Source organism: Muscardinus avellanarius (genome assembly GCF_963383645.1).
Source record: "Muscardinus avellanarius genome assembly, chromosome: 6".
NCBI classification, from domain to species: domain Eukaryota; kingdom Metazoa; phylum Chordata; class Mammalia; order Rodentia; family Gliridae; genus Muscardinus; species Muscardinus avellanarius.
Window position 1 is genome coordinate 3,186,676 of NC_137791.1, and position 72,089 is coordinate 3,258,764.

Sequence of the window (72,089 nt, forward strand, 5' to 3'; positions counted from 1 at the left end):
TAAGAGAAATATGCCAGGTCACATTTAGAGGTAAGCTAATCAGAATTACTTCTGGCTTCTCAGCACAAACCCCACAACTCTGAGAGATTTGAGAGGACATATTCCAAGCCCTGAACACAAACTACTGCCAAACAAGATTGCTATACCCAGCAAAGATATCTTTCAGAAATGGAGGAGAAACAAAATCTTTCAAAATAAGCAGACACTAAAGGAATTCATTATTCCTAAGCCAGCACTACAGAAAATACTTAAAGAAATGCTACATAGAGAAGCAATTAAAAAAAAAAAAACTCCTCAGCACGCAAATGGACAAGTCTCACTGTAAGAGTACCTAAGCAAATGATAAAATGAGACTGAATCAAAAATTGGGAATACATCAAAATGGCAGGAATGAATAAACACCTCTCTATAACAACACCAAATATCAGTAGTCTCAACTTGCCAATTAAAAATAAGACACAACTTGTATGTTTTCTATGAGATACCCACCTCTCACACAAAGACATCCACACACTTAAAATGATAACATGATACAAGAACATACATAAAAATAACAGAAATAAGCCGGGTGCGGTGGTGCACACTTGTAATCCCAGCATTTGGGTGGCTGAAACAGAAGGATCATGATTCGTGGACAGCCTCAGCTACTTAGTGAGGCCCTCTGCAACTTAGTGAGACCCTGTTTCAAAATAAAGAATAAAAAATATGGCAGGGGGTGTAGCTGGGAGGTCAAATGCCCCTGGGTTCCAATCCCAGATCCACACACACAAAAGAAATAGAAATAAAAACAAATTAATAACAGTAAATGCTGGCAACGATACAGAGCCTGCATCCATTGCTGCTGAAAATACAAATTGGCACAGTCATTCTGGAGAAGTGGGTCTCTTTCTTATAAAACTAAACATGAAACTATCATGCAATCCAACACTTATGCTCTTGTGCATTTACCAAGAGAAATAAAACCATGTTTTCACATAAAATTCTATACACATTGTTAACAGCATCTCTCTAATAGCTCAAAGACAGTAGACATATGTCTGTCATGTCTGTTAATGGGTGAGTGGTCAGAAGAACACCCTTTGTGGGGAGATTGGGCCATTCTCGGTCTCAGCATGGGAAGGACCTGGCAAAAGGGTACATGGGGTATCTGCATTATATGTGACTCTAGAATCACCTCAATTAAAATTGCAGCTCAAAAGACTGGCAATACTAAATGTGAATGAAAATGTGGAAAAACTGAAAGTCTCAGTTGCTAGTAAGAATGTGAAATGACACATCCACTTGAGAAAGTTTTATCCTGGCAAGAAAAGCTTCTGAGATTACGCTCATGGCCTACACCTTTATCCAGATGATAAGTACTTATGTCTAATATGCAAAAATTGTAAGGACAGCAACTTACTGAGTTCAATCAATAAATTTTACAAACAAAATGGGAGCAATAGACATGCCCATTAACACTGAGAACTGATGCTACCAGGACATACCACTATATTCAGGTTCATCAGATCAAGAACAGGTTCACAGTGACCTTCTAAACAGTACAAATACATTTTAAGAACGTGGCTCTCAGAAGCGAGCTGTACTGAGCCAGTTTGGTGGCAAATTTTAATAAATTAATTAATAGCAAATTTAAGAGAGATCTAAACATGCTGTAAATTTCAAATGACTCCATTTTAGTGTTGAATAATTTTTTTTAAGCTTGAGCAATTATTACAAAGGCAGAAAGAAGGGACAGAATAAAAACACCACATCAGAGGGATGTAGTAACTTGAAACGTACTCATTTTTTTTTTACTATAATAGCAAGACTGACCAGCAGAGATCCTATCTTGAAAATAAGGTCATTGCATATGTTTGCACAATAGATAGATTTCTCCAGATACTCAGCAGTGTGATTCCTCAGAGTGTATCTGACTGCAGTCGAAAACCTTCCAACAGCCAGCGCAAAAGAGGGAAGACTGGTCGACACGTTCACGGCGCACTTCCTTGGACCAGACGCCGGAAAACTCCACATAGGTTCATTTAACCAACCACCCTGAATGTACCCCACCAACGTGTGTTTGAACATTTTATTAAACTTGTTTAGAATAAGATTTCTATTAACTCAACATATGTTTAAAGACTGCAGAACCCTGAACTGCAAAGTCACTAATCTGAAGACGTTGTTGGCCTTTTTAGGAACTTCCCTTTGGGTAACAGAAGATACAGAGGCACAAAGACACACACACAGCATCAGTGTTTGTCTGTGTCACTTCTGGGGTCGATGGGAATGAAAAAGTGACTCACATTTACTGAGTGAAGAGAACACAAATTTTATTTAGAAAATGATGTTTGCAATAAAACTTAAAGATATCCAGTGTGGAGGATGCCGTGATACTGACAGTCAAGAAGCTCGTGTACACAGCTATGGACTACACGTCAAGGTAGACAAGGTGAAATAAAGTACGTCATAAGCCAGAAGAAAACAGTAGGTCCTTACAGAAGCTATAGAAAGATCTAAATGGTAAATCTGTTTTGTTGTTGTTTTTGTACCTTCCTTTGGACAGCATTCTATTTCATTTTTTTCCCTTGTGAATGTTGCCAAATTCATTCACTCAATATTTATTAAAACATTAGCTTTAAGCAATAAATGGTTCTTTTTATTACTAAGTGTACCGTGCATGTCCAATAATAAAATGAAAACAAAATATCTTCTGTAATGCAAATATATTTATTATGTACTTTCATATACATAGGGACTTTTGCATCATATAATACAAGGAATAAAATAAAAAACTTTTACAATGTGAAATTTAATGTACACTTTATCCTATTTACATACCCCAAACCAAGGAGGGAAAAAAAACAAAACATTTGTTTGCAACTACATTTGCTCAAAGTGTAAATGGAGGATATGAAGCAAAACAAATATCTGCATAGCCAGAACAACAGAAGAAAAATATTTACTCCTGTTTTTAAGTAGTGAAGTATTCTTGGTGAGGATTCTGGTAGGGGTGGAAGGAGGGCCGGAGACAAGACATTGGTTGTACACCGCAGGACGCACTCATGTGTAGCCAGTCTTCCTCCCCAAACCTTTCCTATTTTAAACGAATACAATTCTAAGTGAACTCTATTACCATATTGTATCAGTTCCCTCCTATCAACTCACAATGTTTAGGAAATGGAAATGGTGGAATGTTATAAAAATGTCTTAAGCACATGGCACCATAAGTTGTGCAGTGGTTAATAGCTGATTTATAAAGTTTAAACATTTTAATTTCAAAAATAGCTATTTAGTAGGAGTTTTATGTTTGGGGGACTACTTTTAATTTCTTTGTGGAGCAGAAGCCATTTTTCAGGTATAGTATGAAATCCTCCACAGAAACAAATAAGCTAAGTAGGGTATCGCCAGCACCCTAAAATCCATATACCAACAGAGCCATTTTCACTCTATTTAAAACATAATTTATATTAAAAAACCTCCAGAGGCATACTTATGAAAACCCTATCTTCCCAACCGGCTCCTTTCTATCAACTGTTCCAAGTGTATAAAGGGCGGATACGAAAACACAGGCTCTTTGAAAAACATAAATCCCTACTGCAATGAGTCATATCTGTGCCCTTTGGCCACAAGGTGCAATTTTGTAAAAACAATAAAATTAAATAAATACGATTTCAATAATTCAAGGTTAATAGAAAAACTGGCAGCTTTCAGGGTTCTCTTTCTAAAGAAAAATACACCTAATAAGAAATTAGAGCTTCATCCTCTACAGTCATGTAAATGTACTGCATTTGAGACATGAGTAAAGTTGGTTCTAATAACAGTATGTGTCCATATTTATTAATAGAATCATTAACACTTTTAAGGCTACTTTGCAAGAGTCCTATGAAGTGTATTTAATCAATGTCCCATAGGGACAAGAATTCAATACTTGAAACATTCACATTCGAGTTATCAATATTGCCAAGTCATCTTAATTTCGATTGAACTCATCGACTTACCGCCCCGCTCTGATCTTGACTTACGCACGACCGAGACAAAATGAGTTTTGCTGATTAAAACAAACAAACCAAACCAAACAAAACCGAAGCGAGAAAGGCCTTCCACAAAGACTCAAGGGAGGAAACGTTTACAGCCAGCGCTCGCTCATTTCTTCGGACAGCGCACTTGCTACGTGTCCTTCGTACCTGACGCACATGGGTTACTGACCTCGGCGACTCAAACAGTTTTCAAAGATTGTTTCTTCTTAGTAGTAGCAATGGTTTTGTGCTGAATCTCCAAATTCTCTTTCCTCATCCCTCCTTGTCAATAGCACGTGGAAGGAACAGGATTTCTGGGGTCTGTAAGATTAACAGGGCCCACTCAAAGATCAGCCCCTCGCCCTTGGCTTCTAAGCCCTTGTGGTAATCTTTCTGAAAACGAATGGGGCCACTTTGGCCATGCAGGACCAACTTGGCTTTACTGCTGGAGGGCACACCAAGGATGCTGGGCTGTGGACCACGTGGCTTCCCCGAGCCAACTCCAGAGACTTCTCCTCAGCCTTGGCATCCAATCATCCTGAATGCAGTTGTCCAAGGAAGAAAACAGGAAAGAGCATGTGGACAGAGTAGTGCAAATCTATTACTTGTATCACACAGTACAAGACACACGCGGCTGTGAATAATGGGTTGGGTCATCACCTACAGGGGGCAGCACACACCACGTTCAACACGAATATCCACCCAACTAAACCATGACATAGATCCCGCTGATTCTGAATGGGGCCATTTCGGCCATGCAGTGACTTAGTGCTGAGAGAGAAGTCAACACTGGTGTTTACACTGATAAATTATACAGTATTTAGCTGGAAGGCAGAGACAAGAACAGTCAACTAATTGTTCAGGGGTCTAGAGATCGGCCCTGGGATGGACAGGGGCCGCCCCCTCTGCACAGGGTCACTGCTGAGCGTGGCTCTGTCCGTCGGAAGTCTCTCGACTTGGGAAGGATGGTTTGTCTTCGTGGATGAAGGACAGGTACATGGCAGGCAACATGGCATCGCACGGGGACGGAACTCGCTGCCGCCTACGGCTTGGTTACTTGGTCGCCGTGACACTGCTTGCCAGAGATGAGGACTATTCTACTGGACAAAGTCCAGACTTAAACTGCTCACAGCCACTCCCTGAACTACTAAAAATTATGTTTTTGACAATCAGTCAAGAAACCATTTTTTTTCACCTCAGTGTGGCATTTATGTAGAAACTCATCTTTAGGCAACGCTGATGGTTTTGTGAACTTAACACAGCTGTGAGATCTACTTTATTGAGTGACATTTTTAAAGATACAACAAACGGGCCACACATACCACGATGCAAATGTGGCTGAGACACTATGCTTTAAGTTTCTTTTGCCACAAGAAGAAAAAAATATAAATACAGAGAACACTGCCTTTCCATATACATTTGACCATGGCACATGCACAATTATCAAATCTTAACTCAAAAAACACTTGGCGCAAATGTTTTTCAGCTTTATGAGGGAACTGTAGTATACATCTGCGTTTTTTTAAAAAAGTGCTCATTCGGTGTAGTGAGTACAAAGCACACACAATGAAATGTCTTAAGCACAGAGGTGACGTTGACAAGGCAGCCTTGCTATCAGGCACCTTTATCTTTTTTACTTGCTATCAGTCATTAAGGTAACTGCGCTGCACACAGCACATTCTTCATCCTCTATTTTTATTTTTCAGCAAATCAATAGGCTTTACATTCTCATCCAGTAGCTGAAGGACCGCTCCAATCGCCACCTCTTCCGCCTCACAGAACAGGGAACTAATGCAGAAGTTAAATACAAAAGGTCAGTGTTTGCATTCTACTTATAAAACGACATAGAGTTTGAAGACCTTGGAATATGCATGTCCATCTGTCATCACTTGTCATGTGAAGCAAACTTAATACACAGTTTAACTTATAAGCTGCAAGATTCCATACGACACTTACCTTAATTTATGTGTTTCACTGTTTAATAGTTACAGTTTACTTTTACAAAAGATATGAGTTGAAGGGTTGTACTATGAGAAAATACTTTAAAAATAAACCATACTCAGCTGGGCGTGGTGGCGCACGCTTGTCATCCCAGCATTCGGGTGGCTGAGACCTGGAGGATCTCAGTGTGGCCAGCCTCAGCTACTTAGCGAGGCCCTCTGCAACTCAGTGAGACCCGGTTTCAAAATAAAGAATAAAATATAGAGCTGGGGGTGTAGGTCGGGGGTAGAATGCCCCTGGGTTCCACCCCCAGACCCGCAAAAATAAATAAATGAATAAATAAATAAACCATACTGGACAGTGAATCACTTTATACAAATTATTCTTCAATATTGGGATGATCATCCGCAAACTTATATTGAGGGGTATTTATTTTTCAAAGACATAATAACATTTCACCGATCACACCTCTAAAATATATTCCCAGAGACTAAAGTGCTGAAAGAAGAGAGCATCGTCAATCTGTTAAAGGGAGAAACATTCCTAGGTAAAGCAGGGTATAGTCATGGTATTAGCCAGAAAAAATCCTAATGAAATCTTCAAATTTATTTCAGATGGGAAATGGGCTTCCAAAAAAGGCATGGGTAATAGAGAACCTAGGCACCTATTTCCCACTTTCTCTATATACTCAGTCAAGTATCCTTTCTGTTGGCAGGAAAATGGGTTTTTATTTATTAAAAGGTACTATTCCATCCGGAATACAATGAGCTCTACTGACCCATCTTGCCAAATACCAACTTACCCCATCTTTCACTCCTACCCTGTAAGTAAAAACACTACCTCAAAGATTTCTTAAGAGATCTGTCATCGTAAAATCTACCTGCTACTGGTTAAGTCCTAGACTTCTTTCTGGGTGACAAGGAATAAAACAAGACTTTAGCAACTGTCTATGAAGTTTAACAAACACTATTTTTTCAAGTCATAATGATGGATATTACAGAAACGCCCCACCTATTGCCATCAAAAATCTCTTAGAGGAGGATATGGCTGTACAGGAAAGAATCCTAAATCTGGGATCCATAAAGCCATATTCGGCCATTTATTCAACAAATTTTGCTGAGAAACTACCACTATTTCGGGGCTTTCATTTCAGCCGGGGGAGACAAAAAGTAAACATAATAAATAAAACACAGGAGGATGTTAGACGGCAAGTGCATTAGACAGCAGGAAAGGTGGTGCCCGAGGCGGGAGCCAATTTCAAAGGGCCGTGAGAGAAAGGCCGAGCTCTGGATGGAAACTGTAAGGCGAGGGGATCGGGCCGATTGGCAAAAGGGCATTTCAAGTAGAGGGAATGAGATTTTTGGTAACTGATCCTTTTTCTGTGTTTATTTCGGTACCATAGTGCACCTCTGCGCTACACCCCTATGCTATTTTGTTTTTCATTTTGAACGGTCTCACTAAGTTGCCGAGGCCGGCCCTGCACCTGCCGTCCCCGTCTCGGGGCTCATCCTTTAGGGCCGACAAGCTGTTACCTTTCACAAGGGCGTCTCCTTTTTGTAGTTGAAGCTGGGGTCAGAGCCCTCGAGCTGCAGCTTCAGCGCCTGCTTAAGGCTCAGCTCTGTCTCGGAGGAGGGGTAGCCCTCCAGCACGTCCTGATGCCCCCGATCCTGCACGGTCCGTGGGACAGACACCCTGCCGAGGAACACCTGGTGGCCCTGGAGGTGGTAGTTTGGATTGGTCATGATGCCGTTCCTCTTCTTGGGCTCAGCGCTCTGCTGCTGGATGAGGAACTGCTGCTGGGCCCGGCCCTCTTCCTGCTGGCCCGAGGGCCCCAGGAGTTTGCACTGAGGTTCCGAGGGCATCTGTTTGGTTGGAGCACCCATCCCGGACTTGGCCCCGGGTCCTCTTTTGTCGAACTGGGTCATTTCATACTCTAAGACCTTTGGCTGCGAAGCGTTGCTCTGTTTGGGCTTTTTGCCGGCGGGCCCGGGCCTGGCCGAGCCGTCCGACTTCCCTCCTCGGCTGGCCTTGGTGGACTTGAGGCTGGGCTTCACCTGGCTCCACTCGAACTCGCTGCTGGGCGAGGGGTGGCTCTGGCCCAGGGACTGCGTGGTGGAGCAGGGGGACACGATGGACTGCCGGCTGCGGCTGCGCGGGAGCGAGTGCTGCTGGATCTGCTCTGTGAACGACAGGCCGTGGAAGCTGTCCATGGGCACGGTCTGCGCCGTGGCCGTGGACGAGGTGGTCTTCAGCGAGGAGTTCTTGGAGCTCTTCAGGGAGTTGTTGGACAGTGACGACTTCTGCCGATCCACCGTGGAGTCCGGGGACTCGGAGGGCGAGCTGAAGGCGTGCGCGGGCCCGCCGGGCAGGCCCCGCAGGGAGGGCTGCCCGTCCCCGCCGCCGCCCGTGCTGCTGGAGCTCGTGGATCGGATGGTGAGCGACTGCATTTTCGATGACACTGACTGCAGGGGCTTCTGTTCCATCGTGTGAACAGGAGACGGGGAGCAGCCGTTCAAACTCGATGCACCATATTTTTCGAGCAACTTGATGATCTGGGAGTGCCCGTTCTTGGCAGCCACGCGCATGGCGGTGCGGCCGAACTGGTCGGCGTGGTTGGGGTCGGCGCCATGCTCCAGAAGGACCTGGACCACGTCGATGTGGCCCTCCTGGGCCGCGATGCACAGCGCCGTGGCGCCCTGGTTGCACGTGTGGTCCACGATGGCGCCCTGCTCAATGAGGAGCCGCACCACCTTCACGTGGCCTTGCCAGGCCGCCGACTGCAGGGCCGAGCGCTTCTCGTTGTCCGCGGCGTTGACGTCGGCGTGGTAGGCCACGAGCACCTGCACCATCTCCGTGTGGCCTTGCCAGCAGGACACGTGCAGCGCCGTCCTGCCCTCCGCGTCGCTGGCCTCCACGTTGGCCCCGTTCTCCAGGAAGTACTCGGCCATGGCGAGCTGGTTCTCGAGGGCCAAGATATACAGCGTGGGCCTGCCGTCCGCATCCTTGCAGTTGACGTCGGCTCCGTGGCTGAAGAGCAACTCCACGATGTCCCTGTGGCCCTCCAAGGCGGCCACCCGCAGCGCGTTCCGGCCATCGTAGCCCCGCTGGTCCACGTTGGACTTGTTCTCCAGCAGGATCTGGACGCAGTCGTAATGGCCCTCCTGTGAGGCCAGTATGAAAGGGATGCGGCCGTCATTGTCGATCTCGTTGGTCCTCGCACCTTGCTCGATGAGCGCCTCGCAGATCAGCCTGTGGCCTTCGAAGGCAGCCATGTGCAAGGGCGTCCACCCGGCATCGTCCCTGTGGTTCTCGTCCAGGCCCCTGTCCAGCAGCGTGCGCACCACCTCCACGTTGCCCTGGGCAGAGGCGATGCTCAGGACCGTCCTGCCTTCGCCGTCAATGCTATCCACGGCCGCGCCCCAAAACAGGAGCGTGTTCACCACGGACGCGTGGCCCATGGAGGCGGCGGCCAGCAGGGGCGTCCGGCCGTTGTTGTCGGTGTGGTCCACGTCCGCGCCTCCCTCCAGAAGCAGGTCCACCACGTCGACGTGGCCTTCGTAGGCAGCCACGAGCAGCGGCGTCATGCCGTCCTTGTCACAGTGATCCACGGCGGCCCCTCTGTCGATCAGGAGGCTGACCACCGAGGCGTGCCCCTTGCTCGCGGGGACGCAGAGCGCAGCGACCGAGAGTGCCGTCCGGCCGTCCACGTCCTCGTGGTCCACCTCTGCCCCGTGGTCCAGCAAGTGTTCCACGATCTCCCGGTGCCCCATGTAGGCGGCGGCGATCAGAGCCGTCCGGCCTTCGTTATCAGCTTTGTTGACTTCAGCACCGTGTTGCAGCAGATTGAGCACAATGTCCTCGTGGCCGCCCCACGCTGCGGCTCGCAGGGCGGTCCGGCTATCCGCATCGGCGCAGTCCACCTTCACGCCTGCATAGAGCAGGGCGGACACCACCTCCGTGTGGCCACCCCAGGCCGCAGAACGCAGGGCCGTCCAGCCGTCCTGATCGGTGTGGTTGATGTTGGCTCCACACCCGATCAGACAATTCACCACCTTGGTGTGTCCTTGTCTAGCTGCCAGGGTGAGGGAGGTGTGGCCGTGAGCATCCTCTATCTCTAACTCTGCTCCCCTGGACACGAGCAAATTCACAACGTCGAGATTGCCGCTGTAGGCGGCATTGGCCAGCAGCGTTCTCCCGCTGGAGTCGCACTGATTGACCGAAGCCCCGTTGTCCAGCAGTGTCCGGATGGAATCCTCCCTCTCCAGGGCCTGGCGGACGATGCAGGACGTGCGGTCGTCCTCACTGTTCACGTGAGCGCCCGCTTTAACCAGCAGCTGCAGCACTTCTTGCTCCTTGGGTATCAAGGTGGAGAGGGAGTCTCTGACAGGCGTACCATTCCATATCATCCACAGCGCCAACTCTGCTGTCTCTAGTTGTAAGTTTGAATTTATTAAGTGCAAGGCAAATTCCTGTGCTTCCAAGGGTGTTAAGTTCTTGGCTTGACAGGTGTAACTCATGGCCAACATCCTGTGCCCCTCGGCCGCGTTACACAAATACTTCTGCGTGCAGTGTTTCACGTCCAGAAGCCACTCGGCAAAGCTGTAGTGGAACAGTATCTTGGTGTTTCCTAGTCCATCCACCAGGAGCTTGGAGAGGACGTCTAACTTGCGCTCGAAGTCTTCCAGGCTTAGGGACATGTTTTTGGTCCACACTGCGTGATACAACTCGGTCATGGTCAACGGTCGGCAGGCCGCCAGAATCACATTCAAGATGGGCTGAACCTTCGCGAACTGTTTTCTTACAAAGAGTCTCTGGCAGAGCCAGAGATAGAGGCCGTTGAGGGTCCCGGGGATGTCGCGAATCTCCCTCAGCATGATGAAGTTCTCCACGACGCCGTCGAGGACGCGCTCCAGGTAGAGGAAGCACCCGCTGCTCTTGATGTGCAGCTGGTTCAGCATCTCCGCCGTCTCCTTGGTGAGGTGCTGCCGCAGGGCTTCCTCTTGATCCAAGCGGTGGAGGATGTACTGCTGGACGTCCTTGACGATGTACGCCTTCCGGAGGTCGTCTAAACTTATCTTTCGAAAACCTGGAGAAGTCATAAACAAAAAGCACATGTCACCAACTGAGAAGTCTCACCCAAGCGTACCCATCTTTGAGGAGAATGTCTCAGGATGATAGTCAACCCATACAAAATCAATCAAGAAATTGACAGTAAAAAGCAAACTAATTAATGCACAGTATGCAAATCAGTTTATTTATGTAAAAGCACATGGACGACAGAGAAATAACTACATCTTCCTCCCAACAGACTGAGCTATTTCTTTTTCTTTGAGAGGCATGACTTCCCTCCCAACTCCGTTCTAAGACGGCCTAAGAACCGACAGTCTTCCATGCTCATAGAGTGCCTTGTCGGGATTTTCAAACTCTCCATGACCAGGGAAAGAATGAAAAAGACTTATAAATAGTAAGGTTTGTTTTTACGGGATAATCTTTTTCATTCAAATAACTGATCTATTTCCACTCATACATTTGAGGAGAGGCTAGCCTTAATTAGGAGACTGCATACATATATCTAATTAAGAGTACTGCCCACCATTTCCCTTAAATTACATTATTTTACACATTATCAAATTAAAATAATTAAATCTCAGACTGTCAATAGATAGCTTAAACTAATTAAGATGCAACTTAGACAAGTTATGCTTAACAAAAGTCCAGCATTCTGATAATAACACCACTTGATGCAATTCAAACCAATCTAAAGATGTGCTGTTTGCAGCTAGGTAAGAGTTACCTTCAGTCCTTTAAAGGAAATCATAATTTCATTTTCTGCAGGGGGACATCGTTCATTTGACCACTGTACATTTGCCTTACAGAGAAGAAACAAGTGCTGAGCGGGTGAACTCCTCCAGGCGGTATGAGGACCAGCTCCGTGCTCAGAGGGCCCCGTGCTAACGTGGCCGGGGCCGGGCGGGGTCAGGAGGGGACACCTCTGCTGGCATCGGATCCGGATGAGACGCACCAAGGCCCCGAGAGCCACAGTGAAGGCAGACAGTGACGGATTTGGGAATATGCCTTTTTATCTTTTTATGTTTTGAGCTGGGATTGAGCCCAGGGGTGTTGTATCTCCAAGCCATTGCCCCAGCCTTTTTCATTTTGAAACAGGGTCTGGCAAAGTCGCTGAGGCTGGCCTTGAACTGGCGACCTTCCTATCTCAGCCTCCCAAGTACTAGGATTACTGCAGTGAGCCATCACTCCCAGCTCAGACCTGGGAGACAGAAATGAGAGCTGGGCTGTACAGGGCTGGGCTGGAGGTGGAGGAGGAGGCCTGGGAGCTCATCCGCCTGGCTTTACCCACAGGACTAACAAGATCGCCCACAGGTAAATCATAGGCTGAGAGAAAACAGGTAAATTACATTGAAGTATTCAGATAAAATAGGCATATCTGTAAAAAACCACAAAAACGAAACATGGCGAATCTGCACAGCTCTAAGTCAACCTAACAATGAAATCTGTCACGTTATATACATACGTGGATTATCAGATCCTTCACAGACAGCATTTCAAAAGATACACGTCACTTATGGAAAACAGGGCCTCCTGTCCTGAGCAAGGTCTGAAACCCGCTCAGAGAGGCATGGCAGCCCATGGCCCGCGAGCGCAGGCGGCGTGCCGACCAGCTCCTCCTGAGTGCCCGCTGCTTCGGGCAACAAGTCATCAACAATTTAAGGATGGAAAGAAAGAAAAGGAAAAAGAAGAAAAACCTCTGGCATGTAGCTAATGGAAAACACTGTCTTAAATGAAAAAGTTTCTAAGTTTCTAAAGTGACACTTGCATTTGGATTGACAAACGAGATCATAGAACTCACGGTGAGTAAGTATCTAGCTTAAACTTAGACGATCGCATCATTAGAACTGGAAATAATGAAAACAAACTAGGCTGCACCTCCACGCTCGTGGGTTTGGCTCCTCAGAATGTAGGGAAAGAGAGAAACGTTTCTGAGAGCCAGTTATTTGTAAGGGAGCACTTTAAGTACTTATACTATTTTTTTCTTTTTTCTTTCTTGGCCAAGCCTGTTAGGTAAGTTTCCTTATTTTAAAAATCAGGAAGTTAAAACATAGAAAGGTTAAGTAAACTGCCCCACGTAACTAGTAAGCGAATGCACAAGGATTCTGATTATTTTGTTTGACTTTGAAGTTTGCTCTTTGGTGAGAATGCAAATGTTTGATAGGGAGGTAAGGGGAGGAGCAGGGGCAGAGTTAACTGTGTGAGAAAGCAGAAGCCTGCAGCCCTGCATGGTGGTAATCCCAGGACTTGGGAGGCTGAGGCAGGAGGGTCGCAGGATTGAGGCCAGCTTCAGCAATTTCACAAGACCCTCAGCAATTTAGCCAGACCATATTTCAAAATAAAAATTAAAAAGGATGGGGGTGTAGCTTGGAGGTACAATGCTCCTGTGTTCAATATCCAATACAAAAAAAATAAAGTATAAAAAAAGATAAAAAGTATAGAATTTCATAAAAAAGATACAAAAATCTTGAAAGAGTAAGAAAAAATTTTGTAGCCAGGCGTGTTGGTACATGCTTGTAATCCCAGCATTTGGGATTAAAACAGGAGGATCGTGGTTCGAGGACAGCCACCACTACTTAGTGAGGCTCTTTGCAACTCAGTAAGACTCTGTTTCAAAATAGAGAATAAAAAAATAGGGTTAGGGGTGCATCTCAGAGGTAGAATGCCCCTGGGTTCCATCCCAGTACCATACACACAAAAAAGTTTACAATTTAAAAATGAATCTCTCCCAAGTATAGACACTTATTAACAGATTATGTTCGTCACTAACAGCAGTTATTTATTAAAACAGAACTAAGAAGAATATCTATTATTCAATGACTTAAATACCTTGGGTTAAAGGAACTAAAAGTAAGTTTTTGATTTTTAACTTTTGACCACCTATATTTAATTCCCTGAATTATAAACATATACAACTTAAGATACTGATAGGAAAGCACTTAAAAAAGTCTTAAGAGCCGGGTGTGGTGGAGCACACTCGTGATCCTAGTACTTGGGAGGCTGAGACTGGAGGAGCTGGGTTCGTCGTCAGCCTCAGTTACTTAGTGAGGCCCTCTGCAACTTAGTGAGACTCTGTCTCAAAATAAAAAAAAGAATAAAAGAGGGCTGGGGATGTAGCTCAGAGGCAGAAGCCCCCTGGGTTCATTGCCCAGCACACAAAAAAAACAAGAAGCAAAAAAAATTATAAGATAAAAACTGAAGCCTGATCAACATTTCTAGGGGTAAGGACATTAAGTCGTTGAAACGCTGGACCACTCTGCTTTGGAACCACTTTTCTATCCCTGCTTAAAGCATCTCTGAGGCTGCGCCGCCACTCAATGCTGCTGAAAGACTGACGGTGATGGCGGCGTGCTGAGAGTTAGGAACTGATGCTTCCCGCAATTTCCTGGTGTCCTGGAGGAGAATAGGCAAGTAAAACCAAAATAAAAATAAATGAAAAACCCTAAAAATACAACAGTAAGATTAAGAAGTGAGCTCCAGTGCATTATTATATAACGAAGCTTCCATTAAATGATTATCACAACGACGAAAATGGGGTGCTGAAAAGGTCTATCAATGTTCAACTTAAAAAGCGAGAAGTCCACTGGTCCACAGCATCGTCTCAGCTGGCGGAGAGCACGTGGAGTTTAACACGTTACCATTTTATCTCTGAACGCTGGAGTTGTGTATGCTGCCATTAAAAAGCGACCTACATGGAGGCTATAACTTCTACGATCAGTACATACGTGTGCACAATCTCGGGAACTCTGTGACAGCTCTGGCGCTGGGTGTCACATGCATCGCTGAGGTTTTAATTTGCCAAGTAAGAGTATAGGGAGCCAGACACTGCTCGGAAAATGTAAGGTTTGACAGAATGTTCAAATCTTAAAACCGCTGTTTACACCATTTAGTAGAAAGTATCTATACAAATAAATCTAAAATATATAATATAAAGGACAAGATATTAGACTACATATAACAGAGTTCAAAATAAGTATTACAATTTTAAACAGCTGAAGCAAGCAGTTGCAAAGAATGAAACTATGTAAGATAAAAGCTCTAATAACCAAAGAGAAGACCACCACACTATGAAACTATATAAGAGAAAAGCTCTGATAACCAAAGAGAAGATCACCACACTATGAAACTATGTAAGATAAAAGCTCTAATAACCAAAAAGAAGACCACCACACTATGAAACTATGTAAGATAAAAGCTCTGATAACCAAAGAGAAAATCACCACACTATGAAACTATATAAGAGAAAAGCTCTGATAACCAAAGAGAAGACCACCACACTCCAGATAGAAAGGCCACGGGACAAACATCCACGGGGTCGGGGAGCCAAACTGACAGGCAAAAGGGAAAAAGAGTCCAATAGTAAACAAGAGGTACAAATAAAACGAGACAGCGCTTTTCACACTACAAATTAGCAAGCTCTAAACAAAGATATAATTCAATACTGGTGGACATTTAGTTCTAATCCTAACTTTCTCCCCAAATGAAAAGTTTACCAACAAAAAAGAGGTGGTCTAATGTCTGTATATAAAGCCCAGGCTTTTAATAATTAGCATTTGGGGAGGGTGGAGGGTTAAAGAATCTGACCAGAGTTTGGTTCCTCCTGATTCCTAATTCATTGCTTCTTCTACCAAAACATGGTTGAAAAAAAAACACACATCATTTATTCGCAAGCCAGTGAGTGGTATTTTTGTTCCAAGCCATGTTCTAGAGGGAGGGACCCGGAACCGTGGACAGGACAGGGAGTTTCTACCGTCCTGGGGACAGCATCTGGGAAGGAGGCAGGTGAGAAAGGGGGTGTGTACGCAGCCAGGCCGGAGGCAAAGAGAGGAGGAGGGCAGAGGGAGGCCTGCAAGGTTTGAGAGCTCTCCAGGGGAGAAGGCAGGAAGCTGGAGGGCAGGACATTCTAGCCAGAGAACACCAAGCTCGTACAAGACCCTCAGGCAGCACAATGAAGATCTGAAAGAGTGTGAACCGGCGGGAAGGCAGTCAGGGGGCTCTCAGGCTGGTGGGAGAAGCTTATATTATTTCAAGCATATAAGCTAGCCACTGGCAAAATTCAAGTTGCTCCTTGACTTCCTCTAGAGCCCAGCAATTCCAAGCCTCGGTTGGTAACATAACTCCTTAGCACATGTGTACAAGAAGACATAACACACATTCATGCGGCATTTCCTAAAAAATAAAAAATAGGGCAGAGAGTGTAGCTCGGAGGTCAGATGCCTCTGGGTCCCATCCCCAGACCCGCAAAAAAAGAAAAAAGAAAGAAAAGCTTACTAAATAACAGTATGGAGAGGCACCTTCTAAGATTACTGTAGCATAACGGCATTCGTAGGTGCCTTCTAGCTATGTACAGCACAGTGTATGAGTATTCCCAGGGACCTCATAGGTCATTATCATACCTATGATATAGGTAGCCCGTGGATACGCAGTAGTAAATATGTCATGAAACACTCCTATCCTTTCTTAAGGCAGATGGGGAGAGAATTTTGAACAGCAGTGTCACTGAAGTGACCCAGGCGTGATGGGTGTGCGTGTGAGGGTGTGCTGCGAGGCTAACGGGCAGGCTGTCGGCGTGCGCTTCACGTGCGTCTGTGAGCCCGGGGCGCTGCTTACCGGTGAACATTTTTGTGACAGCCTTGCTCTGCTTGCGGGCAGAGCAGAGCAGCAGGAGCCACGGTGGGAAGAACTCGTGGTGGCCGGCCAAGAGCTCGGCCACGGTCCCGGCCAGGCTGCTGGGCGTTGTGTGCTCGCCCTCGGCGACATGGCAGCCTTCGTCCACGGAATCCACCAGCAGGTACAGGCTCTGCGGCGGCGGCTTCATCCCCAGGAGCGGGAGCAGAACGCACCTGCAAGACACAGCCACGGGCATGCTGAGGTCAGGCTGCGAGATCATGGCAGGCGGGCGCCAGCCATCGCTGCTCCAGAGAGCTTGGGAGCAAAACCCACAGGCCGCCGCCCCGTCCCTGCGGCAGGACGCTGGCTCTAGGCAGTGCCATGTCCAGCAGCCGGCTGAGGCCGGCCACCAACCTCCAATCCTCCCGTCTCAGCCTCCCGAGTAAGCTGGCATGAGACGTGTGCCACTGCACTGCGCCAGTGCTCCCGCACACTTAATGCCTACGCTCTAAAGAAAAAAATAATGACATTAAAAATATCTCAAGTTGCAAATCTGGTAGGTGGCGGGAGAAGTGAGGGAAGCTGGGAACTGAGGTCGGTAAGGTCTGGACATCTGTGGGGACGAGAAGCTGGGGAGATAAGACATAAAAAAAAAAGGGAAATCTAGTAAAGACAGCAGAGGACAAAGTGTGGAAGACAGCAGTCCTGGAGAGGAGGAGACGCTGGGCCTGCTAACATGCCTGGCTGCGAAGGCTGGCCGGCCCGTGGGTATCTAGGAACAAGATCTGAGTGTCCTTGGATCTGGCCCTCAGCGCCTTCCTCAGCACACATGAACAGGTGATAATCTTGCTTCAGGAAAGACTGGTGCAGAGCGGGAAAGTCGCTACTTTAAAAACCATCAGATAAAACATTTACTCAGTTCAGAATTCCCACGACCAGGTCCCTCTCAATTATTTCAAAGGCTCCTCCTATTTGGGAAGAGCTGTGTCAAGGGATACAAAGACCCACATTCTTTTGTTTCAAGTTATATTTTATCATATCTAAAAAGTAAATTCCAACAGAGTGCACATGCACAGACTACAGTAACTGAGAGTCTAAAACAGATTTTTCCATGTTTGTGGATTTTTATGTATGAGTATATATTTTGTTACGCAGATGAAATAATGTAACACTGTTAGGTTTTACACTTATACAAAGATAATCAACATATTTGAGATCAGCAGTCGGCTAAGGCTCCTACTTTTGAAATACGTATTTCACATTTCTTCGCTTCACTGATACTCAGCCAGTAAGACTCTATATTCTTAATGTCATTAATTCAACTTAAAACCCTTGAGTTAGGCCGCCCCGATCCTAGCTGTTGTGAGTGCCTGCACTAGAGTGTCCCTCCGTCCACAGCTGGCCTCTGAATGTTCACACAGGGGGCAAAGCCCAGGAGGGCAGTTCTGAAACAAACATAACCACTCTGCTTTTTTCCTTGATAACATTTATTGACTGCTTTTTTTAAAAAGAGGCTAATTCACTTTTAAAAAGCTATGGGAAATAAAAAACAATAGAGACTAGACCTAGATGACACAGACAGATAATCTGCCTACCAGTTTCCTTGGAGTTAAAACTGTTACTGCTGGACACCAGGCTCCAGCCTGCTCGGGGTCACTTCTCAGCTATAGACAGCTGGCCCAAGCGCCCCCGTGGCCCTCAAGAAGCTAGACAGGCCACGCTGCAGACTTCTTAAATCCTTCAGAAAGCTGAGGTTGCAGGGCAACTACCTAGCCCAGCTCTCAGGGGACAGAGCTAACTGTGCACGTGGGGGTCCCTGAAGGGCGAGGGAAGGGGCAGGAGCAGGGCTTTCAGTGTGGAGCCCTGGCCACGGCTGCGAGGGAGAGGGACCTCACGCCCTGAGCGCATTCCTCCACTCACCACCGGCTCTTCCGGCTCCTTAAGCAGCAGCATGCCGTGGGGTGCTCATGCAGTGGAAGCTTGCACCAGATGCCTTCCTTCTATGTAGGCGATGGCCGACACCACTGCCTTGGGGGCTAGTACAACCGGCAGTGGCCACAGCCAAGGGTGGACAGGATGGCCGAGAAGACCCCGCCAAGACCAAAGGGCAGGAAGCCAACTCCAACAGCAGCCCCACCAAGAGTTGGGAAAGGCATGGGAGTCGGCCACCTACCTAACAGTGCCCGGGGAGCGCCGGCGCCTGGCACAGTCCTCCGGCTCGGGCTCGGCCACGCTGCAGACCACAGTGGGGAGTCTCGGCCCGCTCACCAGCACGGGAGGTTTACTCCTGTCCCCACTCTCACACGAGGCATCTGACTTTCCACACAGAACTCTCAAGTCGTGGTTTACCTGGCTTTGCAATGGCAGTAATGGCCACGGGCGCTCACAACTCCCCCAAGCCCGATCTGCTGTTAGATAATTCCTATTCCTGTGCAAATACCAGCAGCAGACCACCCTATTTAAACGTGGGGTGGACAGTTCTACTTCAAGGTCACCAGTCTGTGAGAGCAAGAAAGAAATACGTACAGAAAGGAGCAGCCAGCATCTTCTGCTGAGTGCAGGGTTTTGGCCACGTGCTGAGTGCAGGGTTTTGAGTTTCAGTACTTTTTCTGAGACAAACTGGTCAATTCCTATCTCCTATTATAACATAAACATACATTTACTCCACAAAAATAACCAACATATGTTTACTTCATAAAAATAACACACCTCTTTGTTGTGGGCCCGGGGTTACACAGTGTCCAAACTTCAGAGTAAAAATCAAACAGGGGATCCGGGTGTGGTGAGCACCCCTCAATCCAGAGCTCAGGAGGCAGCCGGCGGATCGCACAGCTTCCGAGCCAGCCTGGGCTAGCTGAGGAGGCTGAGACCCTGGGCCCCAGCCCCAGCGCCCCTACACACATCAAACAGGACCCCGCGACAGAGAGGACAGAGCATATGGAGAGAAAGAAGCAGCAGCTCTGTGGCTTGAGCCGTGCCAGGGAAGATGGCGCTCCCACTCAATTTGTGACTGAGGACCAGGGCTTTCCAACTCCAGGCTACCCCCCGGTCCTACTTTTCATTCTTTATGTTGAAACAGGGTCTCACTGAGTTGCAAAGGGCCTCACAAGGTTGCTGAGGCTGTCCACGAACCTGCGACCCTCCTGTCTCAGCCTCCCCAATGCTGGAATTACAAACGTGCACCACCACGCCCGGCTTATTTTTTATTTTGAAACAGGCACGCTCCCCCACCACTTCCCACTAGAGGCTGGAAGGCAGCGGGCTGGCCTGACGCGCTAGGACCCACCTTTTCTTCTCAAAGTGGAGGAACTCGGGTTCTCTGTCAGAGTGGCAGAAAGCCAGCAAATGTTAACATCACCACATCGTCTTTCTGAAACTCTCTCCCAGCTGGGGAAATTCAGCATCAGAACATGACACTTTTAAGGGCTGGGCATGTCACTCAGCGGCAGAGTGTATGCCCAGCATGCACGGGGTCTGCTCACTTACAAGGTGAAATTAAATACTGAGCACTTTTATAACTCGGCCGGGAGCACACACTGACATATCTGCCTACCACTTTATTAACAAATTATTAAATTCTTTCAAGAACCCAGGTTTTAAAAATAATGTTTTTACAGAAGATAAGAAGTAGAAAAACTGAAGTATTAATAACTTCTCGTCAATAAATCTTGTACTGTCTTGGGAAAACAAATTTGACTCTGCCTTATCTCCTTAGGAATAAAGTTGTCTGTCCAATAAATAAAGCATTAACAGGACAAAAGTAAAAGAAATAAATATAATTAGTCCATCCCATCAGTTAGAAGTAAAATATTATCTATTCATTTACAAAAAACTCTAGTAAGTATATTTGAAAATTAAAATCAGGTCAGGAGTTTGGCCAAAATGTAGTATAAAATTTGTCTCTGAATTTTTGATCAAGGGGTTGTAATGATTTTGCATTTTTATGAAGTATCTACCCTTTGCTAAAATATGGCAGGATAGTGGAATATAAAAACAAAAAGAAAAATACAAGACCCTGTTTCAAAATAAAAAATAAAATGGAGCCAGGCGTGATGGCGCAGGCTTGCAATCCCAGCATTTGGGAGGCTAAGACCGGAGGATTGCAGGTTCGAAGACAGCCTCAGCTACTTACTGAGGCCCTTTGCAACTCAGTGAGACCATGTTTCAAAACTAAAAAATAAAAAATGGGGCTGAGGATGTCGAATGCCCTTGAGTTCCATTCCTAGTACCCCAAATAAGTGAGTAAATAAATAAATAAATAAATGTGGTTGAATGCAACTGGAGTCAATCCCCAGTAAAATATATATATATATATGATATATGTATGTATTTCCAATCCAAGATAAGATTTTTTTTTTTTTTTTTTTTTTTTTTGGTGGTACTGGGGTGGAACTCAGAGGCTTTCTACCTCCGGGCTATACTCCCAGACCTATTTTTGGAAACAGGGTCTCACTAAGTTACTGAGAGCCTCACTAAGTAGCTGAGGCTGGCTTTGAACCTGTGTGATCCTCCTGTCTCAGCCTTCCAAGCGCGGGGATTACAGGCGTGTGCCACCATACCCGGCTCTAAGATAAACAATTTAAAGTATGAGAAACAGAGAAGTATATTTCTCGTGTACGTGTGTGGGGGGTATGTGTGTGTACGTGCGGTGTTCCTGCAAATTGGATCCAAGGGCATTCTATCTCTGAGCAACACTGCAGCCCTTTTTACTTTATTTTGAAACAGGCTGTTCGCTAAGTTGCGGAGGGCCTCACTAAAAGCAGCTGAGGCTGTCCGCCAACCTGGAATCCTCCAGTCTCAGCCCCCCAAGTACTGGGATTACACGTGTGTGCCACCACACCCAGAGAGAAAAGTAGAGCGCTTTGAGTCTAAGGCCTGGCTGGACCCTTAGGCACGCAAGAGCAGCCTGGAGATTTGGTGGTGGGAGTCCTCCACCAGAGCTCTCCTGCCTCCAGCTGAGGACCAAGCTGTCTCAAGTAGGGGCCAGAGCAGGGGCTTGCCCTACTAATAAGAAAGACAGAGGAGAGGAAAGTGTAGCTGCCCACGCTGCCCTGCGTCACGGACTGCTCAAAGCCAGCATCCGCAAGGCGCGGGCGCCTGCCCTTTCCAGTTCTGGCCCTCTTATTCCCATTTGTGGGCAGCCTCTGCTACTTAGTGAGGCCCTCTGCACTGAGTGAGACCCTGTTTCTAAATAAAGAATAAATAAATAGGGCTGGGAGTGTAGCTCAAAGGTAGAATGCCCCTGGTTGTTCCAGCCTCAGTGCCTCAAAAAAGAAAAAGAAAACAAAAAAAAAAAAAAATGAAAGCAATTTCCAAAGAGAAGTTACAGAAATGCACCCATGTTGTTCAGAGGAATAGTTTTCACTTGAATCGCTGACTCGTTTCAAGAGTCCTTTGGGAATCCAGGCTGCAACCCCAGTAGGCTGGGAAGAGGCTGAGGCACTCCTGTCGAGGGCCCACGGGGTAGGGGCAGAGGAAGAGGGCAGACCTCAGGCGGTGTGTCTGAAGGTGGGAGGGGGCAAGGGGCTGGATTAAAACCTTGGGAGTGGGAGGAGGAGACGGAGCGCTGATCTCTCCCAGGGGTCATTTGCTGATTACAGGTGCAGACTGAGAAGCAGGGCTGGCCCACCCTGAGGGGCTCGCGTGGGAACAAGGCCAGCAAGGCTTTTAGAGGGCAGTCCTGTCCCTTTTAAAGGCGGCTTTGCAAGGTGCAAATGTGAAGTGCTGGAACACAAGACTCACTTTCCAGAAGGTACTTGGCTAAATTCTGGGCTGTGCTTAAGAGCCTGAGGACAGAGGCCAAGTGGGTGGAAACACCAACATGGAAGCCCTCCCAGGCCGTCTGCTGGAAATGAAGTTTTGCAAAAAGAAGGTGCGTGCTTTTAAACACAAGGCGCAAAAGATTTGTAAGAATGTGCGGCTCTCGGGGACAGGAAGGTAAAGGGCCAAGCATAAGTATGACTTGGGGAAGGGAATTAACAAGTTTTAAGGGCTGAGGAGCTACTTAAGAGCTCTGGATCCAAAACTTGGGAAAGCCACCCCAAAGAACAGAAATAAAGCAAGAGATCTCACTAAGACCGCAGAGAAGGGCTGGCCAGACAGGCCTGCACCCGATGTGTCCAAGGGAGGAAAAGAAAGGTCTCGTCTGGCACGAAGACATCAACGCTAACTCTGTGATCTTAAATGTGACTAAAAATGGTCAGACAGTTAAAGCAGAAATACAAGATCAATAATCTCTAGGAAAAAGAGATTATTTTCACTAGCTCAGGCTAAAATAACTATGATTACCATGTGGAAGAAGCTGTGGTAGATGTACAAAATGGGCAAAAGATGGAGAAGGCCCACCACAAATGGAATGTATAAAAACCCGCCATTACGATTCCATCACACTAAAAACCACCGTTTGGTATGAAGGTCTCTGGATGCGTTCAACACCATCCTGTTTATAACAGAAGAAACAGAAATTCGAAACGTGAAGAACTTTAGAATAAAGCAAGTACTGGTGACCAAGCGGAGGAATGGACACTCAAGTACACACCGTGAGAAACACACAAGCGAGACAACGTGGGGGCGGTTTGAGAACATCTTGTAGAGATGAAAATACGCCCCTGTGAGCCCGCAATCTGGCCTCAGTCAGCACGAACCATGCCACCCGACTCCTAGTCCAGGTCCCTACGGATGCCTGAGGATTTCTCCTCAGCACAGCACTGTTCTAAAAAACCGAACTCGCTGGGCACATCTTAAATGACTGCCGATGTGACCACAACGTCAAAACCCGCTGCAGCGCAAGGAATGGAATCACATCCTCTGGACCAGTTAGAGGAGCCAATCACATCCTCTGACCAGTTAGAGCAGCCAATCACATCGTCTGGACCAGTTAGAGAAGCCAATCACATCCTCTGGACCAGTTAGAGGAGCCAATCACATCCTCTGACCAGTTAGAGGAGCCAATCACATCGTCTGGACCAGTTAGAGCAGCCAATCACATCCTCTGGACCAGTGAGAGGAGCCAATGACATCCTCTGACCAGTTAGAGCAGCCAATCACATCGTCTGGACCAGTTAGAGGAGCCAAGGAGTCCGCGCGGCAGGACAAAAGCAACTTCACAGAAGGCTGTTCAGTATGCGCGCTACACAAACCTGTCTACAAGTCTACACACAATGGCCGTCTGCATAGTGCGCTTGGCCCTGAGGGGAGCCTAACCCCAGCCCACCTCAGGGCCATAATAAAATCACGACATCATGAGTCTTTTCCACACTCCTCCTCTCCCAAAGATAAGGTGGAGTGTTCCAGGGGCTGCGTGCAGAAGCAGAGGTGGTAACCCAGCAGAGCAGGCTTGAGGTCTAACATTTAAATGACTTTCAAGAAACAAAAGCATCATTCCTTTGAGGGCTCCTTGCTTTGTGTGTGTGTGTGTGTTTTGTCTTGGGCTATATAGCTCTTCTTTCACTAAGGTTATTTCTGTTAACACGTAATAGTATATTGTTAAATACATAAATACATTAACATGTTTTAAATACTTTCCATTTAAGTTTCAAATACAGCAGCAAATACTGAAAGATAGAACTTACATAACAGTTCTTTAGAGTCCTCAATTTTTTTTCTTCCAGTACTAGGGATGGAACCCAGGGGCATTCTACCTCCAAGCTACACCCCCAGCCCTAGTTTTTAATTTTTATTTTAAAACAGGGTCTAACTAGTGGATGGCTACTTAGTGGATGGCCTCACTAAGTAGCTGAGGCTGGCTGCGAACCCGCGATCCTCCTGTCTCAGCCTCCCAAGTACTGGGATTACAAGCGTGCACCACCACGCCCGGCTTGGAGCCCTCAATTTTTTAAGAGGAAAAGATGATCAAGAATCAAAACAATTGAAACTGCTATGGAATCAAAAAGGAACAAAAGCAGAGCACATGGCAAGTGTTTATACCTACCTGTCTCCTCTGGAGTCAAGATATGCACTTGTAAAAAGTAAACACTAAAGTCAGTCCCTGCGAGGTGGGCGGCTGTGCGTCCACCAGGGCTAGGGAGGGACAGACAAGGGCTTCCACTGTGAGCTGTTGTTTTTAAGCAAAACCAAAAATACCGATTTAAAGCAAATACAGCAAAAAACGGGTGCGTACATTCCCATTTGCTTTGGTGCTGTATTTCCTTACGACCGAAGCACACTGGGGTGGGAGCAACCTAGCCTTTGCCCCCAAATTCTCTTCGTACTAACACGTTCCCCTTGGGTGCCACTGACTCCCCGCTTCTGAGTCCTGCCAAGACCACTGGCCGCCTGCTGTTTCTTTCTATAAGCAGCCACTTAGCACACATATTAATGAGATTAAATTATTTTTTTCCGTTTCCTAAGTGAATATGACTTAAATAATCTTCCAGAAATAAAATTCTACAGATCAAACTAGGGACTTAAGGAAGAGACGCAAATGCTGACCTTTGGGCTCTCCACACACAATAAAATGTGACACTCTCAAAAGGACCTCACAGTCCACAAAGATTTCAGCATGAATCGAAAAGATAGAAATAAAATCACCAAAGAGACTGGCTCCAGACATTCCTTTTCATCTATAACTATTATCTATATGTATAAATTGTTCCATAAAAAACACAGCCTATTTCGAAATTCAAGATGGTGAGAGCAGTATGAATTATCACTGTGACCAAAATTACAATGTTTTAAATCATAAGAGTGAATACTCACTAATTCAGAAAATGGTTACTTAGTCCCTACAATATTCTGAACCCCAAATGCAAAAAGAAAATAACACAAGGACGCAGGCGCCCCCGTTCACTGCGGTGGACACGCTGCAGTGGACACGCGGGAGGCCAAAGTCAAGAGATGCACAAAGTAACTCCAGAGCACAACAGAGCCTGAGAGCCAACAAGAGACAAGGGACCAGGGTGATGTGCTTTAAGAACATGAGAGCGCTCGCCTTGCGGCACAACGCCCTGGGTTCGAGCCTCAGCGCCAAAAAGAAAAGACAAAGGACCAAAGAGAAAAAAGAAAAAGAAGAAGAAAACCCATGATCAAAAGCTGGGCATGGAGGAAGTGGTCAAATGTTTACCAAGCATGTACAAAGGCTTTGAACTGAATCCTCAGCACTGCTAAAAGAAAGACAAAAGGAAATGACTGGGCCAGGACACTTCAGGAGCCTGGTGGGGTGGAGAGCGCGCCCGGGGAGGTGCCCTCGCGGCCGGCAGGTGACTGACCGCGCCCGCTGGCCGGAGCGTCCCCTGATTCACGATACGTATGGTAAGTCCAGGGAGAAGGCGGAGGACAGGGTACAGAACCCGAGCAGGGCAGGCCAGGGAGAGCCCAGGTTTTAGGCAGGAAAAAGCAGGGCCTGCCACGTTAGTGGCTTTGGGAAGATAGCAGGGACGGCAGCCTCAAGACCCGAGGAGCCGGAGGCACATCTGGCTTGGCTGACCGGCAGCTGCGTAGAAGTTCAGAGACAGAGGTGTCTGTTTTATTTCTGAATAAAAAACAAAAGCCGCTAATGGACTGAGTATAAAAGACAAGTGAAATTTAGGAATCAAGTAGGATTTCTGGCTGTTCGTGAAAAACAGTGCCTTCTCCTTTGAAATATTATTTTCCGAGTTTTGTGTGCTTAGCTATCTCCACAAGATTGCTATATTCCCAAACTCAGTGACTTAAAACAATACTTTGTGTATATTTTTGTGTGTGGTACTGTATTTTTTCTTTTTTTTTTTTGGTGGTACTGGGGGTGGAACCCAGAGGCTACCTCTGGGCTATACTCATATATATATATATATATATATATATATATATATATATATATGTTTTATTTGGAAACAGGGATTCACTAAGTTGCTGAGAGCCTCACTAAGTAGCTGAGGCTGGCTTTGAACCCGTGTGATCCTCCTATCTCAGCCTCCCAAACGCGGGGATTACAAGCGTGCGCCACCACGCCCAGCTGTGTGGTACTGTATTTTATCAAGTAAATAAGCTTCTGTTCTTTAGGTCAGAGGGTTGACGTAAAGAAGCATTGGGCCGTTGTACACAATATACATTCAGTGGACTGGCCAGGAAGAGCTGAATAAAAATTCGAGATGACAGTAAAAAAATTCCAAGAAATAGTCCAAGAGAAAGATCAGATATCTGAGACGAGAGTAATCTAATAGAAGACAGTCAAAGAAAACTCCAGAGCCCAGCCTGGGAAGTGCTCCTCAAACATGGAGAGGCCCAGGACCCACTTGGCAGATTCTGAGTGGTGGGCTGAGATCCCGCCCTTCCAAGCACCTCCCAGGTGATCCTAAGCTCACTTCTGAGCAGAGAGGGCCCAGGAAGAAAGACCGTTCTGGAACCACCCGCTCCAAGCCCGTTCCCCTGGCGTCCACACAACGCCAAGCGTCTGCTCACGCTGGCTTAAAGTCCTGTGTTCTCTCTGTACACACCAAAGGAGTCCTTTTACATTTGTTTTTGTGATTTCTTGTTCAATTTCCCCTACTTAGCTCTGTGCCCTGCTGGGCTCAGCACTCTAGCCCTGACACTTAGCACCTGGCACAGAGCCGGCTCTGGGGATTCAGAAGTGAATGTGGAGGACGCTGGGAGAGAACGAGCTTGAACATACACTGGTGAGCGGGGCGGCCACGGGAGATAAGGAGTTGAGAGCGAGCAGCCGGCCGTGGGCGCACCTGTCTGCCCAGCACTGGGGAGGCTGAGACCGGAGGATCGCGGTTGGTGCACAGCCTCAGCTGCTTAGTGAGGCCCTCCGCAACTCAGCAAGACCCGGTTTCAAAATAAGGAATAAAAACAGGGCTGGGGGGAGGGTGGCTCGGAGGTAGAATGCCCCTGGCTTCCATCCCTGCAAAAAAAGTAAAATGAAAGAGAGAGAAGGCCTTCCTAGGTTGAGCGCTGCGCCTGTAGCCATGCGAGTCGTAAAATAACTAGGAGGATCTGTGCAGATGACGGGGTCTGTGAAGAACGGCCGGAGGGTCTGGGGCAGAGCCGGAGGCCCAGAGGAGGAGCAACAGACCGTGCTGAAGCCGGCCCTTCACGGAGGCCACGACACGGCCTCGCCCCTCCACTCAGAGCTCAGGAGTCAGGGACGCCGAGGTGTGGGGAGAGGGCGTGACGACCGCCCCGCAGACGCGGACCCAAGGCACCCAGGGCAGATGTGAGCGGAGGGGCGGCGCCCCGTTTCTCGGAGGGCTTTCCAGGGTCGGTGTGCGCGATGCGAGCCCGGGCTGGCGTCTGAGCAGGAGGGGCGTGCTTGGCAGGAGGCAGGGCGGCCTGGGGTCCGAGCCAGCGAGCCGCAGGCCCGGGGGGCTCCGGGACTCGGCCCTCGCCGCCCCAGGGCCGAGCACCTGACTTGCCAAAACGCCCAGCTTTTTTACCCAAGAAGAAAAACAAACAGCTGGACATATTTGTGGAATTCCCTGAATCTTTAGGTAAAGCCCATATGCGTCTTGGAGGGTATCAGCTTATTCTCTCTGGCCTAGAACCAAAACCTGGGTGATCCACAGCGAACACGATGTCTGCGGAAGGAAACACGCAACGCGGCCGACTTCCGATGGATAAGTACGCGGCCAGGAACAGTATGCTAAGACCAGAGAGCCAGGCGTGAAGCGACGCAGAGGCTGGCTCAGCGAATCAGAGACCACCGGGACCCGAGGGAGCAGCGCTCAGACGTGATGGACGACGGCGACGGGACAGAGCAGGCAGGTGGGAGGCGCTGAGCAACCGCACCCATGTTCAGACAGAAAAGATTGAGCCAAGAATTGAAATGGCTGGATGACTAAAAAAAGTAAAACTGTCTATAAAAAGGAACTGATAGCTGGGCGTGTGACGCACCCTTGTAATCCCAGCACTTGGGAGGCTGAGACAGGAGGATCGGGAAGGTTCCAGGCCAGCCTCAGCTACTTAGTGAGGCTCTCAGAAACTTAGTGAGACCCTGTTTCCAAATAAAATAGAAAATAGGTCTGGGAGAGTAGCCCGGAGGTAGAAAGCCCCTGGGTTCCACCCCCAGGACCACACACACACACACACACACACACACACACACACACTTTTTTGATTCCTTTGTTTTACTTAAAAAGTGGGCAGTCAGGGCACCTTTACAGGGACCACTCAATGCGACATTTGAGAATGGATAGTGAAGGTTATCCTAAATAGAATTACAGAAGTTAGTTATGGAGGTAGAACAGTTTGCCTGGACAGCCACCAGGGAGGGCAGGAGGGACGCGGCCCCTTTGTTGAGCATGCCGGAAACACGTGGAGCCAGTTGAGACAGGAGATAGATATCTGGCCATTTAAAACCATCTGGACTAATGCCACATTCAAACGTGCGATGGAGCAGACAGCAGGTTAATAAATTAATCACCGTACCAGTGGTCTGGTCTGCCTTTAAAACTGACCCAAAGAAGCAGAAAACACTTTTCTTCTTACTTAAGAGCTTCAGCCTCTTTCCACTCAGGTCCAGACATTCTCGGTGGGCAAGGGGCACTGCACACTCACTCAAGAGAGAGTCCTTTAGCACTATTAGTGCAAAGTGCTGTGCAGAGCACCCCGGTAGATATAAACACCCATCAGCCATGACTGATGTCATGAAGCAGCATATGCCTAATGGGCAAGATGAAAGACAGATGCGTTAAGTCACCACAGCAGAAGGCGACCGCTAGCGAGACACGGATGAAGACCCAGCAGTGCTCCTGCAGCAGAGAAAGGGAGCAGAAAGAACAGTCGAGCCCCGACGCGCTCCTGGGTGACCTATCACAGATGTCAGCATTTGCTATCCAAGTCTGCAGTCTTTTTCTCTAATGAGGTTTGCTGCATTACACCACCAACACAACTTTCCTAAACTCTCAAAACCTACGATCACCTGTCTTCCATTTTTCATCACAAATTTATTCCATTTACATTTAATTTGTGATATTCCTGGAGGTACTTAATTCTTCCTATCGGTATTGCACAGAGCCAACTCTTGTTATGCAACAAAGGAAAACTGTTATCACACACAGAAAACTTACACACCTGTAATCCCAGTACTTGTGAGGCTAAGGCAGGAGGATTACAATTTCCAGGCCAGCCTGGGAACTTAGCAAGACCCTGACTCAATAAAAAAGTAAAAAGGAAGCAGTGCATGGTAGCACACGCTTGTAATCCCAACATTCGAGAGGCTGAGACAGGAGGATCATGGTTTACACCGGCCCTGCCGATTGTCAACAGAAATAAAAGAGGGAAAAACAGCCAGGAACAAAGATGTTTGCTACTGAGCACCATTACCATCTAAATGACCAGGAAATGCATAAAAACCCTGGGTTCTAGACAAATGAGAGTAAGGTTCAGGAGGGCTTCCTAGCTGGATAAAATAACCATCTCAAGCGCTGCTTCTGAACCAGACAAGGGCAAGACCCAAGGCTGCCCTCTTGCCACCCCAAAATTCCTAATCTAGATACGTCCTAACTCGAACCTTTTGAGTTAGATGTTAAAATGCCTAGAGTCTGCTTTACAGTTATAGGGCTACTAGAAGTTCTTCTGAAACTGCAGAAAAGACACGGTCAAAATGTAATGCACACTCAATAACGAAATTCATGGTAAAAGCCTGAAGGGAAAGGAAGGGAAGGAATCAGCTTTGGCTCACAAAACAAGTAAGGTTGCCATCATGGTCAATTTCAGTTCCACTAACGGGCAAAGGTTAAAAATAACTTTTTTGTGTGAATTTCCAAAATTATATATACACCTCCCCAAATTATAAACATCACGATTAAGAATAAAATGAAAAAGAACCTGAGAAATAAATGTTTTCATTCACTAGTTCATTTGGCAGGTCACATAATTCCACTAATATTAAAATGTTTGTGTGTTGCATGAACACTACGATGAGAATTTATTTCAGCCGTCATTTCTCTTTATAAAAATAAGATAAATACTAATGCAGTCAAGCATGGTATCACATGCTTGTAATTCCAGTACTTGGGAGGCTGAGATAGAAGGATCACAAGATTGAGACCAGCCTCAGCAACTCAGTGAAACCCTCAGCTATTTAGTGAGACCCTCTCTCAAAAACAAAGGGCTATGAGAGTATAGCTCAGAATTAAAATACTCCTGGGTTCAATCCCTAGCACCACAAAATAAATAAATAGATAAATAAATGTTAACAGTAGAATTTAAGGCCCCTGAAGGCAGAAAGTTCTGTCTGACCTGCTCACTGCGTTGTCTGCTACTGAACTGTACATAAAACAGAGGAAGTTCTCCTGACGTAGTTCAGCTGAACTCTGCTTAAAACTCACAATATTTGTTTTCAATACTTTCCTGTAAGAATGAATGTCAAAACTTTTATGACAATTAAATGGATAACACACTCTGCCAATCAGAGGGAAACAAAAGTGGCAGTGTGTAACTAATAGGAAGCTGATCTCAGCTTTGTTACAAAAACACATTTTAACAAGTTGGCTCCTACCCTTTCACTCAGCTCTATCATTTTCTTTGTGTGTGTGTGGTGTAAGGGGTGGAACCCAGGGCCATTCGACCTCCGAGCTGCACCCCCTGCCCTAGTTTTTCTTCTTTATTTTGGAACAGCGTCTCATGAGTTGCGGAGGGCCTCACTAAGTAGCTGAGGCTGTCCACGAACCGCGATCCTCTGGTCTCAGCCTCCCAAATGCTGGGATTACAGGCGTGCGCCACCACGCCCGGCTCAAATTGAAATGCTAAGTAACGAAAAGTTGGCTTTAGATTTTGTTTCTATCAAAAATGAAAAAAAAATTTCCTTCTCTTTGCTTCGTTTCTATTTCCTAGAGTCATGTATTAATTAGCTGCTTCTACCTTTACCTCCCGCAGAGCATTTCCTCCGCTACACTACCAGGTTAATTATATTTGAATTACAGCTGTCCATGCCTGAATAGAAGACCTTCCTATTAAAACCCTCTACATGATTGACTTCAGAAGTTAGCTGTCTCAGTGCAACCAAATACCACAGAGTGGGGAAATGCTATTAACGACGGAGGTTTATTCCGCTCCCGGTTCTGCAGGCCAGAAGTTCAAGATGGAGGACCACCTCTGGTGAGGGCCTTCTTGCTGGTGAACAGGTTGGCAGAGCCAGCAGATTTAGAAAAAATGGCTAGAGCCGGGCGTGGTGGCGCACGCTTGTAATCCCTGTGCTTGGAAGGCGGAGACACAAGGATTGTGCAGGTTTGAAGCCAGCCGCGCTGGCTTAAGAGACCCTGTTTCCAAATAAAAATATAAAAAATAGGTGTCTGGGAGTGTAACCCAGAGATAGAAGGGTTTCCAGGAACCCCAGTACCACCAAAAAAAAAAAAAAAAAAGAAAGGAAGAAAAAAAGAAAAGAAAAGAAAAAATGTCTAGAGAATGCAAAGCGGTTAGTACCGACTGTGATCAGAAGAGCCAGCTGGTGTGGTTTTACACACTGATCTAATTGCTGCTTCTTTCCCTTCAATTAGTTAGTAACTGCAAATCACACAGGGAAAAATAAAACAGGAACATCTACATAAGGAAAGAATTTCTTCAGGAAAATCAATGATACTGTACTATCTGAATATATGAAAACTATAGTTATCAAAGAGGGTTTTAAACATTTAGGTATTTAAAATTTACATATGAATTCCAATGAATTCTAGAACTCTATGATTTATTGAGATGAGGTTCAACTCAGACAAGATCCTTTGAAAGTAAATGGCTCAGGTGTCATCCAGATAGCTTACAGAATTACTTGATTAAAATCTGTCTCTTTGAAAGAGCTACTGGTAGTTATCTTCAGAAGAAAGCAGTAAGAGGAAAGGGTCAGATACGGAGACATGACCTCTTTAAAAGGGAAAGCGTCACGTCAGAGATCGCACGGCAGATTCAACAGATTCCATACTGAACACTCTCCGTGGAGCCTGGGATCTCACATTTGTTCCCTAGGCATGCACTGACAGATTCCTCGTGCACTCCTGAAGGGCAGAACAGTTTCACCCTTGCATCTGACGGCTCAGAGAGAACGATAAAGACCTTGCCAGGAGTTTTACTGGACTGCATTTACACACTACAAGACCTGCAAGAGAATCGCACTTCTCAAAAACCAGTCCCTGGCACTGAACAAGCCCCGCCCATGTTTACCTTCTACAGCGTGGGCCTTAGTGCTCATTCTATGACCCAACGCACTCGCGCTTACATGGGCAATCTGAAAAGGAACTCCAGTCGCCGGGACCCACACCTGACTCTCCAGCTTCACCACGCACACCCTTCTGCCAGACCACGCCCACTCCCACAAACACCTCGAAAGAATTCCTATTATTAAACAAGTATGCGTGTTTCAAATCTTAGTTTTGCCTCTTATTAGCCTATGACCTTGGAAAACCGACTTATGCTTCCTGACCCTCAGTTTCCTTATCAATAAAATGGGAATAATGATAATAATACCTACCCTCACAGGATTGGTCTGAAGATGATAGGTTTAGTATCTGTAAAACTTTGTAAAACAGTGGCGAACATACATATAATTACCACTAAGTATTTTCAACATCAACTTCAGAAATTATAGATTTCCTGCCACTGGGTTTCAGGACATGATGAGAGCAGACATCACTCTCATAGCCGTTCAAGCCCTGCTCAGATCCTTGTAGATACTATCCCCTGGATATCCCATCACTTGCTGCTGAGAGTGTCATTGCATATCACAGTCCTGGGGCATGAACTTTTCCCTGCAAAAACTAATGAATGTGGAGAGGAAAAAGGCATGGGGCAAAAACTGAGTAATTTACGCAGAAGAGAAGTAACAGCAAACACAAAATAATAATCCACCTCCTGCTCTGGCAATACACAGAGAGGTGAAGTACCGACAATTGTCTTCAAGGAGTGACGTTTTCTTGAACACATTCTGAACCTGATTCTGGCTCACTTGGACCCGTTCAATTACCAGGGAGAAAGACTTACCTGAAATTAGGGGGAAAATGGTTCTTTGCACCCCTCACCAAAAATACTAAAGTAATCCTAAGTTTTCACTGTGGCATAGACTTCACAGGTCCATCAACTCAACCTTTCAGTTAGCTAATAGAGTGACAGCAAAATCTGTGCAAATTCTCTTCAGATTCTCAGGGCCACTGACCCCTATTAAAGAGAACCTTCCAACCTTTACAGCTGAACAAGCAGCCATAGAGAGCGGTACTAGATTCTACACTGAGAGCTCTTGTAACTTCACTGCACCCAGTTCCCCTCCCTGAAAATACAGCCAAGTGTCCAGGCAGCTAACTGTTCATCTCTGTCACAAGGACAAGAGCCCTTACCATTTACAGTGACTGTTAGAAAAGCAACATCCTCTTCTTAAGTAAAATTAAAATACTTTTAATCCACATACTGTGTGATACAAGGTTTAAGTGCTGTTCCCTTCAGTCTTAAAAACTGAACAGGTGTATTCTCCATCACCAATGTAGCCCAACCTAACAGGACTTAGCAAAGGTATCTCATAACGGTAAAAGAAAAAAGAAACCTAACTAAAAAAAAACTCACTTTCACTGATGCACAAAACCCTGGCCACCATGGCATTCCTGAAGGTTACCTTTTAAAAGCTTCGGCTGGGTTCCTCTCACACTCTCCTGGCTGTAAGAGGCTCTGGACCGCGGGGTCTCTCAGCTTGTCCTCATACCCTTGGAGAAGCCCACTGCGGCAGATCTGGGCCACCAGGCTTCTAATGAACCCCCCGACACACAAAGTGTCAGAGTCCTGGGCTTTGCAGAAATGGAAGGCCAGGGCCTGCCGATGCAAACCTCTCTGCACGCTGGTGGGTGAACTTGGCCACAGGAGCTCCGTGCACAGAGCTGTCTTGCCGCTGCCCGGTCCGCCCACCAGCAACACGCCCCAGGCAGCGCCCTTTCCAGAGACAGCACCAGCATTATTCCCAGAATTCACGGCCAGGGGAGGGGTGTTGACCACGCTGTTGCAGCAGCTGGCTTTCTCCTGGAGGCAGTGCTGAAGCTTGTGGAACACCCACTCCCTGCAGTAAAACTGCTTCCCTTGCAGCAAGCTGGTCTGGGCCATCTTGCACACTTTCTCTTCCCAAGGCTTTGTCATCATAGGATTTTTATCTTACACATTTGCCAGAAGCTGGATGGACACACGCGTCTTCACACCTATGTGCACAGAACAGAGTTCGCAGTCAGTCAAATTCCTCAGCCCTGGAGTTGACGTGTCCACAGAACTTGCAAGGCTTTGTTTGTCGTCATATTTTCAGTGAGCAGAGGATAGATTTAATTGTTGAGCCGATGCAAACGTGCCTGGTTCCAAGGCTCAGCCCTGCTTTTCCTGTATCCGGAAGGGTCATATAGCCCCATGGTTATAGCTGGAATTTCTGCAACTGGGGAGGTTTCAAGTAGAAGGATGAGACAATACATCCAGGAAACACCAAGAGGAAGCCCGATCTTTCAGCTGCTATGAAATGCTCCGAGTGTTCATTCTGTATCTGAAAATCAGACGCAGGAAGCCTGTGCAGTATCTTAAGTGGCATCAAAGAGATTGCATTTACTCAGTACCCAGGTAGCTGTGCTTGTTTAAGGATGATCACGCAGACTACTAGTACTTGCCAGTTTCGGGCATGTGGGCTACTGCCAGGGAATCGCTTCAGATTATAGTCTCCTACGTGGCAGAAATGGCAAGCCACTGCGGACACCGGCTTAATTCAAAGCACTCACACAGTGAGTTTTTCAAGACAGCAGTCTCTTGAACCTGTTCACAGATTCCTTGGTCTTAAGATGTCCGGGGTTATCAACAATTTCCATAAGTAACTAAAACAAAACAAAAAATATCTTAGTGCACAATATATGCTAAAAGCTTATTCATCAAAGGATACAAATTACCAGTGTATCTAAAAAATCCACAGACTTATCTCTGGCACTTTCGAAAAGTTGGACAATTACTTCTTCCCCCAAAGAAATCCATTCTCTCTCCTTTTTGTATTTACCTTCCTCTCATGCCTCCCATTTAGCCAGATTTTAACCAAATCAACTTAGCTTTCATTTAACACCTCACTCAGAAGGCGGGGCGGGGTTGGAGGCGAAGGACACTTTATGCACAGACAGTCACATCTTAATTTGAGCAGAAGGGCCTCTGCGCCCCGGGGTGGAACAGCGCCTCCGAGGAAGCGCTCTGAACTTGCAGGGCGCCGGCGGCACCGAGGGCTCCCCCGACCAGCCGCACTTCTTTGTTGGCAGTTTGCACCATCCAGGCGAACGCCGGGGTGGAAGCGAGCCGGGTCCAAGGCAGTCAGAGGCCCGGGCCGCCGCCGCCCGCGGGTCCGCAGCCCGGCCTCCCGCAGCCCGGGTCGGCGCCCCGGCGGGGTCGGGGCAGGCGCGGTGGGTGTGCGCCCCGATCGGCGGCCGCCCGGCTCCAGCTGACAGACAAAGGCGCCCGGACCCCGGCCGGGAGCCCTGGGCGGCGGCCGCGCGCGGGGGGCCCAGGCCGGGCGGCCGCGCGGGGAGCCCCGCCGCCGCCGCGACCCCGGCCCGGGCACCGGCCGCCGCCGCCCGAGGCCGCTCCAGCGCCGCCGCCCTCCCGCGGTTACCTCGGCGGCCGCCAGCCCAGCGCCCGCGCCGCCGCCGCCGCAGCGCCCGGCGCCGATCGCCTCCGCCTCCGCCCGGCCCGCGCTCCCCGCCGCCGGTCCGCCTCTCGCTCCCGGCGACGGCCGGCTCCCGCCGCCCCGAGCCCCGCCGCGCGGCTCCCAGCCCCCACCGCCCGCCGCCGCCGCCGCCGCCGTCAGGGCAGGACTGTCTCCGGCGGCCCGGACCCGCGGCTCCGCCCCGCCGCGCAGGCCACGCCCAGCGCAGACCACGCCTCGCCGCGCAAGCCACGCCCCGCCTCGCCGCCCGGGCTCGCTCAGAGCACGCCCCCGCCGCGCAGGCCACGCCCCGCGCAGGCCACGCCTCGCCGCCAAGGCTCGCTCAGAGCACGCCCCCGCCGCGCAGGCCACGCCCCGCCTCGCCGGCCACGCCCCCGCCTCGCCGCCCGGGCTCGCTCAGAGCACGCCCCCGCCGCGCAGGCCACGCCCCGCGCAGGCCACGCCTCGCCGCCAAGGCTCGCTCAGAGCACGCCCCCGCCGCGCAGGCCACGCCCCGCCTCGCCGGCCACGCCCCCGCCTCGCCGCCCGGGCTCGCTCAGAGCACGCCCCCGCCGCGCAGGCCACGCCCCGCGCAGGCCACGCCTCGCCGCGCCGGCCACGCCCCCGCCGCGCAGCCCGGCCTCTCAGAGCACGCCCCCGCCGCGCAGGCCACGCCTCGCGCAGGCCACGCCCTCCCTCTGCCAGCCGGGCCTTTCTTCCCCCGCACGCTCAGAACGCGTCCCTGCGGCACAGGCCACGCCCTCCCCCGACTCAGCCCCGCCTTTCTCCGCCCGCGCAGGCCCCGCCCACGCCGCGCAGGCCAAGCTCTCCATTCTCCAAACGGGTCCTTTCTTCCACCGCCCGCACAGGCCACGCCCACTCAGCGCCGCCACGCCCTCCACCCTCGCGGCCCGGCCTTTCTTCCCGGCCTGCGCAGGCCACGCCCTCGCCTCGCAGGCCACGCCTCTCCGCGTCCTTGCCAGCCCTCTGCAGCCCTGCCTTTTTTCGCTCGCCCGCGTGGGCCCCGCCCACAAGCCACGCCCATTCTCAAAGTCCCCCCCACCCGGGCCCTGCCGGTCGGCCTGCTGTCGCGGGACCCGCCCTCTCTGCACAGTACCTGCCCCTCCGCGCTTCTTCCCGCCCCCTTCTCAGCCCTGCTTTTCTTTGCCAGCCCGAGAAAGCCCCGCCCCTCGCCCAGGCCCCGCCCCGCTGATCTGGCTCCACCCCCGCCCCGCCCCTGCGCCGCGGCCGGTGCCTGGGCGTGCGTGGCCGCCCGGGACCCGCGGCAGCGGCCGGGCGCCTCCCGGGGCTCCGCCTGCTTTGGGGCGGAGGGCCGGGTGGGGGCGCGTTCCCAAGTCCCCGGCCCCTGGAGAGTGGCCGCCCCACCCGCCGCCCTGCCTTCCTTTGTCCTCAGGCCCGAGTGGCTGGGCGCTGTGGCCGCGGCTCTCCCTGCACCCTAGCCCCGAAGCCACCAGGCGCGCCCCGCCCCGCCGCCCTGGTCCCAGGTCCTGCGTTAAATTCCAGGGATGCTTCTGCTTCCCTAGCCTGGGACTGAGAGGCTGAGAAGGAAACCGAGGAAGAAGGCTGGACACAAGTGTCAGGGTGCAGGACGTTACCACCGCCCCGAGGGAGGGAGGATGCCCGGGCAGATGCTCCTCGGGCGGGCGGTCCTCCGTCCAGGGGCCGCCCTGTCCAGCCCGTGGCAAAGTGAATGTCTGCACTGGACACCAGTTGTTTGCACTCACTGGGCCCGGGTTATCTGGGTTCCAGATTTCTGCTGGGAAAATAAACGTAGTGTCAACTGATGGATCAGGAAATATAGTGTCTCTTTTTTGTTTATGCTAAAATGAAGACTTCTCCATCTCCTGTTCTCTATTAATTTGAGTATATTTATTTCCCCAAATTTTAGGCCAGCCTCCCATCTGGTTTTAGAAATTTCAAAGTATAGCTATCATACTTAATCAGAACTACAGTTAACTAAATGGATCGTGCACACACATGCTGCGTGTTCATGGCAACTGCGGCTTACTGAGCTTAATATCCAGGTTTAGGTCAGGTACCCTGAATTCGGGGGTTCTAGTTCCCAAACTCCACCCAAACAGCAGGCATTTCCAGTTTTATTCTCAGAATTAGAGAGGAGGAAATTGACTTTTAGCTACAACTTTGGTCTATTTTTACTTAAGCAGATTTATTAGTTTCCCAAGCAGCACCAAATAAGTTGACTCCAATTTTATAGTTGTAAAGCTGTGTGTTGAGAAAGAACTTTACATGAGAAATCACATTGTCATTTCCATTAAGCCACGTGCTAACACGATAATAAAAATAATTTTTGCTAGACAGAGAAGTACAGAAACTGTTGGTTTAGGGCCTTATTTTATGATAACTTGCCACAAGCACGGGCTACTGAGTAGCGTCAGCTATAATCTAAGCAGTTTAACTTCCAGAACCATTCAGAACTTTACTTTTTCACTTTTAAGTCTAAGTTCATTTCATTTTTAGCTTTTGCTTTCCTTAATAGAAAAACTAACAACAACTAACGATAATATGTATACATATATACACTTAACATATAATTCCATAAACCTTTTTATCAATTACCTATATGCTAGAAATAGCAGAATATTTACTCTTGATACATATTCATTATTTAATCAGTTTCTTAGCATATTTTCTCCAACATCACGCACTAGTATGTTTTCAATATGACTTTTCTTATTTTTAATTTGCTTACAAAATGTACTGAAATCTTCACAGTTACATAAATTTGAAATTACTGACACGTTCAACTAAAGCACTTCTGAAGCTTATAACATCAAATTGAAAATCTTCTTTATTGGTGATGAGGTACCTAGTAAACTCAAAGCAAACTCTGCTAAGTAAAATATGTTCTTACAAAATTTTCATCCCAAATCTTTCACTAGATGTCTTTTTGTAACCTCACTCACAGTTACATCCCTCAACATTTATTTTTACAAGGCTCATCATATATTTTTGAATTTGCTTTAGTTGTTTAAAGCACATTTATATACTGGAGAGTTATATATCTTCTCAGTTTTAATTCATTTGAGTACAAAATACAGTTTTATCCAGTTAGAAATATCAGTTCCATCAATAAGATTCTCCCCATAAATTAAGGCATTCCCAAGCACTATTATAAATTTTAAAATTAGGTGTTTTGCAATGTTTGTGCTCTTACCTTAAGTATATTGCTTTTCTTGTTTGGCAGAACCCAATTTCAGTTTCTTCTCATTTGTAAGGTCTACTTTCAATCATTACAATACCTAAAAGCTGCAAAAGTCAAATACTTTTGATTTTATAGTTTCAATGATGTTAAGCAAAATGCCACAAAACGGTAGAAAATTCATTTTAATCCTTTAATTCGACTAGTGTAGGTCCCTCTGGTTCATTTGCAAAGTCATTCTTTAAAGAGTTGTTACTGGTGGTTATTAAGTTGCTGGTTACAGGGATTCACCTGTATTCTAGAGGCTTTTAGAAAGAGCAAACACTCACTAAACCCCACAATTATACCTGCAGTCCATACGGTAGCATGAGTTCGAGACCCACATTTTTGCCCACCTTTCCTATGCTACAAGGCATCTTGAAAAGCAAAGTAGAATCTGCCAGCATGTGTCTGTTCAGTGGCTTCTCACAACTGGGCTACCTCCTCCCCTACAGGTTCAGGTGTGTATGAAATGCCCCTAATGACAGCTCAGCCCGGCAGTTGTCATCTGTAAGTATCCTGTGAGCCACATTTTAAATAGCTGAGAATAGCTGGGACTGACGTAGCAATAGGTTTAATCCCTCACTCCTCTGCCACATAGCCGTATATAATAACAGCAGTAATCATATATAATTATACTAATTTAAAACTAAGCTAAGTGCCATCTGTCAGTGAGCCTTCATTACTTTATTGTGTCTACTATACATTCTCTGATGTGATTTCAATGAAAGGTCAGATAAATTAATCACCAGATTTGGTACACATCACTTGTGAACTTATCAACCTCCAGGTAAATAAAAGGTAATATTTCTTGTCCTCCATCTCTCTGCTCTCCTAAAACTACACCTTACTTTTTCCTGGTGAAATCATCCTGTGTTGGCATTGGTACCTTCAGGAAGGCAGAATTAATTTGGAAGATTAATATGATGTCCGTGGAGATCTTATAAGACATTTTCCCAACTTCAGTGAAACTTCTCGGAATCCCACAGAGATTGCCAGGGAATCTGTACACAGGGAACTCCATTACCCAGCGCCGTGGTGGCACAGGCTGTAACATTGCCTGTGACAGCACAATGCCAACAGGCAAGGGCAGGCCGTTGACTTCGGAGAAAGCTTCCTCTCACTTTATTTTCTAAGTTAAACTCGATGTTAAACAGCCAAGATCTGACTCATGAATTTCATCCTCTCAATTTGATCTCAGTATCTATACTTCTTAGCAACATTCTCAATCATTCTAATGTGTGATCAGGGGTGTTAAGTTTCATTTTCCTTTCGTTCACCCTTAGACATCCTTCTGGTGGAAGAATGTCACTGAGATCCCAAGTTCTGACTCAGTTGGTTGCCGAGCGCCACGGGCCGTGTGTCTCAGCTAGGAAACGGGGTGCATGGCCAAAAACACCTGCTAGCCTGGAAGCCCGGGGAAAGTGCCGCCCTGTAGTCATTCTTTAAGCAGTGCACGTGGAGAGGCTCGTACTCCTGGAGAGAGAAGCTAACCCCAACGCCCCCTTCCTAGCTCTCTACCTAGCTTTCTCTCCCAAGACACTCCCTGTGAGCAGCACCGCTGAAGGTCACATGCCGAGTAGTCCGCTCAGCTTGCATCTGGTGGGCTGGTGACACGAGAATTTGGCCTCTGGGACAAGCTGCACTCCAGGTCTGGGTCTTTGGTCTGTGTCCTAACCTGAATGTTTATTCTTAAAAGCCCATCCTTCTAGAAGTATGGCTACCCACCTGCACAACGACCATAGGAGGCCCAGGGGAGGGCCTGGGGTCACTAGGAAGAGGGAGACCCCAGCCAGCCTAGCATCATGGAGGGCAGGAAGGGGGGATCCCACAGCGGAAGCCCTGCCACCGTGGATGGACTGCAGCGTGTGAAGAACTCCATGAGAAACCAGAAGAAGATTCATCTCACTGAGCCCCACGGAACCGCAGAAAGAAGGGCTGCCAAGATGACTGCTATTTTAATGCTCTTTATGGGGGGGGGTTGTTAAAACATAATGCATAGCTTTAACACTGTCTGGTGGTAATAAGAAGTCACCTCCGTTCCACAGACACAGGCTGAGCCCCCTAATCAAGAAACCCAGCATCAGAAATGTTCCAGGGCTGAAAGTTTTAAGAGCTGACATGCTACCAGAAGTAGAAAAAGACCTTCAGACTACGTGCATGTGGTATAAAGGAAAAATGAATGAACTTTGTGTTTAGATTGGGTCCCATCCCCAATAGAGCTCATGTGTACATTCAGATATTCCAAAATCAAAAAAATCTTAAAATTGGAATTTCTTATCCGAAGTACTTTGGCTGAGGGATGTTAAGCCTCTACAATTGTTTTGTTTATTTTTAAATTGTAAACTTTGAAAAAGAAATTTTACTTGAAATTAAGAAAATTTTTCATGCCGGGCATGGTGGCGCACGCTTGTAATCCCCGCGCTTGGGAGGCTGAGACAGGAGGATCGCGCAGGTTCGAAGCCAGCCGCGTGTGCTGGCTTAGGAGACCCTGTTTCCAAATAAAAATGTAAAAAATAGGTCTGGGAGTGTAGCCCAGAAGTAGAAGGGCTTCCAGGAACCCCAGTATCACCACCAAAAAAAAAAAAAAAAAAAAAAGAAAATTTTTGTTTACCCCATAATAAATCAATTAAAAAAAAATCTAACAGGATAATAGATAGTGGTTGGGTAATATAAGAACTTAAAAGGATTTTATTTTAATAAAAATGTAAATGTAAAATTCAGTTAAGTATTTTAATGTTATATGACATTCTGAATATATCATGGACCAAGAAGGAAAACCAGTTTCTGTAAATCGGGACAACTATACTAAGCACCACTTTCTACTTAAGTCAAAGGACATTTAAGGCCTTATATGCAGTCATTCAGTCCAGGTATAAAACTTTTAATAAGAATCTCCATGTAGGAAGTAATACTTACATGTGAGTGCTTCGATTTTCCCAAGTAATAGATGCAACAATTAAAATAAATAAAATATAAATATACTGATTTTATATAAATACATATTATTTTATTTTATTTTATTTTGTTTTATTTTGTGGTACTGGGGATTGAACCCAGAGGCATTCTACCTTCGAGCTACACCCCCAGCCCTATTTTTTTTTTTTTTTTTACTTTTTTATTGTGAAACAGGGCCTCACTGATTGCAGAGGGCCTCAGTAAGTAGCTGAGGCTGGCCGCAAACCCAGATCCTCCTGTTTCAGCCTCCTGAATGCTGGGATTACAAGTGTGTGCCACCCTGCCTGGCTTTATATAAATACATTTTAAGGAATTAGTCAAATAGAACAAGTCTATAGTCAAATATTACATGGCTTCCACAAAACAAGCAAGCAAATGAGAATAAATTAATAGATTCAGACTGACATTGCGAGCTAGCTGATATTAGGAATTTTCACGTGTCACAGTGAAATACATAGCAACCCTTTTGAGCAGATAAACTTGGTTTTCCACATGTGGACCTCAATTTGACTAAATAGTAACTATTAAATATTAAGTATTATGCCGGGCGTGGTGGCGCACGCTTGTAATCCCCGCGCTTGGGAGGCGGAGACAGGAGGATCGCGCAGGTTCGAAGCCAGCCGCGCTTGCTGGCTTAGGAGACCCTGTTTCCGAATAAAAATGTAAAAATAGGTCTGGGAGTGTAGCCCAGAAGTAGAAGGGCTTGCAGGAACCCCGGTACCACCAAAAATAAATAAAAAAATATTAAGTATTCCTCCATATCATTGCATTCATCAGATAACACAGGACAAAAAAGATATAGAATAGCTGATACAGATATATAATTATTTTTGACTCATACTTTTATGATAAATATCAAATGACCAATTTCTCAGGGGGAGAATCCTCCTTCGTAAGAGCTTTGAAAACTCCAAATTGGTGATTCTGTATATTTGCATAAAAGGAGGTCAAAAAATCCCACCAACAAAGTGAGGATTTAGATAAAGAAAAATAACCAGGCAAGCTCACCGGGTGTGTAGAGAAAGCAATTACTAGCCAAGGCACAATTGCTGAGGCTCACGGCTCTTTTGATTTTCATTCAGAGCCTGGATTCCCAAATTTGGAATCCATTTCTTATATCAGCATAGGTCAATTTTACCTCCAAAGAATTTCTTACTTCTCTAAGCCAAAGAGAAAAAAAAACAATCAAAAAACAAAGAAAAAATCAGATATGGCCAATCAAACATTACCTACAAGATTCACTGCCTGCCCCTGAGAAATTGAAGATAGATGGATCTGTGGTCTGTGAGCTCCTACACTGATAAAATGATCCTTTGAATTTTGACTTCATTAATGGTAAAAAAAAAAGCTTATATATAATTTTGGATAGTAGAAATTAGTAGGAATTAATAAAATTTTAATAGTATAAGATAGAAGAATATATTTTTCTGAATATGAATACAGCATTGCCTTCTTTTGACTCATGGAATCGAAAACTGTCATTAAAATGTTGGTAAAGAATCTTATTATTTTAGCATTTTGGTTTAAAAGGGTTCTGTAGTAAAGAGAGAGGTTTTTGAAGGAGGGCCCATTTTTAGCCCCTGAATCTCCTTTGTGAGGGGTAAGTACCCGATTCTTGGTATCTGTTTCTACATTGCATACCTTAACAGAGAGCTCTGTGGCTTAAGAAGGCGCTTGCTTATTATTTCTGGTCACGCTGGGGGCTGATGGGCTGGTTCTACTGGCCTGGCCCGGGCTCTCTCCTGCAGCTGCAGTCAGAGGCCCACTTGCCTGTCTGGGTCTTTAGCTGAGGCAGCCGGGGCGAGCTGGACATGTCCCCTAGGGTCCCTTCACTACAAGGTGGCGCAGAGGCCCAGGGTTCATGAACTGCGATCCTCCTGTCTCAGCCTCTCAAATGCTAGAATTATAAGCCTGTGCCACCACGCCCTGCTTGTGGCCTCCATCTTCTAAGCCAAAGCAATTCATAAGCACAGCCCAAATTTTATGATTTTATGCCTTGATGGGACCTGTTACAAAACATTATGGTCATGTTTGTAAATTACCAAAAAATGGAAACCTTCAAAAATGTGATGTGCAACATATACTCTTCACCGGAAAACAGAAACAAAATACAAGAGCACAACGCACCAATTCCATATATATATATATATATATATATATATATATATATATATATATATATATATATATATATTGTGGTACTGGGTGGAACCCAGGGGCTTCTCTACCTCCTGGTTATACTCCCAGACCTATTTTTGTTTTTATATACTTTTTGGAAACAGGGTCTCACTAAGCTGCAGAGAGCCTCACTAAGTAGCTGAGGCTGGCTTTGAACCTGTGTGATCCTCCTGTCTCAGCCTCCCAAGCGCTGGGATTACAAGTATACGCCCCCACGCCCGGCTCTCCATGTTAGTTTTAAAGAAATGATGGCCTTCTACATTGTAGAACTTCAGATTAAAATAGTCTGATTTAAGCAGCTTCCAATTTTATGGATTAAATTTAATGTACTCCTTAATATAAACAGAAATATTACAATTAAAGAATAGAAAAGATGTTAATCTACACTAACATCTTTTCTCAGTGTTAGATTCTATATTTATAAAAATATATTTTTACTCAACAAGATTTTAAATACGTTAAGAGTGAGACACTTTTAAATTTAAATTTTTATATTTATTTATTTTGGTGCTGGGGGTCGAACCCTGGGGCATTCTACCTCCAAGATCTTGCTCCTGGCCCCATTTTATTTTATTTTATTTTTATTTTGAGACAGGGTCTCACCAAGTTGCTGAGGGCCTCACAAAGTTGTTGAAGCTAGCCTCAAACCTGTGATCCTCCCAAGTACTCGGATGACAGGCATGCAAGACCATGCTTGCCTTGAACCTTTAAGTATAATAGTTGAACAAAGAATGTTAACTTTTAGAAAAGCTTAAATGGAATGTTGTATAAATTAATACATTAATAATGATAATATTCTCTTTCCAAATTCCATAAAAAGATCCTCTGTCTCTAATTATATCTTGTAAACTAAGGTTTCAAGAAAGCAAGTCATGTTTTTTAATCTTCTCCAGTCATTGGTTGAAGGGGCTTCACTCAAACAAGAAAGTAGAATTTTTATTTAACTAGTACTATCAAAGATAATGTGTGTTGAGCCAGGCGTGGTGGCACACACTTGTCATCCCAGGACTTGGGAGGCTGAAAGAGGAGGATCTCAGGTTTGCAGCCAGCCTCAGCTACTTAGTGAGGCCCTCTGCAACTTAGTGAGACCCTGTTTCAAAATAAAGAATAAAAACTAGAGCTGGGACCATATCTTGGAGGTAGAATGCCCCTGGGTTCATCCTTAATCCTTAGTGCCACACACACACACACACACACACACACACACACACACACACTATATATATATATATATAAACATGGAATTTTTTTTTCATTTTGATACTGGGGATTAAACTGAGGAAACTAGCCTGGATCTGCAATCCTCCTGTTTCAGCTTCTCAAATCCTGGGATTACAGGAGTATACCACCACCCAGCTAAAACATACAAACATTTTGCAAAATTAATTTAATCAGGACAGTAACTTAATAAATCGACCTCAGTTCTACTCCCGACACAGATCTTATTCTGTAGAATCTTTATAGGGTGAGCCAGTATTATAAGACAGGGTAGTTTAACTTGGCTAATTTTCAAGTAAAATGAGTGAGAAATGTCTTATGGCTTTCGGTTTTGGTCTGCATTCATTTTTGCTTCCATGAGAATTTAGAAATGTCACATGCATACGTAAGTGCCTGGCGTTTCAGTCTATAATCTGTAATCGATAAGATAAAAGTGAGACATAAAAGCAACCCCGACACAGTTCCTGAACTTTCAGAGGAACTAGGCGTTCCCATTTGATAACACACTAGAGGCCTGAGAGAGAAAAATCCCATAACCAAAGCTGCTCTCCTACCAAACCAGAAATAATAATAATAATAATAATAATAATAATAATAATAATAATTATTATTATTATTATTTTGCTGTGCTGGGGATGGAACCCAGGGACATTCTACCTCTGAGCTACACCCCCAGCCTTGTTTTTTATTATTTATTTTGAACCAGGGTCTCACTGATCTGCAAAGGGTCTAAGTAGTAGCTGAGGCCGAACCACTATCCTCTGTCTCATCCTCCCAAATGCTGGGATTATAAGCACGCGCCACCATGCAGAAACCACTCCAGAAACAATTATTGAAAAGCCCACCACAGGGAGGTTATATCAGAGCGAGAAACCACAAGTTAAATGCTAAGTAATAATGGAAAAAAATTCCCTTTGGAAGTCATATAAGTCCAACCTGAGTAAAATGATTCTCAGGGAGGATCTTCTTTTTCTTTCTTTCTATTATTTTTTTTTCTATTTTGTTTTACATACAAAGCAATTGAGAGCTGAGATGCTTGGGGCACCGGTGCTGGCTCTGAAACAGAGATGTCCACGTGTGAGAACGGGACGGTACAGAAGCTAAGAGTGACCCCTGGCCGGTCGCCAACACAGAAATGGAGCAGTGGTTGATCACTGCAAGGACGAAGCCTGGAAGAGAACTTCAAGTTCCAGAAGGAAACATAGTCTCCAACACCTTGATTTCGACTTGGGGACACCTTCTTGCACATGGATTCACTTGAGCCGACCGGACTTCCGGTGCATAAAAGCTTAGATGATAAATGGGTGTTGGTGTAAGCTTGCCATAATTTGTTTTGTAGAAAAAAATACATAAAATAACAGATTTTGGCACTTTCTTATAACAGAGCCTCAAATATTTGAAAACAGAACCAGGCATGGTGGTGCATGCTTGTAATTTCAGTATTTGGGAGACTGAGGCAGGAGGATCACAGGTCCGAGGCCAGCTTCAGTATGACCTTGTTTCAAAATTAAAAAAAAAAAAAAACAAAGCTGGGGGTGTAGCCTGGGATAGAATGCTCGTGGGTTCAATCACCAGTAGCAAAAAACAAGACAAAAAAAGTGAAAATGGTTGGAAATTGGTGGTAAATAAAGCTGTAAGAATTTTGGGAGTAATAATAATAATTAATAATAATAATAATAATAATAATAATAATAGCTAGAAGACATCTGGCTAGAGCCAAGGAGAAAGTAAGGAAGACTGTTGTTGGGAGCGCAGGAGGGGAGAGTGCTGTTCTGTGGCGGCAGAACACTCCCAATTGCTTTCTGCCTTAAGAAAGCAGGACTTGTGCGTGAGGACTTCAGATGACAAGTTGAGATTTCTAAGCTGAGTGTTGAAGGTGAAGGCTGCTGGCTCTTTCTTCTTGCTTATGGAGAGAAATTGAAGAAGGAGCTGTTAGAAAGGAAGTGAGACTTGCTGATTTGGGAAATTCTCACCCCATACAGATAGCAAAAGGGAGTGATTCCAAAAGGGGGCTGAATGCTCCGAGGTGTGAAGAGTTGGCCTGCCCCAGAAAGAGTAGAAAGTCGGGGCCTCAGTCCCACCAGTTAGAGGATGTCTCCTGGCTCTTCTCAATCAAACCACAGCGCCTTCAGGCAGCTTCTCAATTCTGTCCCAGAAGCGTGAAAAAAAAAAAAAAAAATAAGAGCACAACTCAGGAAAACTTTGTGGCCACTCTCTGTCTCAATGAGTGAAGTTAAAAGGTGGCTTGTGGGAAGGAGCAGAAGGTTAGTGAAGTCAGAGAAGACTCTCAGAACCTCAACCTTCTCCTGGCAGGAAATGGGGTTGCCAACACTGTTGGGCTACAGACAGGGCTCCCTTTCAGGAAACAGAGAGAGAGGCTGGGTCAGAGCTGGGCTCCCAGAGGACAGAGACGGGAGCCACCCAGGTTATTCTCAGGCCTAGGAGGCGTTCTCAGCTAGATGTGAACACAGCTTCAGCCCTCTCCCCCATTTTGGGATAAAGGATATTTTTCACTGTATCCATGTTCAGCTGTCATGTAACGGGACCGCAAAGGTCGTAAGTGAACACAAATCCACTATCCCACTTCTCTGGGTCGGAAGGTCCATGCGGCTCTTCCAACTTCTCTTAGGGTGGCAGAGACAAAGCCAGGCTCAGCCAGACGGGGCAGAGCCGAGGCTCTGGGGAGAATTGGCTCTAGCCTTGCTCAGGCTATGGCTGAATTCAGTCCCTTGCAGGTCTCCCATTTCTTTGACGCCGTCACAAAAGGCCAGCATCACTTTCTAAAAATGACACAGTTCTCTGCACATGGCCCACTTCTCCATCAGGACCAACAAAGACATGAAATATCTTTGCGCTTTGGTCCTCTCTCACTTCTGGATTTCCAGATTTTGTCCTGGTACTTGATTTTTGTTATATTTATTTACTATTTATTTATTTATTTATTTATTATTTATTTATTTATTTATTTATTTTGTGGCACTAGGGAATGAATCCAGGGACATTCTTCCTCTGAGCTATATCCTCAGCCTTCTTTTCTTTTCTTTCTTTTTCTTTCTTTATTTCTTTTTTTTTTTTTTTTTTTTGCACTGAAACAGGGTCTCACTGAATTGCAAAGAACCCCACTAAGTATTTGAGGCTGGAGGCAGGGCTTGGTGGTACATGCTTGTAATCCCCGTGCTTGGGAGGCTGAGACAGGAGGATCTTGAAAATTTGAAGCCAGCCTCAGCTACTCAGTGAGGCTCTCAGCAACTTAGTGGGACCCTGTTTCCAAATAAAATATAAAATAGGTCTGGGAGCGTAGCCCAGAGATAGAATGCCCCTGGGTTCCAATTCAATTACCATACACACATACACACACAAAAAAGTATCTGAGGCTGGTGGTGAACCTTGATCCTCCTGTCTCAGCCTCCCAAATGCTGGAATTACAAGCAGGTGCCACCACACCTAGTATCTTTTTTTTTTTTTTTGTCGTGCTAGGTTGATGAAAATCTCACTGTTTGCTGAGACTGTCCTTGAACCTGTGATACTTTTGTCTAGTTCTCCCAAGTATTGAGATTACAGGCATGCAACACCATACCTGGCAGCTCTGCTATCTGAGTTAAGAGACCATTTTGATTGTGAGGAACAAGAAGCTCTAATAGTCACTGACACACAAGAAATCTGCCCCCTCAGCTGACGTTGAGAGCACAAGCCAGTGTCTCTCTGTTGCAGCCTCCTGGATTTTACAAGTATATCTCTATGGATGTGCTCTTGTTAATGAATGCTATCTGAAAAATATATATGCATTTTTATTTCTTTTACTTTAAAAGTTTCATTTCCAAAGCCGTTTATTAAGTTTTAATATCTTAATCAGTAAGGTCACATATTTAAAGAATATGATCAGGGAAAACCCAACTCAAAAATTCCTTAACTCATGTTCTGCTTTATTGCCAGCCTTAATTGTTTGGACTAAAAGTTTTGAACTTAAGAGCCAGAGGCATCTTTGATTTTTATTATTGTATGTAGAATTCATTCAGAGTTGATACTAAATATTTAAAGTATAGAAACCAAAGAAAAGTTTCAGGAGATATTTTTTAAAAATTTGTGTATGATTTTTAAATTTGTCTTAAATATTAGATTGTGTGTGTGTGTGTGTGTGTGTGTGTGTGTGCGCGTGTGTGTGTGTGCTACTGGAGATAGGACCCAGGAATATTCTGCCTCTAAGCTATACTCTCAGCTCTATTTTTTAATCTTTATTTTATTTATTTATTTATTTTTAAAAACTTTTTATCGGTGCATTGTAGTCATACATCTTAGTGGGATAAAAGATGGTGGAGGTATATATGCACACATCACCCAATTAGCTCTTACCCAATTCCCACCCCAGTCCCTCCCTCTCCCTCCATCTCCTGTTTGGCTTAGTAATTGACATTGATATGTTTGTTAATGTACATCCTGAACATTAGAGAATTTCCCTCTTCCCCCTCCCCTCCCCCCAGGTCACCTTATTTGCTCATCTATAGTATCCCCCTTTTCATCTAGAGGTCCTCCTATGACCCATTTTCTCCCTACCTTTTGCATATTAGGGAAAGCATCCGATTTCTTATTTTTTTGTGACTGACTAATCTCACTTAGCATAGTGTCCTCTAGTTCCATCCATTTCCCTGAAAATGACATAATTTTGTTTTTCTTTATGGCTGGGTACAATTCTATTGTGTACATATGCCACAGTTTTGTAATCCATTCATCTGTTGATGGACATCTTGGCTGGTTCCATAGTTTGGCAATTGTGAATTGTGCAGCTATGAACATAGATACACAAGCATTAGTTTGGTAGCTTGGTTTACTTTCTTTTGGGTAGATACCCAGAAGTGGTATTGCTGGATCAAATGGTAGATTTGTTCCCATTCTTCTGAGGATCCTCCATACAGTTTTCCAAAATAGTTGCACTAATTTGCAGTCCCACCAACAATGTCTTAGAGTTCCCGCTTCTCCACATCCTTGCCAGCATCTGTTGTTGTTTGTGTTTTGAATGGTTGCCATTCTAGTTGGAGTTAGGTGGAATCTCAGTGTAGCTTTGGTTTGCCTCTCTCTGATTGCTAATGAAGTTGAGCATTTTTTCATGTATTTATTGGCCATTTGAGTTTCTTCTTTCATGAAGTGTCTGTTTAGTTTCTTTGCCCATTTTTTATTGGGTTATTTGTTTCCTTAGCATTGAGTTTAGTCCTCTATTGAAGTAGTAAGTGGCAAAAATCTTCTCCCATTCTGTTGGCTCTCGGTTGAGGTTCTTGATAGTTTCTTTTGGTGTACAAAAGCTCTTCGGTTTAATGCAATCCCACATATTGATCCTGTTCGTCCTTGGAGCCAGGTGCAGTGAGGTGAGATGGCGCTGCTGTAGCACCCAGGGCCACGAGGTGGGTGAGTTTCTTTTCTGGTGTTGTTGAGTGCTGCTCTGGATCTCCGGAGGGCGTGGTGAGCTCGGCTGCCACCGCTGCAAATTGTGGCCGGTGTTTGCGCAGAAGGAACTGATGACTTACAATTCCAAACACCTGCAACTGGTCACTACAAGTACTTGGCTGTTTTCCTTTTTGTCTCTGGAGTCAGATGCGATGAGCCAACGGTGCCTGTGGCTGTGAGGCAGGTGGGCTTCTTTTCTGGTGATGCCGAGCACTGCTCTGGATCTCTGGAGGGCGTGGTGAGCTCGGAACTGATGGGTTGCACTTCCGATGATCTGCAGCCGCTTACTTCAGGTCCTTGGTTGTTTCCCTGGCTTTATATGTATTTTTAAATTTGGAGTACTGAAGATTGAACCCAGGCGTATTCTACCTCTGAGCTACATCTCCATCCCTTTTCATTTTGGAACAGGCTCACAAAGTTGCTGAGGGCCTTGCTAAATTGCTGAGGCTGGCCCTCAACCTGTGATCCTCTTGTCTCAGCCTCTCAAATAGTGGAATCACAGCCATACACCACTGCACTCAGCTTATCTGAAAATCATGGATGAAATTAAATGACGTGGTAAGTCACTCTTCAGTACTCTTTGCTGTTGGCCATTGAAATAAAAAAGCGCCGTCAGGTTCTCTGAGAGAGCAAGGCCTATCAAAATAGAACACTAGCTAAGTCAGGGGTCCTGGCGCACACTTGTCATCCCAGCATTTGGGAGGCTGAGACAGGAGGATCGCTGTTTGCAGACAGCCTCAGTGAGACCCTGTTTCAAAATAAAGAATAAAAAATAGTGCTGGGGGTGTAGCTCAGAGTTAGAATGCCCCTGGGTTCCATCCCTAGTACTGCAAAAAAAAAAAAAAAATGTTTCAGTAATCCCGTTATTAAGTTTCTTGTTCTCACCTTGGGTAATTCGATTAAATTATCAGGTTCATTTTTTTTAAATCACAGAATAATTTTCATAATGAAAGCCCTTAGAAAAAAATAGAGAGCAGCTATATTGACAAGGCCTTTCAGGTGATAATTACAGTTAAACTAGTTCCTAAGTGTGAAGTGAGCCCTAGCCCAGGAGCATTGGTGTAGGATGATTTTTCAAAGAGGAAGGGGCAGTAGGGGTGTGCGCACACAGAGGAAGGCCAGCTGAGGCGGCAGCGAGGAGGGGAGGCAGCCATCTCTAAGCCAGGCAGAGGGCCTGGTGGAAGCCACACGGGTTGGCCTTGCTCTTGGACATCTGCCACAGGTGTTTCGGTTCTTACACCACCCAGGCAGTGGTATTCCATCATGGTAGCCGAGTGGCCAGTTCAGGACCCATGTATCTCCCAAACACAGCCAGCCCATCAGGGTTTGTTTTTGTGTTTTCTCAATAGCCTCAATAGCAAACCAAAAGCTAAACATTAGTATACCCTCATAGGCAGCTCTAGGCAGCTCTAGAAATCTGAGCATGGATTTCTGACTTCTGTCCTTCCCTTCGAACTTCTGGAACTATTAGGCAAGCTTGGCGGTTCTGATGCCTTCCCCTCCATTTTCCGTGAAGTAACTTATCGTTTACCATTTACCTTTGCAACTCTGTCAAACACTGTTTTTAATGGTCACTAATGACCTTCACATGTGGCCATCCTCAACCCTCAGTTAACCTGTCGGGCAACGCTGCCATCCATCTTTCCTGCTAAGGCGCAGGCCCGCTTCTCCTAACCCGCGGTCCTCTCTTTGCAGGCCTAGTGCCCTCCGCGTGTGCCCCTTAACTGCAGCTGTGCCCACGCCTCTAACACGCACCCTCTTCTCTCTTCACTTTTTCCCACAAAGCCTTCAACTGCTATTGCCTCTCTCTGAAGAGACTGCATATTTCCACTTGGATTTCACACGGTATTTATTTCCAGCTCCTCCATACATTTCAAACTGAATGCCAATAATAATTTTGAAATAGAGGGGCATGTTCACTGAGAAAATAGAAGGGCGATAACGCACATCTTACTGTTGGGGGAAATATTTTTGCAGTGTAATCTTGCTAGAGATAACGAGGGCCCAAGCGAAAGGCAGCACGCCCTCAAGTCTGAAGTTTTTGAGAAACAGGGAAGATTGGAAGGCTGCCAGTGAAAGTGGTCTCTGGATATTGCTGTGCTCGTAGCTTGAGGTCATCGGGGGCAGAACTAGAGATACAAAACTCTATCAGAAAGACAGGTCAGAAAAACACCCGTTGGTGTTTTCCAGGAAACCACCACGAGTAAGTTCTAAGTTGACCACATACCTTTGTTCTTTCAGCTGCTTTATGTCTCAAGAGTTTATGGTTTTCAACATTATTTTGGTCTCAGAAGATTTTTTATAGTTTTCACTTTTTTTCCTATAATGGGAATTTGAACCCAGAGGCATTTTCTCTCTGGTCGACACCTCCAGCCCTTTATTATTTTTACTTTTCCAGAGTCTATGTTGCTGAGAGTTTCACTAAGTTCCTGAAGTAAATCTAGAACTTGTGATCCTCCTGCTTTAGCCTCCCAAGTACTGGGATTACAGGTGCGTGCCACCACACCAGGCCACCTTCATAATTTTAATAGTTTTTGACTAAACCAAAGCTTATGTAGCTTATGAGCAGTGTTTATTTAGCAAAATATTTACTATATGGGCGATTAAAACAAAAAATATAAATATATTTAAATAGCCATAAGCCTATTACTTCTCAATGTGAATAGTATAATTTAATAAAAAATTACATTTTTCAAAACAAAGTGAGATTTCAACGCTTTACATTTTATAAATGTCTTTTATGTCTTTAATAAAAGACAACTGAACCCTCACATCTGCTTATAGAAGCACTCTCATGTGATATGCTATTCTGATGGAAGAATTTTCTTGTTTTTAAAATCTAGCCTGCCGGGCGTGGTGGCGCACGCTCGTAATCCCCGCGCTTGGGAGGCGGAGAAAGGAGGATCACGCAGGTTTGGAGCCAGACTCACTGGCTTAAGAGATCCTGTTTCCAAATAAAAGAAAAATATAAAAAATAGGTCTGGGGTAGAAGGGTTTCCAGGAACCCCCGTACCACCAAAAAAAAAAAAAAAAAAAAAAAAATCTAGCCTAACATAGATATAAAGTTGGAAAACGCACAGTATTTTAATGGACCTTTTAGGCAATTATTAATGCTTATCTTCAAACTGAATCACAACTTGAGAAATAGTGGTATCTTAAAACTTAAGTTTCCATATGGATTCTAAATTTATATCAATAAACTCATAGTAAATTTAATTAACTGTTACAATAAATTTAGTGAGTCTGTCTTGAACTGTTACAACAAATTTAATTGGTGTCATAATAAATTTAAATGGTTGATCTTTAACTTTGAACAGACCTTTAACCCATGCATGAGTCTGTGACATTATGAATATATTATTTGAAAATATTAATTAGTTCCCTGAGTTATGCAGACACATTTTATTATATAATATATAAAAATAAATCTCACTGCTGTTAATATTACCACAAATCTCATTAGATAATTTGCTCAGATCATAGAAGTGGAAGTTAGTATTCCAACATTTCCAATTCACTTTGAAAGCCTAAGATTTGTCGTTGGCAATGCTGTCCGTTGTTTATTTTAAATGACAGACTCACTTCATTCGTTTCTGAGAACATGTGTGTCCGATATCAAATATGAATAACCGTAGTTTGTCCATTAGTTGTCCTTTCTATGAAAGATGGTGTCCCACGCAAAGTGTGTCCGATTCAATTTATGGCCCATACCACACCAAGCGCTTTTCACTGAGACCGCCTTCATACTCCAGCATGCAACAGAAAATGTTGTCAATGTTTTCGACTTATATCTAAGTGAGAGTTCTTTTGTAATTTCCAAATGGATGTGTCTTTTGTTGTAATTCTTTTTATTCTTGCAGATTGCTGACTATTGAAAGTAGGTAGCGAAGCATCTATTACCTCAAGAGATCAGTACCACCAAGCAGGCGGGGTGGGGGAAGTTGTTTGAATTTCTGGAACCAAAGATCTACAGAGAAAACTGGGTCGTACACAGTGTACATCAGTAAGAGCTAGAAACGAAAGGCTAGAAAGAGACCATAAATTTATCAAAGGATCATCATGGGTCATGCTAAAGAAGTTATAAAAATGCCAAAATTACTAATAAGCATGAGGTAGGAGAGCTGAAAAAGAGCTGACAGTATAAAATCAGTTTGTGATAGGAAGAAAAGGGAAAAGACCAAAAAGCAGGCATAGGAAGGAAAGAACTGGGGTAATTTCATTGTAGAATCATAAACTCTTGCTTCTAAAGTCCCCATGCTTCTTTGAATCTGGTTCCAATCTGCCCGCGTGCCCGATTCCGCCTGGGTCGTACTCATGACTGTCTGTACAGGCCGCGTCTCGCGAGTCTCGTATTAAACCTCTACTGCCTGATAGCATCTAAATACCTTTGCTTCTTGAAACCAAGAGAGCCTGGCCAAGCATACGATATTCTCAGTACTTAGGATGCAAAGAATCTCTGCAGCGATAGACTTCAGTCATCTTACATACGACAAACATTATAAGCAGGTGATTAAGACCATGTCGGAAAGACCGATCATTATTTTTGCAATGGATATCAAATTTTATTGATTTTCTTTACTCTGCAAATACATAAACGCAGGCCTGAACTCTTGCCGACTTTTGTTTTTTATTTGCAAAAGGCTGTGGTTTCAGGTAGCATTCTCACTGCAGGGACCAAAAGCACCAGACCTGAGGACAACCACTTAGAGGAAGGAGGATTTTTTTTTGCTGTTGTTCACAGTTCTAGAGGGTTCAGTTCATGAAAGGCTAGGGTCCGTCTGTGGAGGTCAGGGGATGGTGGTTGGAAGAAGAAAAGAGACAGAGAGAAAGAAGACAAGGAAAGGGAAGGGAGGAGAGGAGAGGAGAGGAGAGAAAAGAGAGAAGAGAGGGAGAGAGAAGGAGAAGGGGAGAGAGAAAGGGAGCAGGAAGGGGAGAGGGAAAGGGAAAGAGAGAAAAGATGATAGAGAGGGAGAGAGAAAAGAATAAAAAGGAGGAGGAGGAGGAAAAAGGAGAAAGGAAGAGAGAGGAGATAGGAGAGAAGAGAGATAAAACAGGAAGGACTCTGCTGTCACATCATGGAGGCAGGAAACAGAGAAGATGGAGGTGAGGAGGGACTAAGCTTATAGTCCCCACGGCCACACCCCAGGAACCCTTCCCTACTCAGCATTCAAGCTCTGCCTCCACCATTCTGAATCCAAACCACAGCAACTGCTTAGACAGCACTTATTTGATAGCCAATAGAACGTATTCATGGCTCATCATATTGTTTTCACCTAAAACAAGACTTTTTCGGTCCTTCCCGATTTAATGTCTCTGTGAAGCGTACAGCGATAATTACATAATACCTTACTTTCTCCATTTATTTCACTTCTGTGAATTTTGACAAGGTCCATGAATAGGTCTTCCCTTGTTGTCTTTTTCCCATATTAGCTGAAAATAACCATATTTTTTTTTGTAAGCCTTAACCCTTTAAATGAAGTCTCTGCTGAAGCAGATTAGAAGTTCATTTCAGTGAGACTTCTCTGGTAGGTCATCATTTCCCCTCTCAGAACCTGAGAGCAGACTCCATTGCTACTAACTCAAATCCTGGTCCTCCGGACTCTGTCAAGCAATTCAATTTAGTTTCCAAGAGCCTCAGTTATCGCAAATACTCCTAACACTTCTGTGAAATTGGGTCACTGTTGGATGTCTCTGTGTGGCTCAGCTCCCTTCCCAATGCCCACTCTTGTCCCTCTTAGAATGTCCTCTTGAAAGCTTGTACCTATTCTTTCCCTTCTTTCTGATCTTATTTATTCATTAGATAAATACATTTATTATTAACCTATATCCCTGCTTTCAGATCTTATTTAACTCCCACCTTTCCATTCAGAGTCCTTCCTGAAACTCTCCCTGGGGTGTAATCTCTTTCTTATCTGAACTCTCATATTAATTGTTTTAGCATCTCCTATAATCTACATTGATTATTTCTGAAATTTATTTTTAGCTCTAATATTCATCAAGGCCCTTTGGGACAGGGACCACATGTGTTCATTAATTCTCGATTCACCTCTCCACTCCTCCGCCTTGGCATTATCATTTCTCAGTCACTCTTGTTGAATAAATAAATGCATTGTGACTAATACAGAGACCCACAGAGCTCCCTTTATAAAAAGCAATCTCATTTAATAGAGCTGCAACATGACTTTCGTTTTAATTCAAATGAACATATTTTCCCATCCCACACAAATCTGTTCTTCCTCCTGGATTCCCTCTGCGTGTTTGGCTACATTATCCACTTGGTTTCCCAAATCGAAAGCCCAAGAATCACTCTACATATCCCTCCTTTTTCTTACTCTTCATATTAAATGCTATCATTTTTCCTAAATATCTTTTATATTTGTACTTCAGCCTCTCATCACGACTTTTTAGAATTTTTTTTTTTTTTTTTGGTGGTACTGGGGGTGGAACCCAGGGACTTTCTACCTCTGGGCTATACTCCCAGACCTATTTTATATTTTATTTTGAAACAGGGTCTCACGGAGTTGCTGAGAGCCTCACTAAGTAGCTGAGGCTGGCTTTGAACCTGCGCGATCCTCCTGTCTCAGCCTCCCAAGGCGGGGATTGCAATCGTGCGCCACCACGCCTGGCTACTGTTTGGTTTTTATCATCTGTCTTCTGACCTATTTCTAGTCTTAACCAGATGCTACCTGACTGGAGAGCAATGCATCTTCTACATTATTGCAAAGTGATTTTTTGTTTGTTGTACAGTACTGGGGATGTAACCAGGGGCATTCTACCTCTGAGTGACACACCCAGCCCTATTTATTTATTCTTTATTTTGAAAAAGGGTTTCACTAAATTACAAAGGACCTCAATAAGTAGCTGAGGCTCACCTTGAACCCAGTCCTCCTGTCTCAGGCTCCTCAATGCTGGGATTACAAGCGTGAGCCAACCTGCTGGGTCTTTTGAAGTTAAAAAAAAGTATCTGCTCCTTTGCTAATTTCTCTTCACTGACTGCCCTTATCCAATGTCAATACTAACATCCTTTGAAAAGCCTCTCATGATGTGGGACCTGTTCCGTAAACCAGGTTTCCTCTTGACTTTCTTCCTCATAGATATTTTGTACATTCAAAATGATGCTTGCATGTTATATTATCATACTTTGGGAAACCTTCCGGGTAGCGACACAGGTTTTTATTTTTTTTTTCTTAAATATTTCCACCACTAGAATCTGGTGGAATGCATTACACTGTCAATCAATAAGCACATAGTAAGTTCTCGTGAAAGACTGATAAATGGATGCGATAATAGGCACGAGAACCCTATGTTTCTTCAATGCTAAATCATACCACATCCCTCTGTCAGTACCTAGCAAGTCATCTCTTAAGGACTAAAAGGGGCCGTAAGCATCATCTTTGTTCACTGCAAAGGAACGACCAGATGAATAAAGCTTATGGCATAAGCAAATTGTTTAAAAGTAAATAAATATCCAACTCTAGAATATTCGATTATGCTTAAGTTTACTATGCGAAATTGAAACACGCACAACATTCTGTACTTTCGTGATACGGCAACATGGGATGTTGACGGCCTTTCTCAGTGACGACGATCATTGCTTTAACTTTTTCATAGCTATTACCACGACTTTTGTCATCCCAAACTCTTAAAATCTCTATGTGTTAAGGAGAAATGACAAAGGGGCGTTTCTTTCTGGAACGGCACAAAAATTCTTGTGTTTATAACAAAAATATATCACAAAGGTAAGAAATATTATACTTTCTCTATTTTATACTTCATAGCTGCTTTGGGCAATGTTCCATCTGTGGCTTTCACTTAGTAGACGAGAAACCCTGAAGTGATTTTAGAGAATGAATGAGCTCCATCTGTTACAAGCTGGATTTACTCACTACGCTGTTTATCTTCACTTTTTATTCCACTTGGGAGATGAAAGTCAGAATTTTTAAGGCAAATAACATAATTGACTTGTAGGAATATTTCAGTGTATATTTCAGGATATCAATTATATAGAGTTAAGAAAATTCATCCGCAGCCCAGTATATATTTCCTATGCTAATTTTTTATGCCAAGGACACAAGAATTAAAAAAAATAGCGATGGACTAAATAAAATTAAAATTAAAATCTTAGAATTAAAATAAAAATAAAATTAAAATCTTGGATTTTAATATCTGAAAAGAAAGGCTTCAGTCTGGGGCACTACAAAATATTCACTTTGTCCTAAAATGACCATGACCTAATATGATGCTAAAATGCTTCAGATGTTTCTTTTATTTGATCTATAAATCAAATCCCATCCTCTGTTATTATAAAAATTAAATCGCATTTTATTGCTAAGCATCCTGCCAAACTCTAAATGTACATTATTGCAGTTGAATCTCATAACAACTCTCTGAAGAAGCAACTGTCATCACTCTTTACCAATGGGAAACCGAGGCAGGCACAGGGCAGGTTAATAAGCTTTCCTGTGGCTATGCAAAGACACAGCGATTAGAAACCAAAGCGCCCTAATCTAGGTGGGGTACTTCATCGCACAGTTCCATGAGCTCGTGCATGCTTTTATTTGAGACCAACACTGAATAGTGTTCCAACTCATAACTGGCAAACCGTGGCCTTAGCCAAGATGCCCGTCAACAGAGGAATGGATAAAAGTCAAGTGATACATGTACAGTGGAATTCTACTCATCCGTAAAGAAGGATGGAGTTACATCATTTGCCGGGACACGGACAAAACTAGAGCGCACTATGCTGAGTGGGACTAGTTGGTCATAAAAAGTGGAAGGCTGGATGTCCTTTCTCATGGTGGAAGCTCTGGAGAAATTGGGGCACAGGAGAGACTCCAGAAAAAGGAGGAGAAACAGTGGAGTGAGGGAGGGGACCTAACTGAGGCGGATGGGAGGAAGGGGGAGGGCTTGAAGAGGGAAAAACGCAGTGGACAAGATGGACAGACAGGGACTCATCAAAGCCAATCGCTGTGCTGAGCTCGGAAGGTGGGGAGGCAGAGGGAGTGGCCCAACTGGGGTGGTCAGCGAGTGCCGTGTGTGTGCGCCTCCATCACCCCGACCTGCATCAAGGTGTGCGATTACAACGCACCGATTAAAAACAAGACAAAGCAAAGGCAAGAAAACATCGGCTAATAATGTTCAAGAGAGGCGTGTGGCAGCGTGGTAGGGGCTGCGGGGGTGGGGGGGAGAAGCAGCGCTGGCTGGAAGAAGGACTCGGCACACTCGGAGGCTGATTCTTCTCTGCCTTCCTGGGAGGCCCTTTCTGCCCCCATTGCCGCTGTCTCCCCACCAAGACCACAGCTCAAACTCACGATCGCCTTTATGTTTCCTGTGCAACCCTTCTCCTCGCCTCTCCCCACTGCAAGTAGTGGTCTCCCCAGATCAAGTACCCTTACAATTAAAATTCTGAAATGAACAATGCTTAAAATGACTTGTAAGGTCTTTTTGATAAAATGGTGATTTTTTTCCCCCTCACATGAATCCTTACCTAAGGGGAAAAATTCAAAATATTAAACTCTAAAATCCAAGTTATTAGCCAGGCATGGTGGTGCACACTTGTAATCCCAGCACTTGGGAGGCTGAAACAGGAGGATCATGCAGGTTCGAAGCCAGCCTCAGCTGGTTTAAGAGACCCTGTTTTTCAAATAAAATATAAAATAGGTCTGGGAGTGTAGCCCGGAGGTAGAAGGCCCCTGGTTCCATCCCCAGTACCACCAAACAAACAAGTTATTGACCAAATGGACATGTGGTGGCATATCCATTAGGAAGGAAAAATAAAAATAATTGCTGCATGTGAACACACGGCTCTTTGTTGATTATCAGCCCTGCCTGTATTTCATATAATTCTTGGACACTGGTGTGTGTCCGTTCCCTTGTTTTATACCGAGGCTGAATCCAGGAACTCTTTCTTCTGAGGTCCACCCCAAGTCCTACCTTAATTTTGTTTTGAAACTGGGAGCCTTGTTAAATTGCTGAGGCCGGCTTCTACCCTGCTGTCCTCCTGTCTCAGCCTCCCAGGTACTGGTATTACAGGTGTGTGCCACCTCTTCCTGCTCACACTGGCGTGCTTTAGTTAATTAATACTAAAGTTCTTTAGTTAACTAATACACTGGATATGCACTGTGTCCGGCCGTTGTGTGGTGCTAGGGTTACTATGGTAACGGGATCCAAGTGGAATTCTTGCATCCTGGATTTGCAGCCCTCAGGTGCAGTGTGTCTGTGTGTACTTCCAAGACTCCCCTGGGCCATTCTGAGTCCTTTCTATCAGCTAGTCTGATGAGAGTCTGATTGGAAAATCCAGATTTGTGCTCTCTCTTCCTCTCTGTGCCTCTCGATTCTCTTTCTTATTCTGAGTCTTCCATGTGTCCTGTGTCATTACTGTCTCCTAATGCACTGCTAAACATGTAGATCCTGAAGCCACACTCAGGCTAGGGCTGGAAGCCCTCTCTTCAACCAGGCCAGCTGGAGTTTCCCTGTTGATTATACTGGATAATCACACACTGGTGATCATATTATGCTTGCATGTAATAATAAAATTACTTTTCTTTTTCACTTAGTTAATCATTCTTGTGATTATAGGCATTGTGTGTGTGTGTGTGTGCGCGCACGTGCGTGTGTGTGTGCATGTGTGTGTGGGGGGGGTGTTTGGGGACTGAACCCAGAGGCATTCTACCTCTGAACTGCACCCCCAGCCCTACTTTTTTATGTTAACAAGGTGTTGCTAAGTTGCTGAGAGCTTTGCTAAGTCACCGAGGCTGGCTTTGAACCTACGATGCTCCTGTCCTAGTCTCCCCAGTACTGAGGTCACAGGGATGGGCCACCATGCTCGGCTAAGTACAGGCTTCCTTGAATATTTGTTGGGTTCCAGGACACTCAGCAACTAGCACATTTTGCAAATTCTTAAGTCCCTTATGTAAAGAAGGTGTTATATGTACATCTAAGCTGCGCATAACTTTAAGTGATCTCGACGTCACTTATATTTTACATTGCGAACGCTATGCCAATGTTTGTCATACTGTATTGTCAGGAAATGATGACAAAAAGCTGTACACATTCAGTACAGATGCAATTTAAAAAATATTGTTTTATCTGCTATTGATTGAATCTGCAGGGGCAGAACTCACAAACATAGGAGGTTGGTGGAGTGTCCATTGGCTCAGAACTTGAAAAGGAGATTGAATGAGAGACTGGTCAAATGTTTGACGGTTTCAGGATACGTTCATTTTCTGTAGTAAGATTTTTGGGCAAAGGGGTTTGCTTATTTGGGGCACATTCCTGCCTCCGTCTACACATGTTTCTTCGACTCTGGCACTCCTCTTTGTCTTTCACCCTTATTGAAATAGTCTCATTAATTTTATCAGTGAGTTTTTAACGGAAAATCCCACAGCTAGTATTTCAAGTCTCAGATGAAATGACTCATGCTAGGTTATAGAAATTCAAAATTTTCATACTGTTATTCGTGACCCTCCAAAATTATACCCCTACCCATTTTTCATCCATTTAAACACATTTCCTCTTTAAACATTTCCTGCTTTACTTAAGATACTTTATTACTTCATTCTTTTTTTCATACCAATCGGATAAATTAGATTTACAATACACACACACACACACACACACACACACACACACACACACATTAAAGTTAGATAGAGGCCAAATAAAAACTCTTGGTAACATTGTCTGCAAAATCATCCCCCCAATTCAGCCGTCAGTGTGCCCTGGCAAAGTTTCTCTCCATCCCTATATGTAATAGATGAGATATTTCTGTGTAAAGCTAGTTTTTTCATCGTATTTCCCCAAATCTTGTGATATCATTTAGCAAAAACTCTTTTATTGGCGCACTGCAATTGTACATGAGTGTGAGGTTCAGAGTGATACTTTTATATATGTACATAACATACATACCATTATTAGGTCTGTTCCTTCCTCAAAACTTCCCTTTCTCTGTTTTTCTTCCCTTCCCAAATCCTCTTCTACTAGGCTATGGTCTCTCTCCTCATTTTAATGAAGCCCCTTTTGATTCCTCCTTTTTGTCCAGTTTTCACATGTAAGAGAAGACACAAGGCGCTTGGCTTTGCGAGGCTGGCTGCTCTCCTTCAGCGCTCTGCTTCCTTCCGTCCATATTCCGGCAAATGACATACTCTTGCTCCTCTTCATGTCTGAGTAAATGTCCATCGTGCGGTGTGTGTATACCACACCTTCTTTATCTGTTGACCGACACCGAGCCTGGCTCCACAGCTTGGCTACTGTGAATTGTGCTGTTATAACATGGATGTATATGTGTCACCATAATAATAGTCTGTCTGACTTTCCTCTGAATAAATACCAAGGAATGGTCCAGCTGGGTCCTATGGCTCCATTCCTAGTCTTTTGAAGAACCTCCATCTGGATCTCCATAGTGCTGGTAGTAGTTTACAATCCTACCAACAATGTATAAGTGTTTTTATCCCCACATCCTCATCAGCATTTATTATCCTTTGTATTATTGAAGAGTAACTAACATTTTCCCTCGAGTACAGTTAAACGTCCTCAGATTTACCGACCCATCCACACTATCTTGGAAGTCCTTCTAGAAACGAGGCATGGGGAAGGTAGGAGAGCTTTGGGTCACCATTATAGTCACTATATGTGAAATGTTGGGCGCTATCTTCATTTGTCACTTTTCTTGGGCTCTACTTGGGATTAATTCCAAATAATAATAAAATCAAGGTAGGGAATCACTGCTTTAGGAAAAGGATGCGGTCTAAGTGCTTTTCATGCAGTGCTTTAGTGTCAGATTCTAGACTTAAAAACAGAGCTGCAGCAACAGCCCCTCTGTGAGAGCCTGTGGAGTCTTTCTGTACTTGTATGAACTCCTCTGCTAAGGAAGAAAAAGAGCTTGGTGATAGTCATGAGTACCATAAAAACCTTCTCGGAGGGAAGAGATACATGTAATGAAGTCATCTGCAATTAAACTCTCATACGGTGAGTTTTGCTAGCAAAACTCATAGGATCCGGGTTCGCGGCCAGCCTCAGCTATTTCGTGAGGCCCTTTGCAACTCAGTGAAACCCTGTCTCAAAATCAAGAATAAAAGTAGGGCTAGGGGTATAGCTCAGAGGCAGAATGCCCCCGGGTTCCATCCCAGTACCGCAATTAAAAAAAAAAAAAAATCAAACCTTGGAGTAGAGGCACATGCTTGCAATCCCAGTACCTGGGAGGCTGAGACAAAAGGATCACAGGTTTTAGGAGAACCTCCGTCAGTATTGAGACTTATTAACCTCGTGGGACACTGTTTAAAAATAAATAAATAAGATAGGGCTAGGGGTAGAGCTTGGAGTTAGAATGTCCCTGGGTTCAGTCCCTAGTACCACATGAATGAATGAAGTAGGGCTGGGGTGTAGCTTGGAAGTATAATGCCCCTTGGTTCAATCTCTAGTACCAAAACAAACGACAACAAAACCACAATCAAATAAACCAGCTGTGAAAGAAATCACAGTGAAGCTCTTATTTGCAGATCTTGCCTATGCGCCTCCATACTGTAAAGAGAAAGCTCGACCTTGGTGTCACAAAGACGCCGCTTACAGTAACTTACGTCCTCACCTCTCAGTTAATGCTGCCCATGGAGTGGTCATCTGGGCGTGAGCAATCAATGACTGAGTGGATGGACCGAGCTGTTGCTGTCCACCTTCTTTGGAGATATTTAATTCTGGAGCTCTGGCTTCCCTTGCAATTTCTGTGGCAAATGTTTCCACTGTGCCGGGCTGAGCTCTGCAGGAGATGGAGGTGCAGGACGGTCCGGGCTGGACTGCCCAGGGCAGAGCCCTCTGGGGGACATCACTCTGTTAAATGCTGTGAGTAGTGATTTTTTTTTTCAAAGAAAGACTATCAATCATTTCAAAAAAACTCCCAGCTAGCTAATTAAGGATGGTAGGGTCAGTGAACCATGCTGACTTAAGAAAGGTTAAAATCTGGTAATTATAATGGACTGAAGAGACCCAGGACTCATAGCTTGTGAGAACCATTACAGTGATCTTTTTCTTGCGGTGCTAAGCTGCGCTGTGACAGTTTTGCACAGAACTTGTGCCCAAAGAACATGCCATTACATATTTTCCTAGGAAAGGCATTTTTATTGTGTTAAAAAAAGAAAAGACAGTCTTTCAATAAGACTTTAGAAGAAGATAAATCACCCAGATGTAGTTTGTTTTGCATAAATCACCATGTGGGAAAAATGGAAAAATTTATTTGGGAACAACTGGAGTTTTAGTGTTCTGTGTGCTTATAATAGTGAGGTTCCTTTTAGCTTGGCAGATGAATTTGATTTAAATCAGTGCATTAGAAAATAAAACAATGGAAGTCAGACTTCATGAAGGAGGAAATGCATGCGAAGCTCAGCACTTACAACCTTATTTTGTTTTATTTTATTTTATTTTTGCGGTACTGGGGATGGAACCCAGGGGCATTTATCTCTGAGCTACACACCCAGCCCTATTTCTTATCCTTAATTTTGAATTCAAAATAAACTCACTAAGTTTCAGAAGGCCTTTCTAAGTAGCTGAGGCTGGCCTTAAACCTATGATCCTTCTGTCTCTGCCTCCCAAGTACTGGGATTATAAGCGTGCACCACCATGCCCGGCTTACAGCCATGCGCCTCTGTTCAAGTAGGTCAGTGTTAGCAGTTCAGTGCCAGGATTTCCCAGCCTCCATTGCCTGGTCCAGGGCTATGGAGGAAGACCAGGGGACAGTGGAGAAGACCTCTTGAGGGGTGAAGCCGATGTGCGGTCCCAGTGTGGAAGAGCAGCCACGTTCCCGAGAGCACTAAGGTAGTCTGTTGTTTTCGATTGAAGAGCAACTGCTTCACTGCAGTTTGCAGACATTGCTCTTGGTTGCCAGTTATCTGTAGGATTATTCCACGGAGTTGTGCAATTTATATTCCAGATCTTATTGTTAGACACTAGTTCATATCCTAAAGTTATTGGCAGTGCTTACCTTCTGTTTTTTCAATATCTTCCTTTATTTACATGTTTGTAAGAGATGTGCCACTGAGACTTCTTTATGCCCCTATATGTAGTTGACTTAGACATGGTGGAATGAAAGTAAGAGGGTACAACAAAAATCCCTTTTCTTACTTTTTTCTACTAGCTTACATTTCACCAAAAGTCATTTTAATGTCCGCAGAGAAGCTTCTTTCTCTCTCTCTCTCTCTCTCTCTCTCTCTCTCTCTCTCTCTCTTCTTCTTCTTCTTCCTTCCTTCCTTCCTTTCTTCTTTCTTCCTTCCTTCCTGCACTGGGGATGTATTCCAGGGGCATTCTTCCTCTGAGCTACACCCGTAGCCCTTTTTATGATTTATTTTGAGACTGAGACTTCATAGATTGCAAGGCTGGCTGTGAACCTGTGATCCTCCCAAGTACTAGGTAGGGTTAAAGATAGTCACATGCTGTCACCCCCAGTCATCAGAGAAGTTTCTTAATAGGGGATGGCCCTGTGGCATAAAATAGTGCTTATGTTCATTTGCTTCTAACTTAGAATTTTCTTGGAATATTTCAACTATTTCTTTTTTCATTGGTGCACCGTAGTCATACATTTCAATGTGGTACAAAATGGTGGAGGCACACATCACCCAATTAGCCCTTCCCCAATTCCGCCCTCCTTCCCAGGCTTGGCTTAGTGATTGACTTTGACATGTCTGTGAATGTACATCATGTACGCTAGGATATTTCAATTGTTTCAATGGAAATATGTATTGGAAATATATATATTGTAAGTACATAATACATACTTATTGAAAACATTTTAATCATTTCATTCTGTCGATTAGAAAAAAATGCAAAGTCCTTTGTGTTTCACATAAAAATATTTAAATAGGATTTAATAACTGGCTAAGTGAATGATTCAAAAAGAAAAAAAAAATCACAACCTGGTGTCCTCTGGTTTCTCCTTTTAATCCCTAGAGAGAGATACCGCAAATGTGACTGCTGGATTTTTCCTTTCTCTCTTTCTCTTTAATTTCACTTTCCTTTTGAACATAAAATTAAACAGAACCACTATTTGAAAAATTCTCATTGTAGAGTAAATGGGATCCTAAACATATTTCCAATGAAACCTTGCATTAAGTGGAGTCTGGGAAATTAGATTTCACAGGGTGTACTGGCATGGGATTTCAATTTACACTCATGAGTATAAATACCAGGCAGAATTAACAAAAAGCTGCTGAGGTTCTTAAAGATTCAGGGGTTTTTCTTGCGCATTCCTCTTGCAAGGCTCAAATCCATCAAATTCTAAGTATGCTTGCCTGTTTCTAAGAAGAGAGCTGTAATATTGAAAACATGATTTATATCAGAAAAAAATCCTCCTTTTTCTCCAGCTCCCTTACTTTTTATTTTCTGTCTCTCTTATGCCATTCATACAAAGTAATCTACCTCCTTCATTTCACAAAAGCTATCAACATTTTTTCAATTGATAATTATAGTTTTTATTTAAAAAAATTACCTTTACGAAAGTACAATTTGTATATACTAAGATGAACACGTCTTAATTGTACACATTGCCACATGTATATAAACAGAGAACCACTACCCTAAATAAAATATAGGACAGTTTCCTCACCTGGAAAGTTCCATCCTGATCTACGCAGACCATTCTTCTGCCTCAGGCAGATGTTGTGATTTTTGTCACTATAAATTAGCTGAGCTTGTTTTGGAATTTCATATAAATGGACTAGCATAGCGTGTACTCTGTGTCCGGCTTCTTTTTGTCCAACATGATGTTTTTAATATTCATCAATGTTATGGATTACGTACATAGTTTATTCCTCTTTAGGACTGAATAGTATTCCTTTGTGTGGTATGTCGCCCTCTTTTATCCATTCACTAGTGAATGGACAGTTCTCAATTTCGGGCTGATAAGCATAGAATCCCTATGAATACGCATGTGTAAGCCATTCTGTGGATATCTGTTTCATTTCTATTGGTCAAAGAGATAGTAGCACAGCTTCTAGGAAATATGATCACATACATTTGGTGAAATACACTTTTAAAAATTATTTGTGTGCCATGAAATCCTTGCCTACTTCAAGATTCTTAGTGTAATCTTTTATTTTAGGTTTTCAATTTTTATAATTCTAGCATTTATATTTATACATGTGGTTTTCTCCTCATTAATATTGGGATATGTTTGAGATACAAATCAGGTTTCATACTGACATCCAGTTGTTCTAGAATTCCTCATAGAACACCATCCTTTTCCCATAAAATTACATGGTTACATTTAAAGAAGAAAATTGAAAATGTGTGTATCTATTTCTAGGATTCTCTGTTCTGCTTCATCATTGATTTCTATGTCCACATTAAATTAATACCACACAGCATAAATTTCTACAGCTTTATTTTAAATCTTGAAGTAGGGCACTAGAAATCCTCTAACTTTTCTTAAATGTAGTTTTGACTATTTTAGCTCATTTACATATCCAAATAAATTTCAGAATTTGTAAATTTCTGAAAGATTACTTGCTGGAGTTTAATTTAGTTGTGTGGAAGCTACAAAGCAATTTTGGTACTGACAATTATGCCTTTAAAATATTGGTGTTACTATTTTAAGTTTTTTAAATTTCTATATACTATAATTGAAAAACTATTTGCGTCAATAAAAACTAGTGCTTTACGTTCAGGGGAAAAATTTAGTACATTTTGAAAAGAGAGGACTATTAAAAAACTCGAATTTTAATTTGGAATAAAACATTAATTTATTTGAAAGTGTGTGTGTTTGAGTCAGATAAAATTTGATTTATTTCTTTTGCATCTTTGTCTTAGTTAAGTAAAGAGTTTAAAGAAATTAAAAAAGAACCATGAATTCTTCTTCACAGTCCTTCTAAAAAAATGGTCACAAAAAATTCCAGCATGTGAGTTAATCTGCCTTTGAAATAGCAGTTTTTTTCTTAAATCTCTTAGAATAGTAGATGACTTTCATGCCAGACCTTCAACACACAAATTGATGAAAATAACGTGCAATCGTGCTTTGACCCTTGTGCGTGAATCAGCGGAGCAGGTTGAGCCAGCCATTTGGTTTCTGTGAAGGAAACACAGGACCACGCTTACTCTTGTCCACTGTATGTGGGAGGGGTCGAAGTCAATTCTATTCTAGCTGAAGGATGCTCTGCTCTCCACAGCCTCACAGCCCACCGACAAATTCACCGAGAACTGTCTCTCTAGGATATTACTTTAGAGTTAGGAGTAGCTGTGTGTGTGTGTGTGTGTGTGTGTGTGTGTGTGTGTGTACCAGATTCTGGAACGTTCAAGGACAGTGGAAAAGGTTTTCTTTTCCTTAGGAATTGTTTGTTTTGATCCTGGGCAACTGAACCCAGGGTACATTTTAATTTTAATTTTAAAATTTTAAAATAGGGTTTTGCTAAATTGCTAAGGCTGGCCTCAAATCTGTAATCCTCCAGTTTTCCAAGTATTGAGATGCCAGGCATGTGGTACTTGGGCCCGGCTCAGTTGATATTTAAACTTGTTGGCAGTGCTTGGAATTTGGTAAATGTTGGACAGAATGCTTGCTGACTAGATAACTAAGATAACGTGAAAGGCATGGTAAAGTATGTCTTAGAGGTCCAGTCCCTGGGATTCCCCTTTGCTATTTTAATTCTGAAATAACAAAAATAGAACAAAACAAAACAAAACAAAATCAACCTTTGGAAGATAAAATTTCACCTATGATATTCCGGGTTGACGTTGGAGAAGGCAGCTTATGTCTGCTCACAGATACAACTGAGTAGCACTTAACCTCTTGAATTAATTGATTGTAATGTACAAGTTCTCTCCAGCAGCAATATACATTTTGATATCACGGAAGGTCTCCAGGTCAGGAATTCAGGGAGCCCTGGTGGATGGCTCCGACTCGGGGTTCCCAGTTAGGTTTTCAACCTGGGCTGTGCCTGAACCTTGCCTAAGGACGGAGGCTCTCTTTTCAAAAGGGCTCAATCACATCACCAAGTTAGTGCTGGCTGTTGGCAGTGTGCCCAGCTCCTATGGACAGACATCGGCATGACACCAGCAGCTGCCTTCGCCATATTATTCTATTTGCTTCCCAGAGAAAGAACCACGGGGAGGCGAGAATCGCCGGAGGTAAGGACGGGTGTTGGCCACCAAGACTCTCATGCTGGCCTGGCGGCCTGTGCCCCCAGAAGCTGTGCCCGTCAGTGGGAAATTAGAGGACATCGCAATAGAGCTGACTACCAAAGAGGAAATGAAAGAAGGGCCGGACTTTGTGGGCCAAGGGTTTTTTCCAAACTCATCAATGAGATTGCTCGTTCAATTAAATTCCCAGAAGCACAGAGAGTAAGAAGAGCTCGAGGCCAGGAGTGTTATCAAGAAATAAAACATGAAAAGTAGGATATGATAGTTTCACCACTAACATATTAAGCAAATGTATGATCGTAAATCCTTTGAGCTAGTGTTTTAATTGAGAGTTCGGGTGAAGGTGATGATAGTAGTTGCCAGTCTTTGTAGAGTTCTTTGCAGTTAAAAGGCTCTTTAAAACTCACTTCCTCATTTAATTCTAAGTCTGCACCATTACCCCATGTTTTAGCTGGATGTATGAACACCCTGAGTTTAAGTAATAGATGTAGTTTATAAGGGGTAGCAACGCTAAGGATCAGATTTAGGTCATTGAATCTTAGCATTTTTAGCATTTTATCTGCATGTTGTATCCGATTCTTTGAAACGTGTATTCTCAGCACAGATGAAGCATGTTAGTCAGGATGAATATAAGTAAAACAGCCTTGATCTCATTGGTGGAATCGAACAGAAGTTAACTACAGAACCTCCATATACAACCCTGAAATTTTAGAATAGGATAGGAGTGAAATGGCCATTGCAGTATTTGGTTGAGCCAGCCCTAGGCAGAACCAAAGCTACAGATCTCTCTTCAGATCCTGCTGAGATCCTTTCTCTGTTCTGAATCTGAAAAGGGTAAAAGGATCCCCCCCTCAACCTTGAGGTAGTAATTTAATCAATGCAGTTAATTTTCTGTGTTCTTTATAAGAATTACTATGGAATTTTAAGAAATGATTTCTTTCAACCAAAGATGATTTTTGTCAAATTCTTGTTTTCTTATCTTACTATCAGAATATCTCCCTCATAAAACAGATTTCGGGTGGAAATTGATACAAATGGCATTTGTGTTACTCCCCAAAGGTACCGCAGTGAATGGTCAATCATTACTCTTTTAAGGGAGATTAATGTAGGACCGAAGATATGTGTAGGGTACAAGTCCTGAGGCGACTGAAGAGGACGCTTTCCATCACACGTACATTTCAAACATTTCTGTGGAAGAAAGCGGCTCACGGTCACATTTATTTGTTCATTCAAGCTTTGTCCAGAGAGTAAGGCACTGGGCCAGGTGCGGGTGTTTTAATGACGTCCAGGGCAGACAGGCCCCCATCCCTAGGGCCGTGAAATAAGCTAACAGGATATCCTAGATGAAAAACTCTGGTAGGTGTTAGCAAAGAAACGTACAGACTTCTTTGCGAGGATATCATGGACCTGCTTCAGATCGGAGGCCCTTATCTACAGAGAGCTTGGAAAGCTGGATGTGAAGACTCTGAGACGGGCTGTGAGCGCTTCGCGCTGAAGTCACCGCGGTGACGAGGATTTTCCTCCACGGGTTGACTCCGTATCAGTGAAGTGCGGTGAGATAGAATAACATGTTTGTTTTCTCTGTGCGGAAAGCCTTTCCAGTTCTTACCATGACATCACGCCTCTACTCCTGCTTTAGAGATAACGTTGCGTTGAAGAACGACATGGGAGCTTAAATAAGCACGGATCAAAACATAAATCCATCAGGCACACCCGAAAAATGCATTGTTTCCAGCCTTTTGTAGGCTGAAAATTGGATAATTTCCCATGGAATTTTCATTTGAATTAATTGTTCAGAGTCTATTAACCT

At 44.7% G+C, this 72,089-nt stretch overlaps 1 protein-coding gene across 1 annotated transcript; it reads right to left on the reverse strand.

Annotated features, from left to right (window-relative positions):
• Window positions 1-7,474: 7,474 nt before the first annotated feature.
• Window positions 7,475-34,640, reverse strand: ANKRD50 (ankyrin repeat domain containing 50; the record flags this gene model as incomplete). Its single annotated transcript, XM_080697988.1, has 3 exons — window positions 7,475-11,025; window positions 16,617-16,849; window positions 34,129-34,640. 3 exons carry the CDS (start codon window positions 34,638-34,640, stop codon window positions 7,475-7,477), a joined length of 4,296 nt encoding a protein of 1,431 aa, XP_080554114.1.
• Window positions 34,641-72,089: the final 37,449 nt, after the last annotated feature.